The 72089-nt window shown below is 44.6% G+C and overlaps 1 protein-coding gene across 1 annotated transcript; it reads left to right on the top strand.

Moving 5' to 3' along the window:
- Window positions 1-33521: 33521 nt before the first annotated feature.
- Window positions 33522-64725, top strand: CFAP161 (cilia and flagella associated protein 161). The gene is made up of 7 exons (XM_040414141.1): window positions 33522-33715; window positions 40217-40306; window positions 45149-45387; window positions 47676-47757; window positions 50547-50705; window positions 56792-56865; window positions 64449-64725. Exons 1-7 carry the CDS (start codon window positions 33647-33649, stop codon window positions 64627-64629), a joined length of 894 nt encoding a protein of 297 aa, XP_040270075.1. The 5' UTR covers window positions 33522-33646; the 3' UTR covers window positions 64630-64725.
- The last annotated feature ends 7364 nt before the right edge of the window (window positions 64726-72089 follow it).

Raw genomic sequence — 72089 nt, 5'->3', positions numbered from 1 at the left:
CTAACATAATGGAGAGGACTCCTGTGTAGTTTTCTCCCAAATCTAATACTTTGTACTCAGATAGGGCTCTGTAAATTTAATGCACATTCATAAAGCTGACGTTTTATATTTAGGGGCTCAGAAGTTATTTCTGATTACTCAAATGATTTAGCAATAAAGAAATAGATTTTCCCAGTTTCCTCTTCTCTAGTAGAGAAGATAACATTTAGACTTCAGTGTTCACCTACATTAAAGCGTACTGTTATTCAAATATGCTGTATAATAGCTTAAATGAAAACATATAGTAAACTTAAAGGGGTTCTCCTCAGGATAGGTCATCAATATCAGAATGGCGGGGGTCCAACACCCAGAACCCCCGCCAATCAGCTGGTTGAAGAGAAGGCGCGCGCCATGCCAGGGCTGCCTTCTCTTTAATGTTTACCTGCTCGCCATCGATATCACAGTGGTGAGTAGGCGGTCCCATTCACTTTTATGGGATGGCTCTGTAGCATTCAAGTGTATAGGAACGTGCCGTCACATAGACGTGAAAAGGACAACTTCTTGTAATAACACCTATTAACCACTGCGATGCAGATGGCGACCAGGTAAAAAATTAAGGAAAGGCTGAGCTGGCACGTCGCGCCTTCTCTTCAACCAGTTGGTCAGAGGGGGTGCCAAGTGTCTGACCCCCACTGATCTTATATTGATGACTAGAGATGAGCGAATCGAAGTTGACGAAGTGGAATTTGATCCGAATTTCGATTTTCACTGAATCCGAATTCCCTCACGGTTCGTGGTAACGAATCGCATTTTTTCCTAAAATGGCTGCTGCACATGTGAGGACATGAAGCAAGGAACTCTGGGAACGAGGGATCGCCCACAATGCCATGCATGCAGCCAATCAGCAGCCAGCAAGCCCTGTGATGTCACAGCCCTATAAATAGCCTCAGCCATCTTGGATACTGCCATTTACCAGTGTACGTAGTGCAGGGAGAGACGTCTGCAGGCGCTAGGGACAGTGTTAGAAAAAACTTCATTGTGCTAAAAAAAAAAAAAAAAAAAAAAAAAAAAATATTTACAAGTGCAGGGAAAGATTATTTAAGGTGTAGGAAAAGGATAGGGGGGAATCATTCCACAGCATTTCTATTGAACAGGGTTCAGTAGGGGAGGTTACAGCCTGGGTAATAGGAACAATCCTATTAGACCTTGCTGCACTGACTGCGGATCCAAATTGCCATTATACAGCTCTGTAATTCCAGCATCAAACCGTTTTTGTTATTGGGGTGCAAGTGCTGTTTGATACAGGCATTAACAGGGGTTTATTACAAGGAAATATTTCTGTCTTATTTACCCTTGTGCGGTCCAGTTATATGTTATGAAGCATTTTTTGGCTTGTATTAGTGGGAAAAAAAGGGCTTATTAGCCGTTGTGTGGTGAAGTGCGAAAATTACAGCCCCTTTTGTCGTGCATTAGTGGCAAAAGTAAAATATATTTGCCATTTAGCTGTGCAGTTATATGTTCTAAAGCCCTTTTTGCCGTGTATTAGTGGCGATATAAAAATAAATACATTTTCAGATAATCCTCCTTTTGATGATCTTTCAGCTACAATGTAGTGGATCAATGTCCAATCTGGTATTTATATTTGCAGGTATATAGTTGGTAGTCCCGCTAGTAAGTGAATTGACACTGTGTAAAAAGTGATATTAGATCTACAGTTGTGGCCAAAAGTTTTGAGAATGACAAAAATATTAGTTTTCACAAAGTTTGCTGCTAAACTGCTTTTAGATCTTTGTTTCAGTTGTTTCTGTGATGTAGTGAAATATAATTACACGCACTTCATACGTTTCAAAGGCTTTTATCGACAATTACATGACATTTATGCAAAGAGTCAGTATTTGCAGTGTTGGCCCTTCTTTTTCAGGACCTCTGCAATTCGACTGGGCATGCTCTCAATCAACTTCTGGGCCAATTCCTGACTGATAGCAACCCATTCTTTCATAATCACTTCTTGGAGTTTGTCAGAATTAGTGGGTTTTTGTTTGTCCACCCGCCTCTTCAGGATTGACCACAAGTTCTCAATGGGATTAAGATCTGGGGAGTTTCCAGACCATGGACCCAAAATGTCAACGTTTTGGTCCCCGAGCCACTTACTTATCACTTTTGCCTTATGGCACGGTGCTCCATCGTGCTGGAAAATGCATTGTTCTTCACCAAACTGTTGTTGGATTGTTGGAAGAAGTTGCTGTTGGAGGGTGTTTTGGTACCATTCTTTATTCATGGCTGTGTTTTTGGGCAAAATTGTGAGTGAGCCCACTCCTTTGGATGAGAAGCAACCCCACACATGAATGGTCTCAGGATGCTTTACTGTTAGCATGACACAGGACTGATGGTAGCGCTCACCTTTTCTTCTCCGAACAAGCCTTTTTCCAGATGCCCCAAACAATCGGAAAGAGGCTTCATTGGAGAATATGACTTTGCCCCAGTCCTCAGCAGTCCATTCACCAAACTTTCTGCAGAAGATCAATCTGTCCCTGATGTTTTTTTTGGAGAGAAGTGGCTTCTTTGCTGTCCTTCTTGACACCAGGCCATCTTCCAAAAGTCTTCGCCTCACTGTGCGTGCAGATGCGCTCACACCTGCCTGCTGCCATTCCTGAGCAAGCTCTGCACTGGTGGCACTCCGATCCCGCAGCTGAATCCTCTTTAGGAGACGATCCTGGCGCATGCTGGACTTTCTTGGACGCCCTGAAGCCTTCTTAACAAGAATTGAACCTCTTTCCTTGAAGTTCTTGATGATGCTATAAATTGTTGATTGAGGTGCAATCTTAGTAGCCACAATATCCTTGCCTGTGAAGTCATTTTTATGCAACGCAATGAGGCTGCACATGTTTCTTTGCAGGTCACCATGGTTAACAATGGAAGAACAATGAATTCAAGCATCACTCTCCTTTTAACATGTCAAGTCTGCCATTTTAACCCAATCAGCCTGACATAATGATCTCCAGCCTTGTGCTCGTCAACATTCTCACCTGAGTTAACAAGATGATTACTGAAATGATCTCAGCAGGTCCTTTAATGACAGCAATGAAATGCAGTGGAAAGTTTTTTTTGGGATTAAGTTAATTTTCATGGCAAAGAAGGACTATGCAATTCATCTGATCACTCTTCATAACATTCTGGAGTATATACAAATTGCTATTATAAAAACTTAAAGAGGACCTTTCACTACTGTACAAACTAAAAACGAACTATATCAGTGGGCAGAGCGGCGCCCAGGGGTCCCCCTGCACTTACTAGTATGTCTGGGCGCCGCTCCGTTCGCCCGGTATAGGTTCCGGTGTCTGCGCTCCCTCTGACTGATTCTTTGTATGAGGCGTGTCCCTTGCTGCAGCGCTGGCCAATCGCAGCGCACAGCTATAGCCTGGCTATGAGCTGTGCGCTGCGATTGGCCAGCGCTGCAGCAAGGGACACGCCTCATACAAAAAATCAGTCAGAGGGAGCGCAGACACCGGAGCCTATACCGGGCGAAAGGAGCGGCGCCCAGACATACTAGTAAGTGCAGGGGGACCCCTGGGCGTCGCTCTGCCCACTGATATAGTTAGTTTTTAGTTTGTACTAGGGTTGTCCCGATACCGATACTAGTATCGGTATCGGGACCGATTCCGAGTTTTCTCGGCGGTACTCAGCCGCCGATACCCCGCCCCGATACATAAATAGAATACTTTTTTTTTTTCCCGCAATGAATATTTTTGCGGCCCGGCAAAGATGCAGCATCGGGAGAGAGGAGGGGCTGGAGTCCGTAACTATGGGCGGGGCCCGGTGCAGTCACTGTACTCTTACACCGGGCCCCGCCGCTCACCAAAGTATTTATAAACGTGAATCCTTATCCTGTTATTAAGTTGAACTAACGCTGCCCTCTCCCATGTTCCCCTGTATCCCCCTGTATCCCCACAGCACTTACTTAAGCTTCCATAGCAGGCAGAGCAGACGGCAGCAGTAACGTCACTCACTGACGTAGAGCGCCTGCTCCGCCCACTTTATGAATGAAGCAGGCGGAGCAGACGCGCGACGTCAGTGAGTGACGTTACTGGTGCCGTCCGCTCTGCCTGCTATGGAAGCTTAAGTAAGTGCTGTGGGGATACAGGGGAACATGGGAGAGGGCAGCGTTAGTTCAACTTAATAACAGGATAAGGATTCACGTTTATAAATACTTCGGTGAGCGGCGGGGCCCGGTGTATTGGGGGACACTGTTATGAGGGGGATCTGTGGATGACATATAGCAGTGTCATCCACAGATCCTCCCCATAACAGTTCCATCCACAGATCCCCTATAACAGCACCATCCACAGATCCCCCACCAAATAACAATGCCATCCTCAGATCCCCCCACCCCATAACAATGCCATCCACAGATATCCCACCCCATAGCAGTACCATCCACAGATCCCCATAACAGTGCCATCCACAAATCCCCATAACAGTGCCATCCACAGATCCCCCATAACAGTGCCATCCACAGATCCCCATAACAATGCCATCCACAGATATCCCACCCCATAGCAGTACCATCCACAGATCCCCATAACAGTGCCATCCACAAATCCCCATAACAGTGCCATCCACAGATCCCCCATAACAGTGCCATCCACAGATCCCCCATAACAGTGCCATCCACAGATCCCCCATAACAGTGCCATCCACAGATCCCCCATAACAGTGCCATCCACAGATCCCCCATAACAGTGCCATCCACAGATCCCCATAACAGTGCCATCCACAGATCCCCCATAACAGTGCCATCCACAGATCCCCCATAACAGCGCCATCCACAGATCCCCCATAACAGCGCCATCCACAGATCCCCCATAACAGTGCCATCCACAGATCCCCCATAACAGTGCCATCCACAGGTCCCCCATAACAGTGCCATCCACAGATCCCCCACATGACAGTGCGTCATCCACAGATCCACAGATCCCCCAAAACGGTCACATGACATTTAAAAAAAAGTATCGGTATTCGGTATCGGTGACTACTTGAAAAAAAGTATCGGTACTTGTACTCGGTCCTAAAAAAGTGGTATCGGGACAACCCTAGTTTGTACAGTAGTGAAAGGTCCTCTTTAAGCAGCAACTTTTCCAATTTCCAATATTTATGTAATTCTCAAAACTTTTGGCCACGACTGTACAGTGTATGTAGAGAGTGATACCATATGTCTTCTCTATTCATAACATAGTGTCACTTCTGTATAGTTAAATTATATTCATAGCGGTTGAGTTATCATTTGATATTATTGTTAAGAGGTACACTGTATACGTTACCACTCTGATTGAGCGGACCACCTCTGTGTTCAGAATGCAGCTGGGTTTGAATGGCCGCTGAAGCTCACCAGCTCGGCTGATGCGGCGTTCCACGTGATCGGGTACCTGTTGGTTGAATCGGCCGCCGGATGCTATTAGATATGCGGCTGCTCTTGGATCTCCTGGCTGGTAAATGTCAGCGGTGGATTCATCCGATCTGGGCTGTTGTGCTATAGTGATTTTGTTGAATTCAAGTCAATGATATTAGTAACCGCATTCTTTGTACCACATTCACTGATACACTGCTACGAAACACCAGATGCGTTTCAGAGTACCAAACTCCTTCTTCAGTGGTGAGCCACTCCGATGTGGTGGTCCTGCACAGCCACACCAGCAACTTGGCCAGGTGACTCCGCTTCCTCCTCCACATTCTCACGCCGTTGGTCCTGCGACAATGTCCGCCTCTGCCTCCTCATCCTCCACCGTGTCCTCAGCCTCTACTGCAGGGACAATTCACATTGCCCCTCCAGCATACCACATGTGCAGGGCATGGTGGTGTCACGCTGTTCTGCACCTTGTTTGCCTGGGCTAATGGAGTCACACAGGGTAGGAACTGCTCCGTGTCCTTCATCAAGAAATCAAATCCTGTCTTTCTCCTCGACAACTGAAAATCAGAACCATGGTGACCGACGGCGGGAAGAACATTGTGTCGGCGCTGCGTCAAGGAGGGCTGAGCCATGCGCCTTGCATGGCACGCGTTTTCAATCTGGTTGTCAAGCGGTTCCTGAAGTCTTCCACCCATCTGCAAGACATCCTAAAAATGGGTAGGAAACTTTGCATGCACTTCAGCCACTTGTACACTGCAAAGCACACCCTCCTTGAGCTGCAGAGTCAGAACGGCATCCCCCAACATAGGCTGATATGCGACGTTTCCACCCTCCATATGTTGGACCGACTGTACGAACAGAGAGGCCATAAACGATTTCCAAGCAGACAGGTGTACTCCCCTGTGTAACTTCGATGTCAGCCAATGGTAGCTCATGCGTGACACCTGCCGTTTGCTCAGGCCCATTGAGGAGGCCACGTTATTTGTCAGTTGCCAGGACTACGGGATGAACAATGTCATTCTACTGCTTCATGTCCTGAAATAGATGCAGGAAAATCTGGCTGGTCAGGGGACTGGAGAGGTGGTGCCTACATCTCACGGCCACATGGGCCCTGTGGGGGCTGAACTGGAGGAGGAGGAGGACAGGCAATGTGTAGCAAAATGGGTGGTTGCACAAATGGCCCAATGCATGCTCACTTGCTTGAGTAGTGACAGCCGAATTGTCACCATTTGGCAGAGTGATGACTTCTGGCTCTCCACCTTGTTGGACTCTCGCTACCGGTCCAAACTGGGGGACTTTTATACACCCACTGAGAGGGAGGACAAACTGAACTACTATAGAGGCATCCTATGTAGTCAGTTGGCCGCTGCCTATCTGCACCATCATCCATCCTCTTGCAGGTCTGTGCTCAAGATCCACTGCCATGGCTGCTGGGGAGGGGTGGGGTGGCAGGAGCGGTACCAGCTCCATCAGCAGCAGCCTGAGTCTAGAGTAGCTGATGAGCCGCTTTCTTTACCCGCCTAGTGAAGAAACTACTCCCCAGCAGCAGCATCTAGACCTGGAGCAGAACCTGAAGCAGCAGGTGGTGGCATACTTGGACAGCACCCTGCCACCCCACATTGAAGATCCGCTGGACTACTGGGCAGCCAAACTGGATTTGTGGCCTCAACTGCATGAGTTTGCCCTGGAAAAGTTGTTCTGCCCAGCCAGTAGTGTGGCATCAGAGCGGATGTTTAGTGCGGCGGGGGCCATAGTTACCCCAAGAAGAACTCGCCTGTCCACCCAAAATGTGGAGAGACTGACCTTTTGTCAAGATGAATCAGGCGTGGATCAGCCAGGATTTCCACCCACCAATGCCTAATGCATCAGACTAGATCATCCATGGTGCCACACCAACACTTTGACAAAAGAGACCGGTTTCTTCTGGCTACCTGCCTCAGCTACTACTCTGATGCTGCCATCCGCCTGATGCCACACATCTGATGCCAAGTGCTCCTTCTTTCACCCACCATCTTCAGCTGGTACTGGTTTTTTCACCCACCTCCCCACTCTGTCACTGGGTCACTCTGTGGTCTCCTGATGCTGCTGCCACCTCCACACTATGTCACCTTGCCACTCTGTGGTCTCCTCATGCTGCTGCCACCTCCACACTATGTCACCTTGCCGCTCTGTGGTCTCCTCATGCTGCTTCCACCTCACAACTATGTCATTGGGCCACTCTGTGGACTTCTCTTGCTGTTCCCACCCTCCCCACTTCATGACTGGGCCACTATTTTGCCTTTCGGCCTGGCTGACATAATCATTTATTTTACCTTTCTTCTGATCTGTCAGAAGGAAGGAAAAATGAGACGCACAACGGATCCTGTCTGCAGGGGCGTAGCTAGAAATGCATGGGCCCCATAGCAAAAAAAAATTATGGGCCCCCCCCTGTGCCATCCACAGATCCCCCTCCCCTAAATAGTGCCATCCACAGATCCCCCTCCCCTAAATAGTGTCATCAACAGATCCCCCTCCCCTAAATAGTGCCATCCACAGATCCCCCTCCCCTAAATAGTGCCATCCACAGATCCCCCTCCCCTAAATAGTGACATCCACAGATCCCCCTCCCCTAAATAGTGCCATCCACAGATCCCCCTCCCCTAAATAGTGCCATCCACAGATCCCCCTCCCCTAAACAGTGCCGTCCACAGATCCCCCTCCCCTAAACAGGGCCGTCCACAGATCCCTCTCCCCTAAACAGTGCCGTCCATAGATCCCTCTCCCCTAAACAGTGCCGTCCACAGATCCCCCTCCCCTAAATAGTGCCATCCACAGATCCCCCTCCCCTAAATAGTGCCATCCACAGATCCCCCACCCCTAAATAGTGCCATCAACAGATCCCCCTCCCCTAAATAGTGCCATCCACTGATCCCCCTCCCCTAAATAGTGCCATCCACAGATCCCCTCCCCTAAATAGTGCCATCCACAGATCCCCCTCCCCTAAACAGTGCCATCCACAGATCCCTCTCCCCTAAACAGTGCCATCCACAGATCCCCCTCCCCTAAATAGTGCCATCCACAGATCCCCCTCCCCTAAATAGTGCCATCCACAGATCCCCCTCCCCTAAATAGTGCCATCCACAGATCCCCCTCCCCTAAATAGTGCCATCCACAGATCCCCCTCCCCTAAATAGTGCCATCCACAGATCCCCCTCCCCTAAATAGTGCCATCCACAGATCCCTCTCCCCTAAATAGTGCCATCCACAGATCCCCTTCCCCTAAATAGTGCCATCCACAGATCCCCCTCCCCTAAATAGTGCCATCAACAGATCCCCCCTCCCCTAAATAGTGCCATCAACAGATCCCCCCTCCCCTAAATAGTGCCATACACAGATCCCCCCCCCCATGTGCCAGTATCAGGTGCCAACCCCCCCCCCCCCCCAGGTGCCAGTATCAGGTCAGGTGCCAGACATACTCCCCCCATGTGCCAGTATCAAGTGCCCCCCGCTCCCCCCATGGCAGTAACAGTCGGGTATTAAAAAAATAAAATAAACACTTCTACTTACCTCCATGTCAGCAATGCGATGCAGCCTCTTCCTGTATGTCCATATATGGAGTCAGTGCTTGTATTTCAGAAAAGGTTTCTGCTGGGATTCGAACCCACGACCTTCTGTATCAGAGGCAAAGCATCTAACCACAAGACCATAAGAGATACCTTGCTGCTGACTGAAAAAATATGAGACTTCTACTGTTATAGCTGGCTAAGTGTACATCTATACACATGACAGCTGCTCATATATAGAGATATAGCAGAGCTGAGTGTGCTGGGACAGCTGTCATATAGAGATATAGCAGTGCTGGGTGTGTTGGGGCAGCTGTCATGTGTATAGATGTACACTTAGCCAGCTATAACAGTAGAAGTCTCATATATTTTCAATCAGTTGCAATGCCTCCTTTATGGTTGTGAGGGTAAATGCTTTGCCTCTGATACACTGATACATTGGAGGTTGTGGGTGACACATCAGGAGACTTTAGAATACAGTAAGATTAGATCACATTAGCGAGGGGGCCTGAACATTAAGACTGCTGCTGTGAAGGGGGCCCTGAACATGAATCGATATTTAACTAACTTGAAAATAAACTGTCGGGCCCCGAAGCAGCTGCTTCCCCGGTAGTTACGCCACCTCCTGGCTGCCTGTGTGTAGTGTCTGTGTGTGTTAATAAAAAAAAACTGAATGCGGTCGGATGGGGCCCCAGTGGCGTAGGGCCCCATAGCCACTGCTATGGTTGCTATGGCGATCCCTACGCCACTGCCTGTCTGTGTAGCAGCTCTAAGGCCTGTATGGTCCCATCAGAATTGGCTTGTGATTTGGTAGCCAAAAGCAGGAGTGGGTACAAAACACAAAACACATGTCCTCTCTGTTTTGGATCCACTCCTGTTTTTTTTGGAATTAGCAATACTGATGAATTACTGATCAAATGCTGACCGAGTGAAGTCGGATGCTCAACAGACAGGATTCGTTTTTTGGGAGTTATTGTTCTTACGGATCAGAGGAAGGGCAAAATAATCAGTGACGTCAACACAAATTTACTGCTGACACCCTCTCCACTCTGTCAGGGGGCTCTACTTGTATAAGCATTTAATAGAATAGGTTCTGTAGACATCTATGTGGAATCAGCTGACGACGGTGTAAAAGGAGTTCGCTTCTTCTTGGCGCTAACATCGACCTGTAAGACTGAGTTCATACTTGAGTTATTTGGTCAGTTTTGGCCCCGTGACTACCCAAATAAGTGAAGAGTGCAGTGATTATAAGAGCGACGCCTGTCATCTGCATGTCATATGGACTCACAGTATTATTTCACTACCAAAGCAGACTCCCTCTGCGTGTTACTGCAAGTCACAGTGTTTTACACCACTATAAAGGCTCTCTGCAGCCAGGAAATAGCAGTTTTTTAACGCAATTCGCAGCAAATAAATTTGGATCGAACCGAGAATCCAGAAAAAAAACTTTTAAAGTCTGCAGTGTATATTAGCCTGGTGCACCTTCCTTTGCACCCTTATTACAATTTCCAGGGATTGAAGGGCGCCGATGTATACAGGGATACATCAATGTTGTCAGTCATTGTCCACCGTTTTAAAGCTATTTTCACACTAGCGGCACGGGACTCCAGCAGGCTGTTCCGGCGGGTGAACAGCCTGTCGGATCTGTCCTGCCGTTAGTTAACGCGTGCCCCCGGACTACCGCTCCGGCCCCATTGACTATAATGGGGGTGGGGCGTAGTTCCGGCGGCACGGCAGCGCATGCCAAGAGGTCGCTGGAATAAAAGTACTACATGTCGTACTTTTATTCCGGCAACCTCTCGGCATGTGCTACCGTGCTGCCACCGGAACTCTGCCCTGCTCCCATTATAGTCAATGGGGCAGGAGCGGTAGTCCGGGGGCACGCGTTCACTAGTGGCAGGACGCATTTGACAGGCTGTTCACCCACCGGAACAGCCTGCTGGAGGTCCGTGCCGCTAGTGTGAAAGTACCCTAACTCTTGTTTTTATCAAAACAGCAGAATGGGGCAAATTCACTAAGCCTGTAGGTGGCCTAAACTTACAGTGAACAGGCTATCTGCATTAGATTTATCACAGGGGCTCAGGCTGGATGATAATTGTGGTTAACAGCTAGACACTTCTCTCTGACTCTATAACAACTATCAATTGGCTAAGGGCTTGTTCACTTCTGCATTGGAGACTCCATTCAGGGCCGTCAAAAAGACCGGACAAAATATTCTGTGTGCATAATAAAAAAAAGAATTGGAGCAAAACAATGGAAATACAAAGCGGTGATACAAGCTTACAATTTTTATGCCCTTTTCCCACTAAACGTTTTCCACTTCTCAAACAAGTTGGAAAAAGTTGTAGAAACCATAGTTGTGCCAATATGCTCTACTTTTTAGACAGATTCTAGGTGCAGACATTTAAATCTGGGCAAATATGTTTTCTAGTATACTGAACTTGTGGTTATAATTGTTCACGTGTTTATATGGTTGTTGATGTTCCGAGAAATAAGTGAATATTGTGTTCAGTGTGAGATTGTGAACCACATGCAAACAAGAGAGAATTTGATTTGCTGTCCATCTTTGTCTTTGGACATTGTGACATCAGACACATTATATAAGGGGCTGCAGAGCTAACATTCTCTTGAGGGTTGTAGTTGACAGTGGAGTATTTTCAATGTTGGTGTGCAGTTTGTACGCATTTAATATGGACAGTGAGGACTACCCAGATGAGAAATGGAGGAAGAAAGTCGAGGAGGCAGAGCCAGCATTCTGGCCTTCTCAATTTGGGGAGGTCTTTTGGCCCAGTCTAGAGACCATTCCTGAAGAGGAAGAGAATGAGGAAGGAGAGTGGATACAGTATGGCGAGGAAGAGAATAGAGATATGGACAAGCAAAACAACATCATTGGACTAAGAAGATTCCAAAATTGCTTTGACCTTGATAAAATCAGTGAGGAAGAGGAGGAAAGTGAAAAGATCCATAAGAGAAGAAAGTGGTGGATTCCAAAATGTCTCAGAAAGAACAACAACAGCAGTGGAGCAAAGGCCCAGAAATCGGGATTTCTTAGTGCAGTCTTCTGCTGTTGCAACATCAGGACATTGGAATAAAGGACTTAACATCAAAAACAGTTCCACCATGATAACATCAGACGTTCATAAGATCAGACGTTCATAATAACATCAGTATTGAATGATAATCTTGGACTTACCATCTTCATCAGTGACCAGGCACCTGACATAAGACCTGCAGGCTGGAGATACCGTGAACATATCATCTGAGAGTTTTCAAGCATTCATGGATTTAATGTTCGTTATTTATTGTTATTATTTTTATTTGATTAACTCTTAAAAAATAAAATCATTTTCTCTCAGCTCATGTGCTTTCTGTCTGGTATATTATGGTCAAATCTTGTTAGTTGTGGAATGTGGGGAGGGTAGAAGATCTGGGTTACATCCTTTGTGGGAGCAATATTCATGGCTATATTGGCTAGTTAGAGAAAGTATTGACCGTTTGTCAATTTGTCACCAGTTTTATGGTGTCCTAAGGGAAACATAAACTAGTGACAGATCCCTACTTTCTTTAGTTGACCCAGCCGCTTAGCTAAAACCTTATATTGCATGCCGATGAGTCCCATATTCATAAGCTCCTGGCTTTTTCTGCCCACCTGCTGCTGATTCAGTTGGAAAAAACTGTTAGGTCAGTGGCAGGGGGCACAGAAAGCCAGGAGCTCATCAATATCAGGACTCGTTAGCATGTACTAGAGCTGTAAGGGCCCGTTCACAGGCAGTTTTTAACGCATCATTTTGATGTGGACAGCCACGCCGAAATGTTGCCGAAAACCCATCGGCAGTCGCGTCCTTTCTTCCTCCTATTCTCTTCAGAGCCACAGCCGTGCCGACATCGGACATGTCCCTTTCCATATTTAATGTAGACATACAGATGTCATGGGGTGGGGGGGATCAGAACATAGAGCCGCTAACTAGATGTGGCACTAGTGGATTTGCTGCATGGTAAGGGAATATGCTAAATTTTGCCTGCACAGGCAGTAATGTAAAATTAAATGTGGATGATCTGATAATGTGGATCCTGAGAATAGGTCATCAATATAAAAATCCTGGAAAACCCTTTTTAATTTTCTTTGTAGAAAGGTATATATAATGTGCATTACATATATTTACATTTTATTGCAATAATTGATAGCTCTACTAGGATTAAAGAGGACCTTACCTCAGTTTAGCCCTAGTCTAATTATGGTCTTACCTTATAGAGCTGCCCCCACTGATGCCATGGCACTTTTTTTTCCCTAGTCTAATTATGGTCGTGCGCTGTTGGCCCCATTGGCCCCGTTAATTTCGACGCCTAATATTATAATGAGCCGACTGGGGGCGGTTCTCTTCTCCCTGGCTGTGAGCGCATCCAATCAGAGCACACCGCTCTTAGCCCGGGCTCCTCCCTGGCTAAGAGCGTTGCGCTTATAGCCAGGGAGAAGAGAACCGCCCCAGGCGAAACTGCGAATCTCCGCCTAGTATAACAGAGTCGGCTCATTATAATATTAGGCGCCGAAATCAACAGGGCCAACAGCACACGAACGGGGGGTCTTTGGAAAAAAAAAAGTGCCATGGCATCAGTGGGGGCCGCCCTATAAGGTAAGACCATAATTAGACTAGACATATTAGCTGGGATGTGGCCAGATTGGTCCCCATGATAGTTAATGGGGCAGTTTGGCAACGGTGTAGCTCCTGGCAATGCAGGAATGCAGAGAGATCTGGCAGGTTATTCCCTGCCGGGAGTACAAGCGCTAGTGTGAAACTAGCTGTACTGTTTTAGATCAGGTAAGTATGGTTTAACATAGTAATGCAAAATTTGTACTTACCTTTCAAATCACTGGCTAAAGTGGTGCCATCATTGAGATTGAAATGTCACCACTGTGGCCAATGATTGACTGCCATTAAGACAAGTCATTGCTGCAGTGGAGTAAAGAAAGACCAGTCGTGTCAGACTGGAGTATTTTGGACAACCAGAAGGAATTATTCTTCGGACCTAATCCAGTATATTCCTTCCCTTTTTCAGCCATGGCAGCTATGGTGTCACGGCTGAGGATGGGGAAAACCCTCAGCCGTGCGATGATGGAAGATGGTGGTCGCTGCTCGACCAGGAGGACAGATTTAGGGAGCAGGTCACCTCCTAATCGCATCCCTAATCTGTCCCTGACTCCTAGCTGCATGAGCCGACCTTGATGGTAGGAGGGCTCATGCTTCGGAACCTTGTAGTCCCTGCTAGCCCTCAGGACGGCCCTAAACTAGGAGCAGGGTAAGACAACCTGTTCCTTCTGAACACGGAGGAACAGGAGTCTCACTGGCCAAGCTGCAGGGAAAAGGGGAACACAAACAATCCTATGGATATGACAGGTCAACTGAACTAGTTCCACCTACCTGCCACAGCCTTGCTGACTGGATCCCTGTGCTGGCAAGCTGATGTCCACACAACATTAAATGAACCCAGCAAACACACATCCACACACAGGAACCCAGAACCATAGCTGCACCAAATAACAAAAGGAAAATATCAACTGAACATCACATAGACATAAACTTATGACCACAAGGGTGGCCCCCACTGGCAGATGGAATACACAGGAGGCTGCTCCAGCTAACCATGGCTGAAGTACCCCTCAGACAAGTGATATTCACTGAGGCTTTATAGACCCAAGTAGCCACACCCACACAGACACACCCAGTGTTCACACACACACACACAGAAGGGAATTAACCCTTCCAACACCAGGCAAGGGAAGACGGACTCTTAAAGGGGAATACACACAAACACTCACTGCAGCTGTTACCGTTGACAACGACATGCGTGGCACACGTGTCCTGGGAGCCGGCCAAAAGGCAGAGACACTGCCACCACATGTACAAACACCAAACGTTGCCACGGGCAGCCACAGACGAAGGGAAAATGTCAGAGTGCATACAAAACATAAAACACAGTGCACACCAGACATTCAGAAGAGACACCTAACAGACAGGTTGCCAGGTGCAACCGCATGCACATTGCAGCAAGCTGCCTAGCACCAGCTCAGGCTGCTATACTGCGACAATACAAAACAACTTGTTGCCCGTGGCAACCACAAGTGAGGCAACACACTAGCTGCCCTCACCTGTGGTTGAACACCCAAACCAAACCGCAGGCAACAGCATGCGGTTAAGAGTCACGACCATGACCATGGCCGTGACATATGGTCCGTCCTTCTCTTCATCTAATCCTAATAAGAAGTGGAGGCTGAGGAGATACTTTGGTACAAAGCATCAAAGCCAGCCATATTCACTGTGCTCAGGCTCTTTGTATCTCTGTACTGAAGTCTATCCTGGTGTGCTCTACTTCTCTTATGCACTGCTGACTGGCTGCCCCTTGTGCTGCTCCCAGGAATAAAATTTAGGAGTTTGCAAAAGACACAGTTAGTGGTATCACACACACAGAGGTCGCAATAACGCCTGTACAAGCGTCATTGACGCCTGTTCAGGCCATTTTACTCCCTGGAAAAAGTCTAAGGGGTACCAATACGCCTTAGACTTTTCCCCTACATTCAGCACTGTTAACGGCACAGGCAGCGCAGCGATGCTGCCTGTGCCTGCAATAACCAATAGCAAAGCTCCTCACAGCACAGAGCTTTGCTATTGGTTAGTTTAGGCGGTGCAAGAGCAATACAGACCTCTGCAGCAGGGCAAGCTGGTGGGAGATGAAAGGAGGAGGGGCCGACTCCCGAGGATGGCTGTACCAACGAGAGCAGGGCGTGCTGCTCAACGACCACAGCAGATATGTCCCAGACATGAAGAAGACTATTACTATGTCCGGACATACACCCTGCCCCACATGCATCACACCCTGCCCCACATGCATCACACCCTGCCCCTTTTTACAATGGAATTCTATGGTGACAGATGCCACAATATGGCGGCGTCTGTTAACATATATACTTTTTTTGTGTACATTAAATGTGTACAAACTGAAAAGAATGGCGTGGTATTAAACACGCAGGAAGTGCTCAAACCCACATGCAGTTGTGCATATATATATACAGGGGAGCAAATCCTGCACTTGTGGCCCATTGCTAATGACGATCCCCAGCAAGAATGCATACAGTGGAGGATGACCGCAGCAAACTACAAGTACCACAATAGACATCCTACATAAGATAGCAATTATGTGGATGTGATAATCAATATAACAATATAATAGCAAAGACAGGTGCACTCTGCGGTCTTACTAAACCCTCAAACTGATTTTAAAATTGAGAGATTAGCCAACATGTCCTACGGTGTAGGACATGTCTGAGCCCGAGCACCGCGCCAAGGTTTCTCAAGTAGCTTGGGACCTAACACTCACCTACCTGTGCCTATGTGTGCAATACCAGGAGCCAGTGGGCAAATTACAGGAGCATGAAGCCGACTCACAAACAACTCACCAGTTACCTCCAGCATGTAGCCATGCTAGCAATGGGAGGAGTCTGCGAGTCCCACTCAAGACTGACTGATATGGCCCAGGCCTAGCACCTAAATGTAGCCTGTAGATGGAAAGCAGGCACATTTAAATTGGAGTTTATACACCTCCAGGCATCTCTATATATACAAACTGAAAAGAATGTCGTGGTATTAAACAAGCAGGAAGTGCTCAAACCCACATGCGGTTGTGCATATATACAGGGGAGCAAATCCTGCACTTGTGGCCCGTTGATAATGACGATCCCCAGCAAAAATGCATACAGTGGAGGATGACCGCAGCGAACCACAAGTACCACAATAGACATCCTACATAAGATAGCAATTATGTGGATGTAATAATCAATATAACAATATAACAAAATAATAGCAAAGACAGGTGCACTCTGCGGTCTTACTAAACCCTCAAACTGATTTTAAAATTGAGAGATTAGCCAACATATCCTACTGTGGAGGACATGTCTGAGCCCGGGCACCACGCCAAGGTTTCTCAAGTAGCTCCATCTACAGGCTACATTTAGGTGCACCTGTGAGGCCTGGGCCTTATCAGCCAGTCTTGAGTGGGACTCGCAGACTCCTCCCTCCTCCCATTGCTAGCATGGCTACATGCTGGAGGTAACTGGTGAGTTGTTTGTGAGTCGGTCTCATGCTCCTGTAATTTGCCCACTGGCTCCTGGTATTGCCCACATAGGCACATGTAGGTGAGTGTTAGGTCCCGAGCTACTTGAGAAACCTTGGCACGGTGCTCGGGCTCAGAGAAACCTTGCCCCGTGACTACCCAAATAAGTGAAGTGTGCAGTGATTATAAGAGCGACGCCTGTCATCTGCATGTCATATGGACTCACAGTATTATTTCACTACCAAAGCAGACTCCCTATGCGTGTTACTGCAAGGCACAGTGTTTTACACCACTATAAAGGCTCTCTGCAGCCAGGAAATAGCAGTTTTTTAACGCAATTCGCAGCAAATAAATTCGGATCGAACCGAGAATCCAGAAATAAAACTTTTAAAGTCTGCAGTGTATATTAGCCTGGTGCACCATCCTTTGCACCCTTCTTACAATTTCCAGGGAGTGAAGGGCGCCGATGTATACAGGGATACATCAATGTTGTCAGTCATTGTCCACCGTTTTAAAGCTATTTTCACACTAGCGGCACAGGACTCCGGCAGGCTGTTCCGGCGGGTGAACAGCCTGTCGGATCCGTCCTGCCGTTAGTGAACGCGTGCCCCCGGACTACCGCTCCGGCCCCATTGACTATAATGTGGGTGGAGGCGGAGATCCGGCGGCAGGGCAGCGCATGCCAAGAGGCCGCTGTAATAAAAGTACTACATGTCATACTTTTATTCCGGCAACCTCTCGGCATGTGCTACCGTGCTGCCACCGGAACTCCGCCCTGCTCCCATTATAGTCAATGGGGCAGGAGCGGTAGTCCGGGGGCACGCGTTCACTAGTGGCAGGACGCATTTGACAGGCTGTTCACCCGCCGGAACAGCCTGCTGGAGGTCCGTGCCGCTAGTGTGAAAGTACCCCAACTCATGTTTTTATCAAAACAGCAGAATTGGGCAAGTTTACTAAGCCTGTAGGTGGCCTAAACTTACAGTGAACAGGCTATCTGCATTAGATTTATCACAGGGACTCAGGCTGGATGATAATTGTGGTGAACAGCTAGACACTTCTCTCTGACTCTATAACAACTATCAATTGGCTAAGGGCTTGTTCACTTCTGCATTGGAGACTCCATTCAGGGCCGTCAAAAAGACCGGACAAAATATTCTGTGTGCATAATAAAAAAAAGAATTGGAGAAAAACAATGGAAATACAAAGCGGTGATACGAGCTTACAATTTTTATGCCCTTTTCCCACTAAACGTTTTCCACTTCTCAAACAAGTTGGAAAAAGTTGTAGAAACCATAGTTGTGCCAATATGCTCTACTTTTTAGACAGATTCTAGGTGCAGACATTTAAATCTGGGCAAATATGTTTTCTAGTATACTGAACTTGTGGTTATAATTGTTCACGTGTTTATATGGTCGTTGATGTTCCGAGAAACCACATGTAAACAAGAGAGAATTTGATTGGCTGTCCATCTTTGTCTTTGGACATTGTGACATCAGACACATTATATAAAGGGGCTGCAGAGCTAACATTCTCTTGAGGGTTGTAGTTGACAGTGGAGTATTTTCAATGTTGGTGTGCAGTTTGTACGCATTTAATATGGACAGTGAGGACTACCCAGATGAGAAATGGAGGAAGAAAGTCGAGGAGGCAGAGCCAGCATTCTGGCCTTCTCAATTTGGGGAGGTCTTTTGGCCCAGTCTAGAGACCATTTCTGAAGAGGAAGAGAATGAGGAAGGAGAGTGGATACAGTATGGCGAGGAAGAGAATAGAGATATGGACAAGCAAAACAACATCAATGGAGTAAGAAGATTCCAAAATTGCTTTGACCTTGATAAAATCACTGAGGAAGAGGAGGAAAGTGAAAAGATCCATAAGAGAAGAAAGTGGTGGATTCCAAAATGTCTCAGAAAGAACAACAACAGCAGAGGAGCAAAGGCCCAGAAATCGGGATTTCTTAGTGCAGTCTTCTGCTGTTGCAACATCAGGACATTGGAATAAAGGACTTAACATCAAAAACAGTTCCACCATGATAACATCAGACGTTCATAAGATCAGACGTTCATAATAACATCAGTATTGAATGATAATCTTGGACTTACCATCTTCATCAGTGACCAGGCACCTGACATAAGACCTGCAGGGCTGAAGATACCGTCAACATTTCATCTGAGAGTTTTCAAGCATTCACGGATTTAATGTTCGTTATTTATTGTTATTATTTTTATTTGATTAACTCTTAAAAAATAAAATCATTTTCTCTCAGCTCATGTGCTTTCTGTCTGGTATATTATGGTCAAATCTTGTTAGTTGTGGAATGTGGGGAGGGTAGAAGATCTGGGTTACATCCTTTGTGGGAGCAATATTCATGGCTATATTGGCTAGTTAGAGAAAGTATTGACCGTTTGTCAATTTGTCACCAGTTTTATGGTGTCCTAAGGGAAACATAAACTAGTGACAGATCCCTACTTTCTTTAGTTGACCCAGCCGCTTAGCTAAAACCTTATATTGCATGCCGATGAGTCCCATATTCATAAGCTCCTGGCTTTTTCTGCCCACCTGCTGCTGATTCAGTTGGAAAAAACTGTTAGGTCAGTGGCAGGGGGCACAGAAAGCCAGGAGCTCATCAATATCAGGACTCGTTAGCATGTACTAGAGCTGTAAGGGCCCGTTCACAGGCAGTTTTTAACGCATCATTTTGATGTGGACAGCCACGCCGAAATGTTGCCGAAAACCCATCGGCAGTCGCGTCCTTTCTTCCTCCTATTCTCTTCAGAGCCACAGCCGTGCCGACATCGGACATGTCCCTTTCCATATTTAATGTAGACATACAGATGTCATGGGGTGGGGGGGATCAGAACATAGAGCCGCTAACTAGATGTGGCACTAGTGGATTTGCTGCATGGTAAGGGAATATGCTAAATTTTGCCTGCACAGGCAGTAATGTAAAATTAAATGTGGATGATCTGATAATGTGGATCCTGAGAATAGGTCATCAATATAAAAATCCTGGAAAACCCTTTTTAATTTTCTTTGTAGAAAGGTATATATAATGTGCATTACATATATTTACAATTTATTGCAATAATTGATAGCTCTACTAGGATTAAAGAGGACCTTTCCTCAGTTTAGCCCTAGTCTAATTATGGTCTTACCTTATAGAGCGGCCCCCACTGATGCCATGGCACTTTTTTTTCCCTAGTCTAATTATGGTCGTGCGCTGTTGGCCCCGTTAATTTCGACACCTAATATTATAATGAGCCGACTCGGTTATACTAGGCGGAGACTTGCAGTTTCGCTGGGGGCGGTTCTCTTCTCCCTGGCTGTGAGCGCATCCAATCAGAGCACATCGCTCTTAGCCCGGGCTCCTCCCTGGCTAAGAGCGTTGCGCTCATAGCCAGGGAGAAGAGAACCACCCCCAGCGAAACTGCAAGTCTCCGCCTAGTATAACAGAGTCGGCTCATTATAATATTAGGCGCTGAAATCAACAGGGCCAACAAAAGTGCCATGGCATCAGTGGGGGCCGCCCTATAAGGTAAGACCATAATTAGACTAGGGCTAAACTGATGAAAGGTCCTCTTTAAACAAGCAGGAAGTGCTCAAACCCACATGCGGTTGTGCATATATACAGGGGAGCAAATCCTGCACTTGTGGCCCGTTGCTAATGACGATCCCCAGCAAAAATGCATACAGTGGAGGATGACCGCAGCGAACCACAAGTACCACAATAGACATCCTACATAAGATAGCAATTATGTGGATGTGATAATCAATATAACAATATAACAAAATAATAGCAAAGACAGGTGCACTCTGCGGTCTTACTAAACCCTCAAACTGATTTTAAAATTGAGAGATTAGCCAACATATCCTACTGTGGAGGACATGGTTTCTCAAGTAGCTCCATCTACAGGCTACATTTAGGTGCACCTGTGAGGCCTGGGCCATACCAGCCAGTCTTGAGTGGGACTCGCAGACTCTTTCCTCCTCCCATTGCTAGCATGGCTACATGCTGGAGGTAACTGGTGAGTTGTTTGTGAGTCGGTCTCATGCTCCTGTAATTTGCCCACTGGCCCCTGGTATTGCCCACATAGGCACAGGTAGGTGAGTGTTAGGTCCCGAGCTACTTGAGAAACCTTGGCACGGTGCTCGGGCTCAGACATGTCCTACACCGTTGGACATGTTGGCTAATCTCTTAATTTTAAAATCAGTTTGAGGGTTTAGTAAGTCCGCAGAGTGCATCTGTCTTTGCTATTATTTTGTTATATTGTTACATTAAATGTGTGACAAAAACTTATTGTGAACCCAGTCTAGCTGACAGGAAAGAAGCTGAACAGACCCCCCTGACTATGATGGAGTCTGTTCAGTTTGCGTTTGGGATCTGTCTTTTTACCAGACAAAAAAGTGCTGCATATAAGGCTTTTTTCTCTGGTCTTTTTGACAGAATCTGCAACAGAGGTTCCAAACGCAGCCTCCAACGCAGATGTGTAGGCCTATGTATTTGAATTACTGCTAATTTCATACTCCTCCTCGGGTAAAAATACTCCTCAAAAATGGTTAGAGGAGTATTTTTACTCTTCCGGAAAAATGTAGTGCGACCTCTAGACGTGGCAATACCTAATATGTATACTTTTTTGATTTTTTATTTAAGTTTTACACAATAAATGTATCTTTGAAACAAAAAAAATCATGTTTTAGTGTCTCCATATTTTGAGTGCCATAGCTTTTTTATTTTTCGCCGACTGTCTTAGGTAGGGTCTCATTTTTTGCGGGATGAGATGACGGTTTGATTGGTACTATTTTGGGGTGCGTATGACTTTTTGATAACTTGGTATTACACTTTTTGTAATGTAAGGTGACAAAAAAGGGCTTTTTTGACACCGTTTGTATTTTTATTTTTTTTACGCTGTTCACCTGACAGGTTAAGTCATGTGATATTTTAATAGACCTGGTTGTAGCGAACATTGCGATACCTAATATGTCTACTTTTTTTTTTTTTTCACTTTTAACACAATAAAAGCATTTTTGAAACAAAAAAAATCATGTTTTAGTGTCTCCATATTCTGAGAGCCATAGTTTTATTTATTTTTTTCCAGATTGTGTTATGTAGGGGTTTTAATTTTTTGCGGGATGAGGCGACGGTTTGATTGGTACTATTTTGGGGGGCATACGCCTTTTTGATCGCTTGGTGTTGCACTTTTTGTGATGTAAGGTGACAAAAAAATTGATGTTTTAGCACAGTTTTTATTTTATTTTTTCTACGGCGTTCAGGTTAGGGGGTGGATCATGTTATATTTTTATACAGCCAGTCATTACGGACATGGCAATACCCAATATGTCTGGGTTTTTTTTCCACTATTTTATTTTTTACTTTTTTTTTGTCCCACTATGGGACTTCAACTTCTGGGGTCTGATCCCCTCTGCAATGCATTACAATACAACCTGTATTGTAATGTATTGGCTGTCAGCTTTTATACTGACAGCCTGCCTGTGAGACCCAGCCTAAGGGCTGGATCTCACAGGCTTCCGTAGGAGGCAAGCCCCGATGCCTATGGAAGGGACCCGATGGAGATGCGGAAGGCACCCGTACCCTCCGCAAACCCTCTGCATGCAGCGGTCAGCTTTGACAGCGGCATACAAGGGGTTAATACGCCGGCATCGGTGTCTTCACCGATGCTGGCGTATGCAGCAGGGACTGCCGGGTCGGTGCCACTGAGCAGCCTGCCGTACATATAAGTCACTGGTCCTTAAGTCACGTCCAGCTGTGACGTACATGTACGGCAAAGGTCCTTAAGGGGTTAAGCTCTGCCCCTGTAACACAGCTAAGCTTTGCCGTATAGCACTGCTAGTGTGGTGACCCCTTATGTGCCCTCTAATGTGCCTCCGACACAATATGATGTGCCACCATAAATTATGATGACTCCAATGTGCCCTTCACACAGTATAGTGCCCCCTACATGTGCCCCTTCTACAGTGTAATTGCGGTATGCCAGACCTTGCAGGGGAATTATGTGTGAGGTCACGGTGTGAGCAATAGGTGGGCCGAGGTAAATACAGTTCTGGTTACTCACGATTATGTCGTCCCTGGGCAGGCTCGCATAAGTGATGAGGAGAACGGCACAAGGATTCTCTGGGGCACATTCTGGTGTAAGGGACACTGGCCAGATGTTGGTTTGATGTGCCCTTGGTGGTCTGTATTAATGTGCCAGTGGCAAGGTCCATTGTAGTCATGACGCCAGTACCTTTTATATGGAGGTACAACCATTTACTGTTGTATTACTAGAGGAACTTGAGTCTGAGGCAAGCAGGATGGAACTCAAAGTGGCACTTTACTGTTGACTTTTGATAGCAATACATCCAATGGCATTAAAACAGTCTGTTGATACAATCCGGCATTAAGCACAATCTCCCATACATATGGGGAAAGGGAAATGCAAATCCTCAATGAAGTACAGGCTCTTGTAATACATAAGAAAGCTACTGCTCAGACTAGGCTTGTAATAATATCAAAGTCTTACACTGGTCAAAACTCCGGCCTGATCCTAATCCTTGTTTTAAGGTGCTTTACTGAATCCTGAAACTTCTATTCCAATGTTGTTCTGACAGTTGGCCTGACTGTCCTCAGGATTTGAACTGGAGATGTAGATGCTTCAATCTATCTCCTACACCTAGTACAAAGGTGCTTAATAAGTCCTCAGGTAATGACTATCTTGCTAATCCTTTGTCTTGCATAAACGTGATAATTCCTTAAATACTCGGCTGCATACAGTTTAGACATTGGTCACCCTGGAAGAGCGATCTATAGTAGTGGATTGCTCACCTCTAGGTAGAATACTTGTAGGCCTTAACCCTGGGCTTTGGAGCCGACAGGGACAGAGTAGAGAGGCTAGGAAGGGGCCTCCCTCCAGATATTCAGCTACATGGCTGTTGCTTTCTTGTAGGCTCATGCGAGAACTGCATTGAACTGAACTCTCACTTGGATTGACCTGAGCTCATCTGCACTGGTTTGGATTGACCTCAACCAGCCAACAACACTCTGCCTAACTTAGGTCTGAGCTAAGCTATATATACACACTGACACTGCTCCATCTTGTGGAGAAACAAGTGTAGTGCACCCTGACTAGGCCTGTTTAAAGGATATTTGCATATGGAATCACATTGTGACATGGAAAATATGACAGGAGATAAAATACAAAATACAGGCATATTACATGACATTAATACATGATAAAAACACGTTTGCGGGGTCCACGGTCACTTGAGTCGGAGACTGCATAATGCCCCTTGCATGTGCCCATCACACAGTATATTGCCCCCTGCCGTCCCAAGATAACACAATTCATAGTGCCCTGAGTGTACTACCTGTCAGAGGGCAATGTAGATATGTGTTGTACCCTTTAGGACAGGAGTAGGGAACGTTTTTGCTGCCGATGGCCATTTGGATATTTGTAACAACGTTCGCAGGCCATACAAAATTCTCAACTTAAAAACTTAACTGCTATATTTGGTCAAACATATCACAGAAAAAAAAAAATAAAACATCCTGCACCATATGATAATGAATGTTGCGTATGTACATGGCTACATTTATACAGTCACAGAAAATAGTGCACTATAATAATAGCTGCAAGTGTAACATCTGGACTAAGCCCTCACTCTATTGATAAAATCTGAGACACTTGGTCAATACATTTTGATCAAAACACATCTAAGCCCACCTACCAAGCGACAAGGTGGTCTCAGTTCAGGCGGGTCCTACGCTAAACCTCCCTATGCCGTTATGCATTTATGTTCAGGAGCGCAGACCCCGCACATATAGTGTGTTGCATAGGCAGGTCTCGGAAGAAGACCAGGGAAAGTGAGTACAGCCACAGAGGTTCCCCAGCTCTGCTTTAGGAAATAGCAGCTGGATGTGGTAGGAGCGCATCCACCAGCTTGAGCTTCCTTTAAATGGAAGTATCACCTGTTCATGGAGGAGACAACACAGTATAATGGAGCTGGAAGTACCACCCTTCTATAGAGGGCAAAGGACTCGGCTATATATAGTTTACTATATAGGAAATTGAATGTTTATAGCTGGATGTGACATTACTTCCAGCACCATCATCCTGACCTGCTTTTGATGGGAGTACCACATGTCCTTAGAAGACTATTTCAGCTGGAAGTATTAGCCTTCTATGCATGGCAACAGCAGTGGACTGGGAACCTCAAGTGGCCTTTGAAAAAAACTAACAGTGGCCCTTCAGTGGCTGGGTTTGGGGTAGCCCTAACGCTATGCTGGGTCCCCCAGACACCGAGTTGTAATCACGTGTTTCTGCTTCAATACAAGCCTATGGTAAAGACTAAGCAGTTTTTCCAGACATAAACAAGTCTTCAATAAGGTATAATATAGTGAGCACTCAATATCTGTTGCTATACATCAGGTCCGATTTGTATAAATTATTTATTATTTAAGTCACAATACAGCATACATAACATGAAATTAGATTAAAATTGAACAGTATAATATGTAAAATAACTCAGTCTAATGTAAAATATCACAATTTGTTATTAGATGATTCCAGATATATATCAATAAAAAAATTAAAAATTAAAACTTTTTATAAAAATATAGAAAATCCTTATTCATATCCTTATAAGCGCTACACCTGTGTTTGCAGCGCTACAAAGTCTCAATCATATGTTTGTGCTAGGGGGAAAAAAGTTCACAATTTCATGCGGTATCTCCGTGAGTATAAAGTTCAGTATTACTCACTATTTGGGGTCCAGCTTGTGCGTGTCAGCCCGTGGTGGCGTCCCACCACAGGTCAGTACACTCACCCGGCTTCTTTATAGCGCTATAAGATAGCTTCCAATAGCTCCACTCCGCAGTGTCGTTATGGTGAATGAAAAACCTGCTCACAACTGACTTCTATGCGCCCCACGTGTAGCTGGCGTCCTGTATTTTACCGGCACTCCACGAGATCAGGGCGTCAGGGAATCCTCACTTGTAGATCAGTTCGAGGCTCCTATGGTGAGTCAGGGATGATATCAGTTACCGTCTATGCGGTTATGTCCATAACTCTGCGTGCTGATCAGCTGATGATTCCGGTATGGTGAGGTGTCTTTCACTTGATCAAGTAAAAGACACCTCACCATAGGAGCCTCGAACTGATCTACAAGTGAGGATTCCCTGACGCCCTGATCTCGTGGAGTGCCGGTAAAATACAGGACGCCAGCTACACGTGGGGCGCATAGAAGTCAGTTGTGAGCAGTTTCACATTCACCATAACGACACTGCGGAGTGGAGCTATTGGAAGCTATCTTATAGCGCTATAAAGAAGCCGGGTGAGTGTACTGACCTGTGGTGGGACGCCACCACGGGCTGACACGCACAAGCTGGACCCCAAATAGTGAGTAATACTGAACTTTATACTCACAGAGATACCGCATGAAATTGTGAACATTTTCCCCCTAGCACAAACATATGATTGAGACTTTGTAGCGCTGCAAACACAGGTGTAGCGCATATAAGGATATGAATAAGGATTTTCTATATTTTTATAAAAAGTTTTAATTTTTTATTTTTTCATTGATATATATCTGGACTCATCTAATAACAAATTGTGATATTTTACATTAGACTGAGTTATTTTACATATTATACTGTTCAATTTTATCGGACCTGATGTATAGCAACAGATATTGAGTGCTCACTATATTATACCTTATTTTCCAAACCCCTTACTGTGGTCAGGGTGAACCACACCTTAGTTTGAGCACCTACCTTAGCTGTCTGAAGGGTAAGCCACTATAAACCTACACTATATATAAACAAGTCTTCAGACATAAACAACAGAGCTACACGGGACAGTCAAAAGGTCAGTGTGTCTGTCTGTTCCTTCCAAAACCTTGCATAGTCCCTTATAGTTACTGTGGAAGATTTCTAACTTCTCAGTGCTTAAATAAAAAGCCCCAAAGTCTCTTAGTATTAGCTGGCTGTGTATTAACCAAATATCACAAAGCAGGTTGTTATATACACCCACACCCCAAACATTGGCCCACCTGGAAGTTTCCAAATAGGGTCTATAGCCAGTACCACTTGGAACCGAACCAGAGTTCGGGAAATGTTTTTTTACAATCTAAATCAATTTCTGAAGTAATAACTTCGGCTCATCGGAGCCAATACATTCTATAACTGTACGGAGCGCTCGCTCCGTACAGTATTGAAATGAAGTTTTATGCGAATCGACTTTGGATGTTTTATCTGAAGTCGATTCAATCATCCCTAGCTAGTAATATGAACAAATACTATAAAAATTCTTGCCTGATGAAGACTATAAAAAAGCAGTGAACCTGTCACCATGAAGATACAGTGTAATCTACAGGCAGCATGTTATAGAGCAGGAGGAGCTGAGCAGATTTTTATGAGAAAAGATTCAGTAAAACTTCAAAATTATTAATTTAAAGGAGTGTTCTGGTAATTTGAAGTTATTAGATAGGTGGGGAGCGCTGTACTTTGCTATTTCAGGCAGTCCCATATAAATTAATGGAGTGGCAGTGAGCATGGGGGGTGGGGCACAGGTCCCCTGCTCTTTTGATCATGGGGGTCCCAGTGGTACGGCACCCACTGATCTAATAGGATATGGGATAATTGTAGACAGTGGATAACTTCATATGACCAGAATACCTCTTTAAGCCTCTGCTCTTCCTATACATAAGAGTCATGTGGGCTGTGCCACCCGGTGATTGACAGCTAAGTCTCTCTGCTTAGTAATGCTGTTAGTCACTTAACAGTACCATCCACACGACTCCTAATCCTACAATGAGAAGAGAATTAAATGTATAAATTGCAAGTTTTAGTTAAAGAGGTTGTTTGGGTTAAGAGCTTAACCCGGACATATCCCCATTTTCACCCAGGCAGCCCCCCTGGTATGAGCATCGGAGCATTTTGCATGCTCCAATGCTCTCCTTTGCCCTGCGCTGAATCGTGCAGGGCAAAGGCTTTTTATGGAGATCCAGTTTCATACTGGGCTCTCCATAAGGTAAGCTAGGCAGAGGCTTCGGCATAGCAGTGAGCCTGGTGATGTCACCGGCACTAGTGGGTGGGCTTTAGCGCTGCCCTAGCCTGTAAAACAGCTAGGGCAGCGCTAAAGCCCGCCCATCAGTGCCAGTGACGTTACCAGCAACGATGCTAGGCGGAAGCCTCCACCTAGCGGTGGTAAAGATATAAATAGACAAGCTCTTGCCTTGTGCAATCCAGTGCAGGGCAAGGGAAAGCATCGGAGCCCACCTGCCCACTGGCTATAATGGGTCCGGTGAAGACTTGCCCGCTACCCGCTAGCAGTTTTTGTCCGGCCAATTCCTCCCATTCTGTTCCGGAACAGCCTGCCGGAGAGCTGTACCACATTATGCAAGTAGCCTTACACTGCATTTTCTAAGTGACAGATTCTCCTTGAATTTTTAAGGGTTTTTTGGGACTTTAAAGACAATGAACACCTTCAGGGGCATTTTTTTAAATTATTGCATTCTACTCATTTTGGGCTACAAATCATTTTTTCAATTGGTCTTTATTAAAAATGTTCATCCCTTTCCTCTGTACAGATGTCAGTCTCTGTGTATTTTCAAACTAGCAGGCTTTCTGTTCCCAATGAGTCTTCTTACACAAAACCCCTGACAGCTCATGTGTGTAGCCCTTATCTCTGAATTCCTAACAGCTCATAAACACTCTTTTAAGCCATAGTCGTATCAGTTTGATAAGAATTTAGCGATAATGAGTGTTCATGAACTGTCAGGAGTTCTGAGTTAAAGAGAACCTGTCACCGGGATTTTGTGTATAGAGCTGAGGACATGGGTTTCTAGATGGCCGCTAGCACATCCGAAATACCCAGTCCCCATAGCTCTATGTGCTTTTATTGTGTAAAAAAAAAAACTATTTTATATACACTCACCTAAAGAATTATTAGGAACACCATACTAATACGGTGTTGGACCCCCTTTTGCCTTCAGAACTGCCTTAATTCTACGTGGCATTGATTCAACAAGGTGCTGATAGCATTTTTTAGAAATGTTGGCCCATATTGATAGGATAGCATCTTGCAGTTGATGGAGATTTGAGGGATGCACATCCAGGGCATGAAGCTCCCGTTCCACCACATCCCAAAGATGCTCTATTGGGTTGAGATCTGGTGACTGTGGGGGCCATTTTAGTACAGTGAACTCATTGTCCTGTTCAAGAAACCAATTTGAAATGATTTGAGCTTTGTGACATGGTGCATTATCCTGCTGGAAGTAGCCATCAGAGGATGGATACATGTTCTCATTCTGTTTACGCCAAATTCGGACTCTACCATTTGAATGTCTCAACAGAAATCGAGACTCATCAGACCAGGCAACATTTTTCCAGTCTTCAACAGTCCAATTTTGGTGAGCTCGTGCAAATTGTAGCCTCTTTTTCCTATTTGTAGTGGAGATGAGTGGTACCCGGTGGGGTCTTCTGCTGTTGTAGCCCATCCGCCTCAAGGTTGTGCGTGTTGTGGCTTCACAAATGCTTTGCTGCATACCTCGGTTGTAACGAGTGGTTATTTCAGTCAACGTTGCTCTTCTATCAGCTTGAATCAGTCGGCCCATTCTCCTCTGACCTCTAGCATCCACAAGGCATTTTTGCCCACAGGACTGCCGCATACTGGATGTTTTTCCCTTTTCACACCATTCTTTGTAAACCCTAGAAATGGTTGTTGCTTAAAATCCCAGTAACTGAGCAGATTGTGAAATACTCAGACCGGCCCGTCTGGCACCAACAACCATGCCACACTCAAAATTGCTTAAATCCCCTTTCTTTCCCATTCTGACATTCAGTTTGGAGTTCAGGAGATTGTCTTGGCCAGGAGCACACCCCTAAATGCATTGAAGCAACTGCCATGTGATTGGTTGACTAGATAATTGCATTAATGAGAAATAGAACAGGTGTTCCTAATAATTCTTTAGGTAAGTGTATATGTAAATTAACCTTAGATGAGTCCTGTCCCTGACTCATCTCAAGGACAGGAATCATCTCAGGTTAATTTGCATATGTATCAAATAGTTTTTTTTAGACAATATAAGCACACAGAGCTATGGGGACTGGATATCGTGGATGTGCTAGCGGCCATCTAGCAACCCATGGCCTCAGCTCTATACCCAAAACCCTGGTGACAGGTTCCCTTTAAGGACTACACATGAGCAGTCTGCAAATCGACTGAAATGTAACCCTGGAGCACGATTTTTTTTTTTTTTTAAAACCAATTGAAAAATTCTGGGGTCTGTATAAATTTGTGGGTCTGTATTAATTTTATGGTCTCGTCTGGGAGCCTGTATTAATTTTGGATTCTCGTCTGGGGTCTGCATTAAGAAGAGGTTGTCCAGCCATTTGAAATTTATTTAGAATGCCACAAAAAAAGCGTTAATGCATCTCTCATCTCACTGTTCTCACCACTATGGGAGTGTCATTCCCTACAGTAGGCGGCTGAGGTGAGTTGAAATGCACACATCCTATCAACTGGAAATGTGCGGCCCATATGTCCAGCTGAGTTTGAGATCAACTAGCTGGATCCCACCACTACCTTGGGGGAGCGTGGCTGGAGTCTTCTATGAGCTCCTCCATAGTTTTAGGGAGGAGTAGCACCACTTCTTTAAGGTGGGTGCACTCCTTCACTATCTTACATCTTCACCTATAGAAACATCATTAACAGCGTGGGCTGCTTTTTGAAAAAGAAAAATGCCATGGACCCCAAAATGTGACCTGATGAAGAAGTTGTTACCCTGAAGCAGGTATTCTTGAGACATGTCCCTAATAAAGTTTAATCTTCACTCCTCTCCATCTGAATTAAAGGGAAGTGATGTACATATCTTGGCTTTTATCTGGTGGAAGTTTCTTCTGCATTTGTATCTTCCTGTAAGGCTATGAGAGGTTATGACAATTATAATAACCTGCGGCTATACCGCATGCAGTCTCGGTATTATTCTCCTGATGGGATTCCACTGTATTTGGAATCCCCCACAACGCTGCAGGTTATTATTTTACCATTCTTTTTGTTGTGGATTGCTTAAAGGGAATGTGCAGTGTCAGGATACATAATGAATAACAGATTGGTAGGGGTCCGACTCCCAACACAACACCCCCTTGTTTGAAGGGATCGCGAGCGCTAAATCTGCTTCAATGTTTAACTGGACACCATCTCCCTTGTAGCTGCGGTGCAGTGTCATTTTTTTTTCTAGACTGTGCAGTTAAACACTGAAGTGGCTGCCACCCCATCAATCAGGTGATCGTCAGTGTTGCTGGGAGTTGCATCCCTGCCTATCTGATATTGATGACCTGTCTGATATTGATGACACTGCACAATCCTTTTAACCGCCTTAAGGGCTCATGCACACGAATGTTAGGGATGTAATAGCGGTCTGCAATGCATGGGCACCGGCCGTGTGCACTCTGTGCTGTGGATGCGGATCCACTGGCTCAATTGGGTCTGCGATCTGCAGGATACGGCCAAAGATAGGACATGTCCTTTCCTTTGTGGTGCGGAGGCACGGACCCGAAATCCCACAGAAGCGATTCGCAGTGTTTCCGTGGACTACTGATCCTTGCCTCTGCTCCGCAAAAGACAGAACATGACCTGTCTTTTGCCATATCTTGCAAATCACTGATCCATTCAAGTCAATGGGTCCGGATCCGCCGCACGGACTGCACGCAGCCATTGCCCGTATATTGTGGACCTGCTGTTTGTGGTCCGCAAGACGGATACAGAGCCCTTATGTTTGTGTCCATGAGCCGTAAAGGGGTTGTGAAAGAATCAGGGGAGGAGGGTTTGGCAAACTTGCCCTCTTGGCTTGACCTGTAAAGGAAAGATTTCTTACCTGCTTCCCGGCGCTGGATGCCCACCCCTCCTTCAGGCGTGCGATGCTCCACTGGGTTCCCTCGATGTCAACATCTGCCACTCACTGGCCATGGCCATGACAAATGGTCACATGATGCAAGGGGAGGCAGTCACTGCTGCACCCAGTAATTGGCTAGGGTGATGTCAAACCAGATCGAGGGAGCCCAGCAGAGCATCGCAGGTCTGGAGGAGAAGCGGGAGCCAGCATCGGGAAGTAGGTAAGTAAACTTACCTCTACAGGTCCGGCCAAGTGGGTGAGTTTGCCAAACCCCCCTCCCCCTATTCTTTCACAACCCCTTTCACTAACTTACTAATATTTTTTTGTATAAGCCAAGTGCTGCTGAAACCAGAGAACCAACACAATGCAAAAATATTCTCCATGCTGAATATCACGACTTACACCACCAACAATCAAGTCGTAGGGGAATCCTTTACAAAGGTGGTACATTTTTGCACAAAACAGTATTTTATGTTTCTCTCTGCTGTCATCACACATTTACACCAGGCAGTAGCGTAACTAGAAATGACTGGGCCCCACAGCAAATTTTTGATGGCCGTCCCCCCCCAAGAAACTTCGTCGCAACCACCTCTTCCTGTGCAACCCCCACTCTTGTGGTTAGTCAAGATAACTCTCTCAGACCAAGCCCAGTAGCTTCTCCATCCGTTTACTACAGTGTCACTGTAAGGCCTCATGCACACGACCGTTCCACTTTTTGCGGTCCGCAGGTCTGCAAAAAACGGAAGCCGCCCGTGTGCCTTCCGCAATTTGCGGAACGGAACGGGCGGCCTATTGTAGAAATGCCAATTCTTGTCCGCCAAATGGACAAGAATAGGACATGTTCTATTTTTTTTGTGGGGCCACAGAACGGAGCAACGGATGCGGACAGCACACGGAATGCTGTCCGCATCTTTTGCGGCCCCATTGAAGTGAATGGGTCCACACCAAAAACTGTGGCTCGGATGCGGACCCAAACAACGGCCGTGTGCATGAGGCCTATATATTGTCATTGTATAATACTGTTGAGGGGGCCTTGACATTAAAATCTTTAAGTCCTCCTCCTGGGTGGGCCCCTTCTGAGTTTGGGCCCCAAAGCAGCCGCTTCCCCTATAGCTACGCCCCTGACACCAGGAATCTACACCAGCTCCTAACTACAGCAGATTGCAGTTTCTGGTGCACTGGACTTTTTACTAGGACTGGTATGTGAAATGCCAGTCTTTAGGAAATGAGCCTCATAGTCATTCATAAGGCATCCATTGCTGCCCCATTCTTCTGTAGACACCAGCTGATAGTGTTTCTTGGTTAGCTCCACTGACGTGGGTACTTGTCAACAGTTTTGGGAGCATTTTAATAATATTTGATAATGGAAACTGTGTAAAAACCTGCACGACATCCCTGCCACCACAAGTGGTAACTAACATTTAGATATAAATATTAGCTGTGAGGGATTTTTACGCAAAACCTATGCGATATCGATCGCGACAGCTAGATGTTACCGTTTAGCTTTCAGGTAACACACGCAATACTAGCTATTGCCGCTAGATGGCACCAAACGCTGTATTATAGCTCATAGAATGCTTGCCACTACCAACATGGCGTCGGGCTCCGTAACGTCGGCACGTTTTTGCATGAGGCAACGTCATCCTCACGGTTCCCATAGCAACGGTAAACAGGCTGGCGTTCCCATAGCAGCTGGAGTACACTGAAGTCTGGAATCAGAACTGCCGTCAGCATGAGCGTCCGGACCTTCAGCCCCTCTGTGCGGATCGGGAACTGGAATGAGGATGTGTCCCTAGACGAGGTAACAGACCATCGCCTGTCTGTGCTGGGGAGACACTAGTCACCTGGCAGGCTGCTATAACACATGCAGTGATAGCCTGCCTCAGAAATGGCGCCACCATAAGTAATAGATGGCTGTATACACCAGTAGCTATTGAAGGGGATCTTGCAAAAAAATGTCTACTGCACAGTATATGGGAGTCAGTGGCAGACATCTGCTCATGTACAGGCATCTGTCCTATGCTCCATCTATTAGGGTGCGGACACACCTAATGGGTCCTCTTCTGATTCTCCACAGTATGGCCTCATGCACACGACCGTATGTATTTTGCAGTCTGCAAAAAACGGATCCACAAAAAATACAGATGACGTCCGTGTGCATTCCGTATTTTGCGGAACAGAACAGCTGGCCCCTAATAGAACAGTCCTATCCTTGTCCGTAATGCGGACAATAATAGGACATGTTCTATTTTTTTGCAGAACAGACATACGGAAACTGAATGTACACGGAGTAATTTCATTTTTTTGTGGCCCCATTAAAAAGAATGGTTCTGGATACGGGCAAAAAAAATTATCAACGGACACGCAAGCAAAATACGTTCGTGTGCATGAGCCCTATCTGTCAGTATTGTGCAATGAAAAAATCCAGATGTTCTGTTTGGTACAGAAATACTGCATTGCAAAGGGTGAAATCCAGACGCAATGGACGTTTAAAATCTGCGCTGCGTGTCATGTGCGGATATCGCTGCAGCTACTTCACTGCTGCTGGAAATGCTGCACATTTTCCGCAGACAATTCTGGCGCAGAACATCTGCCTCATGTTTGGCCGTAGACTTTGGTCACATCTTCAGCTGCACCCACAAAAAGAAAACAACCAAGTGTAAGGCCAGGGCTCCACGGTGACATATTGTGTGCCATGTGCTGCGATCTTACACAGGATGCGGGCAGACATGTGTGCTTCTCACAGCCCTGTAGAAAATCGGAAGTATATGGCGATAATGTGGGGCTTTATAGGCTGAGATGAGGGATGTATTATAACACTATACAACTTGGGGGTTGTGCAGCGCTGTAATGTGCTGCATCAGCCCTGACACTGATCTTGGGACTATAGTTGCAGGGGTGGTTGCGCCGCTGTAGCCCCCGTTACATTCTCCCGCGCTGTATGCTAAGTAACAGCATCGGAACACCAGGGAGGAGACATCAGCTTCTCTCGCTAGGCGTACCTTCTCCCTGGCTGTGACGTTCTGCGCTGCGATTGGACAGCGCTACAGCTAGGGAGAAGGAACGCCTAGCGAGAGAAGCTGATGTCTCCTCCCTGGTGTTCCGATGCTGTTACTTAGCATACATCGCGGGAGAATGTAACGGGGGCCACAGCGGCGCAACGGAGTGGCGCCCAGAAATAATAATAAGTGCAGGGAGATCACCTATGTATGCCCTACATGTCCTGCCACTTAGTTAATAAAGTATGGACCCATGAAAGGTCCTCAAATGGCGATCGGCTGCCTTGGGCCCCCCCAGGAGCAACTGGGCCTGGGGCAGCTGCCCCTTTTGCCCCGTGTTATAGACGGTCCTGCTAAGGAGCCAGGGCTGCGTGAAAATCGCAGAATTATAGAACATGCTGCGATTTTCACTCAACTCAGAAGTGTTGCGTGAAAAACAATGCTCATGTGCACACACCGATTGCTATGCGTTCACATCACGTATTGCACCCGCGCAAAAAACTCGCTCATGTGAAAGGGGTCTTATTCTCAGCACATGTTATGCTTGTTGTGCATCCATTTTACTCAGTTCCATCTGAGATCCGTTATTTTTGATGGGAGAAAAGGACTTTTCCCCCGTCAAAAATAAGAGATCACAGATATAACTGACTAAGGCCTCATGCACACGAACATATTTTCTTTCCGTGTCCGTTCCTTTTTTTGCGGACCGTATACGGAACCATTCATTTCAATGGGTCCGCAAAAAAAACCAAAGTTACTCCGTGTGCATTCTGTTTCCGTATGTCCGTATTTCCATTCCGCAAAAAAAAGAACATGTCCTATTATTGTCCGCATTACAGGCAAGGACAGGACTGTTCTATTAGGGGCCAGCTGTTCCGTTCCGCAAAATACATACAGTCGTGTGCATGAGGCATAAAATGGATGCAAAATAAGCATAACTGATGCTGAGAATAAAGGATCCATTATTCCTGTTCTTCTGATGGATCAGAGAAACAGAAAACTAAACAGTGATGTGAACCCAGCCTCATCCCCACTCTCAGTTTAGCAGTGCAGCCTGAGCCTGGTATTTCTAAAACTGGGTAGAGCCACCTTCAACTGAACCAGGTGCACATGCAGTATCTTTGCACCTTTAGGCTGAGTTCACACGGGCGAGATTTCCGCGCGGGTGCAATGCGGGAGGTGAATGATTTGCACCCGCACATCTGGACCCATTCATTTCTATGGGGCTGTGCACATGAGCAGTGATTTTCACGCGTCACTTATGCATTGCGTGAAAATCGCAGCATGCTCTATATTGTGCGTTTATCACGCAACGCAGGCCTCATAGAAGTGAATGGGGCTGAGTGAAAATCGCAAGCATCCGCAATCAAGTGTGGATGCGGTGCGATTTTCACGCATGGTTGCTAGGTGACAGTCTATTCACTGTATTATTTTCCCTTATAACATGGTTATAAGGGGAAATAATAGCATTCTTTAATACAGAATGCTTAGTAGGTGGTCAATTGAGGTTTAAAAAATAAAAAATAATTAACTCACTTTCTCCTCTTGATCGCGTAGCTGCCGGTCTCTTCTTACTTCTTTAATCATGAGCTGCCGGCTAAAGGACCTGTGGTGACGTCACTGAGCTCATCACATGGTCCAATCACATGAAGTGATTAAAGAAGTAAGAAGTAAGAAGAGACCGGCAGCTACGCCATCAAGAGGAGAAGGTGAGTTAATTATTTTTTATTTTTTAATCCTCAATTGACCACCTACTAAGCATTCTGTATTAAAGAATGCTATTATTTCCCCTTATAACCATGTTCTAAGGGAAAATAATAACATCTACACAACACTGAACCCAAACCTCAACTTCTGTGAAGAAGTTCGGGTCTGGGTACCACAGTCAGTTTTTTATCATGCGCGTGCAAAATGCATTGCACCCGCGCGATAAAAACTGAACAACGGAACGCAATCACAGTCAAAACTGACTGCAATTGGGTATCTACTCGCACGGGTTTGCCGCAATGCATCCGGACCTTATCCGGACACGCTCGTGTGAACTCAGCCTTAGTCATTTTTTTTCTTCTAACTACTTTTGGCCAGCAGGGGGCACCATGATCTCTGAGGTCTCAAGCATTTGCTAGGTTTGCATGGTGGTAAATTCCGCCACTGTCTCCATATGAACGTGAACATGTATCCCATGAAAATAGATGAGCGCAGGGAACACGTTTTGTCAGGGGCATAGCAAGGGTCTCAAAAGATCCAGGGCCCGAGCCCCAATGAATATCGCCCAGTTCTCTAAGTCTTCCCCCACACACCGCATTTTCCTCATTTTCCTGTACTTGCTATACAGGAGCACATACCTGTCACATCCAGGGCCTCCAGGTGGCGTCTCCTCTGATGTAGATCTTCTCTGTCATCATCTTCTCCATTTGGTCCGTACAACTTCTTTCAGCCGCCTCGTCTCTGCAGAGTGTGACACACAGACATCTTAGCTTTCTTACATTTCTATCATCATCCCCGAACCTTGAGTCCCCACAGTGTTATCCTGCGGCTCGCTGTGCTTCCCAATACCCCCAAATACTATCCTGAAGAAATATGAGTGCCCCCATAGTAATAGTGCTCCTCATAGTCCCACTAATAGTAATTCCCTTCTAGAATGCCCTCATCAGTAATACTGCCCCCTACAGTGATAATGCTCCCCAAGAGTTCCTCCATTAGCAGACGGGAATAGTTAAGGAACACTCCCCTATGTGTGAACTGTTTTTCGGAGAGTGCCCCTAATTGTCGGGGATCGAAACTCACCCGATCAGGTTGTGCATGCCAGGCACAATGCTGGGAAGAGTATGTGGAATAACTTGTGTGGTATCGAAGCAGCTCCCTTCTGCCGCGGGCATCCAAAATCGATTCCAATGATCAGTTAGGCCTAGTTCACACAATAGTTTTTTTTGCGAGTGTACGGGTCGTTTTTTCGTGTTCCGTAAGCATTCCATTCATTTCAATGGTTCCGAAAACAGAATGTGTTCCGTAAGCATTCCGTTTCCGTATTTCCGTTTTTCCGTTCCATTGAAAGATAGAACATGTCCTATTATTGCCCGCAAATCACGTTCCGTGGCTCCATTCAAGTCAATGGGTCCGCATAAAAAAACGGAACACATACGGAAATGCATCCGTATGTCTTCCGTATCCGTTCCGTTTTTGCTGAACCATCTATTGAAAATGTTATGCCTAGCCCAATTTTTTCTATGTAATTACTGTATACTGTATATGGCATACGGAAAAACGGAAAGGAAACGTAAACACAACGGATCCGTGAAAAAAACTGACCGCAAAAAACTATAAAAGCCATACGTTCGTGTGAGGGGGAAAAAAAGTTGAGGGGGAAAAAATGGCAGTACTACCGGGACGCTAAGATTTAACCACACTTTATTTTAGTATAAAACTAGACATAAACAAAGTAATTGGGTCTTAGTTTAGCTACGCATTTCACCGACAGTCCGTTGGCTTCTTCAGTCTGACCATTAGCAGAAGAGCCCTCCAGTATTAATAATGCCCTCACAGAGCCCCCAGTAGAAATAAGGCCCCCCTATTCTTCCCCCAGTAATAATAAAAGTCTCTACAGACCCCTCAGTAGTAATAAGGCCATCCATACTGCTCTTAGTAGAAATAAGGTGGATCTATAAGTCCCTCCTATAGAGCCCCATTAGTAATAGGAATGCCTAATGTCCCCTGGACTTATAATACCCCTACAGTGCCCCCAGTATTTATAATGTCCCCTGGATTTATAAGGCTACTTTCACACTAGTGTTTTTACTGGAACTGGCAGGGTTCAGCAAAAACGCTTCCGTTACTGATAATACAACCGTCTGCATCTGTTTGAACGGATCCGGTTGTATTATCTTTAACATATTTTTAACATTGCCAAAACGGATCCGTTTTGAACTTCATTGAAAGTCAATTGTGGACGGATCCGTTTTCTATTGTAACAGATTGTGGCAGAGAAAACGGATCCGTCCCCATTGACTTACATTGGGGGTCAAGATGGATCCATTTTGCTCCGCATCCCAGGACGGAAAGAAAACCGCAGCATGAGAACGGAACGGAATGCATTTTGGAGCATTCCGTTCACTTCAGTTCAGTTTTGTCCCCATTGACAATGAATGGGGACAAAACTGAAGCGTTTTTTTTTCCAGTATTGAGCCCCTTTGACGGAACTCATACCGGTAAACTTTAACGCTAGTGTAAAAGTACCCTAATACACCTACAGTGCCCCCAGTATTTATAATACCCCCTGCAGTGCCCCCTGTAGTTATATTCCTCCCTCCGCCATAGAGTCCCATGTAAATAACATCACACCATCTCTCCAGCTTCCTCCAATATACAGTCCAAAGTAAATAACATCACCCCCTCCCCAGCCGCCTCCAACATGCAACCCCATGTAAACATCACCCCCTCAACATTCAGTCCCATGTAAATAACATCCTCCCCCCCTCAGCCACTTTCAACATACAGTCCCATATAAATAGCATCACTCCCTCCCTCAGACCCCTGTAACAGTCAGTCCTATGTACATAACATCACTCCCTCCCACAGCCACCATCAACATACAGTCCCATGTAAATAACATCACTGCCTCCCCCAGCCCCCTCTGACATACAGTCCCATGTAAATAACATCACTCCCTCCCACTGCTACCTCCAACATACAGTCCCATGTAAATAACATCATCCCCCTCCCACAGCCGCCTTTAACATACAGTCCCATTTAAATGCCGCCTCCAACACACAGTTCCATGTAAATAACATCCCTCCCTTCAGCCCTAACATACAGTCCCAGTTAAATAACCACAACTCCCAGCATTGCTCTGCCTCTCCCTTCACTTACCTCACCGCCACAGACATCGCCACAGCTTCTTCCCCCCAGGACCTGTTCACTGCCGTCCTCTCCTGCACTGGTCACATGATGGTGACATCACCGCAGGTCCTTCTCAACCACTGCCTGTTTTACTGGTCACATGACTTGTGATGTCATCACAGGTTCTTGAGATCTTCCAGTGCATTAGATTCAATTGTATTGCTGTCCTGAGGATGGCAATACAGTTGGATCTAGCTGGCAAGCAGGACATTCAGGGCCTGGGGCAAAACATCAGGGGCCCAGGCCCCGAATTTTTTAACCTAGCAACGCCCCTGCATTCCGTAGATTCAGTTTCTTAGATTGTGTACAAGCAGTAATTCAGGACATTGCCTTAAAAATGTATGTCATATTTATACTAGCCTGTACCTGACAAGTAATGACCTCTATTTACTGTGTTTTTTTTGTAGGATCTTTTGAAAGATTTCTTAGAAAAAAGAGAAAAAGGAGAACTCCTAATCCAAAAGTCAAGCAACCTTAAGAAGAATGTTTTGAAAAAGGTAAGAGATGAATAAACTGTACGTGTTTCTTTATTTTCTAGAAACTATTAGGCCTCATTTACACTAAGCTTGGTCAAATGGCAGATTAAATCCCATTGCTGCAGATTCTCACCTAAATGTATCCCCATTTAATGGGGTAATCAGCATATGGCCCTGTCAATAGTTTTTCTGCAATGAGGATTCTAGGGTATACAAAGTTTTTCACATTAAATGCTGCGGCCCTGCTTGTGGTTTAGCCACACTGAGCAGAGCTAACCCTCCAGACGTCTGTCCGCATACTGCGTTAGGAAGGGACACGTACCTTCTTGGCACTATTGCGGCTTTAAATGGAAGGGCTGACCGAACCTGCAGTACTGCCTTCCATTTCAAACAATGAAAGGGGGAGAACGTGCCGCCACCGGCGTAAGCTTAGCGCGGACACGTCATACTTCCAACAGCAAAATTCGACCGTATGGCTTTTAAATTAATGGAGGAAAAACTCTCTAAGCATGCCTAAAGATTATAATGGAGAGTTTTGCATTTCTTCCATGTTTTAGACCCATAATCTATATTTAGTTGTAACTATGGGATGCCATTTGTTCACAGCGAACATAACATATCTAATATATATATGCCTTATAGTGTCCAGTTTCAGTTTGTAACCGACATACTGCCACAGTGTGGTTGGATGACCACTTGTTGTGGCATTTACTGTATTTTCCTGATTATTAGAGCCACTTTTTGACAAGATTTTTTTTTGCTAAAAGGTGTCTGCCTGTTATAGTCCGCAGTGCCAGACCACCCTGACTGCTTCCTTAAAGGGGTTTTCTCCCCCCCCCCCCCCCCCACTTTCCTGTCTTCCTTTCTGCTCTGTTAGCCAGTTTCTGAGCGGGCCCCTTTCCTTGACTGATGGCAGAGGCAAGAAGAGCTGGGAACAACAAGTAAACCCGTCCTTGCCTGTACATGCTCGCTTCGGAGGTCCTGAGGCTCTTCCAAGCTTGGGCATTAGAGATAAGAGGTGGCCGGGGCCGGGAGGTAATGCTCATGTGCCAGCCTCTATGTGCGCTTGCTCCTCCCGTTCCTCGATTTACCAGAAAAGCCGGCAGTATCAATCCAAGTGTGCAAGCGCGGCCGCCGCTGCTGCATTAAAGCGGTAGCCATAACCCCTAGAGACAAGCAATGTCTAAAAGGCTGGAAAATAAAAGGTAGTGGGTGACAGAAGCATTATTGAAAATAGAAGTACCTTTAGTAAATGACTTAAAATACAATTATACATATAATAAATATTATTTGATGAGGTGAGACAACCCCTTCAGGCTGGTTTCACACAAGCGAGTGTCATGCTCCAGACTCGCAGCATGAGTATCAGACAGCTCCCTTCCTGAACTTCCAGCACTGCCGGGGTCGCATAGCATTAAATTGATTTATGATGCTATGTAACCCTTAGAGGTCTGGAATGTATTGGATAACACTGACAGAATGCTGTCAGTGTTATCCAATACATTCCCAAACTGTAATGATTACATGACATTACAAATTGTTATTCTGTGTCACAAATGTTTAAAAATGTTTTAGTCAAAATAGTGTTTGTCAGAGAAGTGTTTTTTATGTTATAGTGTTTTGTGTCACAGAATAGTGTTCTTTGGCTCAATAGTTCAAGTGTATTTTGTCTCAAAATGTTATTCTGTGCAATAAATTGTTAATTTTGTTTCTTCTGTGTCACAAAATAATATTTATTCCATACAAAGAAATACCCAGATCACCACTGTGCAGTAAATGTCTGCGGGATGTACGTTCAGTATTGAAGGAATTCTCAGCATCCAATAGCATAAAACAGTCTTCTTTATGGTATATCTAAAACACAAAAAATGCAATGTTGTGACCACTAGGGGCCTTTGTCAAGCATACCAAATACACGTGCAAATACAGTTTATATACATAATCACTCTTAATTGCTCCACCAACCCTTCCGGGTCCGTGCCTCCACTCCGCAAACAATAGGACATGTCCTATCTTTCACAGTATGTTGCAGATCGCAGACCCATTCAAGTTAATGGGTGTGAGGAATATGGATTATCATTTACTAGCACCCCTGATTTTCATTTGATTCACCTTTTGCATGTACACAGTCAGTGTACATGCAAAATATGTTCTCACCTTCCAGCCATCTGCTGTCAGATAGCAAGGGAGAAAACCCCCCAGGGGTCCAGGCGTCAAGGAGGCCCCAGGTGGATAAAGTCCCACCTCTTCCAGCTGACAGGCACCAGGAGGATGTAGCAGGAAAACTCCCGGCAGGAGGTCTCAGCCCTGGACCAGATCTATCACTTTCCCACAGACATGTTGGCACCGACATTTCATAAGGAATTATGAATCGTCCGTCCATCCCAGGCATAATTAGGTTATCTTTTTGCGATCCTGGGGCAAAGCCAAACATCTACGTGGTCCAGGCTTGATGCTAGGATGCCCAGGAGGGGAGATATACATAACTCCCCACAGAAACCACATAGCAGCACCATGTTTAGACTCTAGTTGTAGCCGGAATCCAGGCGGATCAATTGGGCCCAGAACCACTTCCCTGCGACATTCTGGTCTGGAGCTATGAGCCATAATTGGTTTTGTGCCTCATTTGATGCCATTACCAGAACAGGAGGAGGGGACCCCTCCAAGAGGCAGGGAGGGGAGGGGCTGGCTACAGTTTAAAAGGCTTGTGCCAGCAAGCGGGCATGTCTTTTTCTGAAAGGGGGTCACATTGTTTGGAGAGACCTGGAAACGGATGACATCACGGCCCCCCCCCCCCACGCAGCCAAGGGCTATTCCACCATCATAACCCAAAGGAACTTTCATCTACCCGGTAACTGACTTTTGCTCTGCTTAACCCTGTTGTACCTACATCACCTGTATCTGTAACCTCAGACCGCTGTATATATGCCCTGTGTATATTGTGTTATCTAGTGTGCCCTTAAGGCGATTAAATATATAATTTAATCTTGTGCTATCTTGTATCTCGATCACGAATCCCCAAGTCCGTGTTTCGGCCTAGTTATAAGCTACTGCGAGTTGGTTTCTCACCCTATATAATCCCCGGCTTATATCAAACGAGAAGCTTGTGGCAGATACCCGGGCTGAGGAGGCGCTGTTTCCCTGCGGCAGTGAAAAGGCTCTCTCAGCTTGTTGCCTCTCTGTACCCACGTGGACAAGAGGTGTCTGTGTAAACTCTACCAAGCTGACCTTACCTGCTCCTCTGGAGGGCGTAATGTCACGCTTTGGTAACCCGTGACCATACTGCGTCTCGTGAGCTCGACGTAGGTGACGTCAAGCGGGCACGAGGCGTGGTATTCGTCACAATGGGTCTTCACCGTAATGCGAAGTTCACGCGGCTGGTGCACAACATGGTCATGGCGGCACTATGGCCATGTGAATGAGCCCTAAGAATACCATATAGAAAATGGGAATCTATTACCACCATATATTTTTTCCAGTACTAAAAAGCCTTCCTGTATGTGAATAAAGCTCAGACTATGTTCATACTGTGAATAAGGCATGACATCAGATTCACGATCCTACAGCAGTGCCTATGACAACATTGCAGTGTGCGCCAGTGTGTACCTCGCATGCTCGGTAGTCCTGGCAACCAAACTAAGCGCCATCTTCATCTGCATACCGTACATGATCAAGAAGAATAATATTCAGTGTCACAAAATAACATTTTGGGTTATAGAATAGTGGTCAAGGAATGATGTTTTATGTCACAAAAGTGTTTTTATGCCCTTGATAGTGTTTTGTGTCACAGAGCAGTTTTCTTTGTCACAGTATTTCAACGGCCTATTTTCTGTTACAAAGTGTAATTCTGTGTAACATATTGGGGGTCATTTATTAAGACATGGCATTGTGAACAGCGGTCTTAATAACCCCTGCGCTGTCGGTGGATCGAAAGTTATGTAGAGGCGCCTGAGCATCCACCCCCAGTCTAAGTCTACACCAGCTCTCTTGCTTGCGTAGATATAGAACATTTTCTACGCCTAAAACAGGCGTAGAAAGTGATAAATGAGACGGTCCTGCAGGCCCACATCCTTTCCCGCCTATGTCATGCCCCCCCTTTTAGACCTGGCGTGAGCGGGGAAAAGTCGCAGATTGCCAGAAAACAGGCGTATATCTGATAGTAAATGACCCCCATTGTTTCAAATTGTAATTCTATGTCACAAAGTGTTTTCATTGTCAGAAGTGTGTTTTTTTTTAAAAATCTTTGGATCACAGAAAAGTGTTTTGTGTCATAGACTTTTTTACGGTATAGAGTAGTATTTTGTGTCACAAAATTGTATTTTATCACAGTATGTTTTTCTGTCTGTAATAAATTGTTATAGATTTTTTTTTTCTGCGTCACAAAATACTATTCAGTGCCACAAGTGCTTAGAAACTAGCTTTCTGTATGACATAATAGTTGTTTTTTATTACACAAAATAGTGTTTTTTGTAGTAAAAGTGTTTTGTGTCCAGAAATTTAGAAAAACTGAAATGATATTTTGTGTTACATGATTGTAGCTGCTGACCCTACAGCTGTTGGGTCTCCCTGCATCAACATCATCAGATGACTGACCTCAGCGGTAATGTGACACCCCACAACCATTATGATAAAATAACAAAAGATGCTATCCCCCACCACTTTCTTTGCTTTGGTCCTCCCTGCTGGTGTTTACATGGCTGCAGCAGTGAGGTCACGTAGCTTGTCCTCTATGCACTTCATATATATTTGGAGGTATAGATGGGGGGCTTGTACAGGCAGGAGCACCAATCATTGCAATGACAAGGGTTCTCTTCTGAGCGAATGGTTTCTTGAGTTTAAATTGAAGTAAAATCTCTTTCTCAGGCAGATCTTTCCATTTCTAAGGATGGCGTTCTTCATTTTGGAGATGTGGTCATGTTACTTAATCCAGAAAACAGTGAGCAGTCCTTGAGTAACCCATCTCCAGTATACGGTAATTACACCCTCTCGGTAAACCCAGAGGAAAGTGCACTCCATGTGAGGAGCCACCTGACCGCGCCATGTGGAGTGAGTGCCAGCTGCAACGTGAAACCCTGTGGCAGAAACGCCTTCATTATTACAAGGTATTATTATGATGTGCTCACAGATAACGGTCTTACTGATATTTTATGTGTACAAGAATGTATTTTCATGTTAGACACCGTAAAGTAGGGACTATAGCGTTTGATTGAGTCTGCAATCAGAACCAGCACCAACAACGGCACAGATTTCTCATTGAAACAAATGGGACTGTGGAATCCGTGTGGAATTTTGTGCAGAAAGCACACCAAAATCCAAGTGGAAAATCCGCTGTTTGTGCGTAGGCTAAGGGTTACTGCCACATATGGTAGATTTCCCACAGCACAGTCGCTGCAGACTTTACTGCGTGAAATCCGCTGTGGATAATTGCAGCATAAATTGACATGCTGCGAATAAAAAAAAAACGCTCCACAGGTCAATTTATGCGGTGAGTTGTATTTCTCAATTATCTCATCCACTTTCCTGGTACTGTAAAATAGATCTCCAGCATACTAGGGTACGACCACAGGGATACTCGGCAGTATACTTAGCAGTCTGGTAGTCAGAGGCGTAAGATCTGCAGTACATCCACTATATGTGAACATACCTTTATATAGATTGATACGGAGCAGGAGACATAGAGGACGGTACAGCTGTGGGTTTACCCTGTACAGTTCATTGTGACGGGATGATGCTCATTCCTGATCCTTGGATTCCTACTTAGGTGCTGTTTAAAAAAATTGGGGCTTTGGCCAAATTTCGAGTTATGGCATATTTGCACGTGCTGACTTAGCAGGCAATTATCAGGAAAGAACCGTTCCTTCCCGATAATTGCCTCCTCATCAGAGGAGGTGAGAGCTGCATTTACATGCGACAATCACCTCCAATGTGTGGCGATAAGCAGTTACTACTGCAGTCCCCATACAGATTCATTGTTTCTGGGCAGCAGATGACTGTTTGCACAGTCCAGAAGTGATGACTTAAGTGTTGGCATAAACAATGATTTCACCCGATCAGCAGGCATCGGGTGAACAGTGGCACATTTACATAGGCTGATTTCTTTCCCTATAATCTGCTCAATAATATTCCCCTTTATTCATCTCTAAAACTGGCTGTTTCTACCAACTGTTTGTTTTGTACCTCTTCAGTGTACAGAACAAGTTAAAGCGACGTATAGTCTTAACCCCTTCACAACTGGCCACTGGATATATACGTCCTATCAGTGTAGATAGCACGTATATAAACGTTGAGGCAGCTCTTTAACTGGGATTAAAGATCCTGCTCCTGCAATCTAGCAGGAGCAGGTCGGGTCCCGGCTGTCAGACACAGCGGGGACCCTGAGGAGAAGACAGGAGCAGTTTAGCACCGATTCTGCCTTCTCCTGTTCCGGCAGGAGATTGGTACCTGTTCACAGGGGAGAGAGCAGGTAGCGGCAGAGCTGCTTCCTCTATTAGTCCTGGCGGTCACGCGGACCCTGATCAGCTCTGCCTGTGTGTAATGCCCCCACAAGGGGCTCCTGTGGATGCCCCAGTTACAGTGGAAACTGTGGGGAAAAAAAAGTTAAAATGAAAAGTCAATGTCATCCAGAGGTCTTTTAATGACCTCCTGGGGGACATATTATGTGCCAAAAATAAATTAAAATATAATAAAAAAAGAAAAACTGCTGTCGCTAACAGAAACCGTCACCATAGTCACCCCGTTCACTCAAACCTATACATGTTATATATGAAAACGATCGTAACAAAATAGGGAACCCATTGTAATAATTAATTTTTGTGTCAGTTTTAATATCTAATAATAAAAAGCTATATAAAAATCCTTTTTAATAAGAATTAGCGGTTTGCCCCCAAATTAAACCTAACAAAAGGAAATAAAAAAATCTCTAAAAAAAAATGTTAATAAAAGTCCTAAGTGTCAAGTAAAATACATTGTAAAATTATTTTGGTAGTCAAACAAATAAAAAAACGTTAGGGTCACTAAACCACCACGTGCACAAAATCACAAAAAGTTGCCTGGACATTCAGGCCTTTTTTAGTCCCTGTCATGAAAGGGTTAAAGGGGTTCTCCGGTAATGATTTATAATAGCCATCAACAACCTGTCCTAGAATGTGATCAGGACCTGGACAACTCTGCAAGTGGAGACAACCAGTCCTGCTCACATTGTAGGACAGGTTGCTGGTAGCCATTTTAAATCATCCCTGGAGAACCCCTTTAATGCTGACAGTAAAATATCTTTTATCATCAATATGACACTCTGATTCCTGATTTGTAATAGTAGACACCTTATAAAGCACACAGTTTCATGTGCCAAGAGTCATGGCAATAATCATTTCATATTTGTATTGTATCACAGTGTAGATGCTAGTGAACCTGGAGAACCTTTGTGCTATGGACAGAATTTTGCATTGAAGACAGCAGAAGATTTCATGGGACATGTAAGTGATTGCACTGATCATCATATGTCTTCCAGATTAATATTCATATAATAATATAATAACATATATTGTATAACATTTGCACCCAATGCAATCACACGACTGTATCTGTTTTGCGGTCCACAAATCACATATCTGCATCCCGCGCTTTTCATGGGCCCCCTTTGAAAAAATGCCTGTTTTTGTCCTCAAAACGACCAAGAATAGGACATATTCTTTCATTTTCATCTCGGTCGCAATGACATCGGTGTGCTGTCCGAATTGAATGGGTCCGCGTGTTGTCTGCAAAAAATACGGTTGTGAAAATACATCATGTGAATGTACCCATAGAGGAACTTCAGTCAGCTTCAGGCTGCATGGTCATTACACACAGAGAAGCAGTACAACACTAATACCACATCCTAAGGGCTCATGCACACGAATAAATAAAAAAATGGCGTGGTATTTAACAGGCAGGAAGTGCTCAAACCCATATGCAGTTGTGCATGTGTATACAGGGGAGCAAATCCTGCACTTGTGGCCCGTTGCTAATGACGATCCCCATCAAAAATGCATACAGTGGAGGATGCCCGCAGCGAACCACAAGTACCACAATGAACATCCTACACAAGATAACAATTATGTGGATATGATAACAAATATAGCAAAATAATAATATTAGCAAAACCAGGTGCACTCTGCGGTCTTCCTAAACCCTCAAACTGATGTTAAAATTGAGAGATTAGCCAACATGTCCTACTGTGGAGGACATGTCTGAGCCCGAGCACCGTGCCAAGGTTTCTCAAGTAGCTCGGGTCCTAACACTCACCTACCTGTGCCGTATGGGCAATACCAGGGGCCAGTGGGTGAATTACAGGAGCGTGAGGTCTGACTAACAGACAACTCGCCAGTTACCTCCAGCATGTAGCCATGCTTGCAATGGGAGGAGGGAGGAGTCTGCGAGTCCCACTCAAGACTGGCTGATATGGCCCAGGCCTCACAGGTGCACCTAAATGTCATATCAGCCAGTCTTGAGTGGGACTCGCAGACTCTTCCCTCCTCGCATTGCTAGCATGGTTACATGCTGGAGGTAACTGGTGAGTTGTCTGTAAGTCAGACCTCACGCTCCAGTAATTCGCCCACTGCCCCCTGGTATTGCCCATACGGCTCAGGTAAGTGAGTGTTAAGACATGTTGGCTAATAGGGTTTAGTAAGACCGCAGAGTGCACCTGTCTTTGCTAATATTCTCATGCACACGAATGTATTTTCTTTGTGTGTCCGTTCTATTTTTTTGCGTATGCAGAACCATTCATTTCAGTGGGTCTGCAAAAAAACTAAAGTTACTTTGTGTGCAATCCGTTTCTGTATTTCCGTTCCGCAAAAAAATATGTTCTATTAGGGGCCAGCTGTTCCATTCCGTAAAATATGGAATGGACACGGACATCATCAGTATTTTTTGCGGACCGCCAATACATATGGTCGTGTGCATGCGCCCTAAAGGTGCATTCACAGGACTGTAGGCATTTTGCAGATCTGCACTTTTGTGCGGGCCCCATTAAAAATGCTTATTATTGTCTATTTTGAAGACATGTTCTATAATTTGCGGCTCAGCCTCACAGATGCATTTTTTGCAGCCCCGTATAGAAATGAATGGGACCTCGTGCGTTCAATCAGCTGATCCGCAGGGGTGCCGGGAGTCAGACCCCCGCCGATCTGATATTGATGATGTATCCTGAGGATAGGTCATCAATAGAAAAAAAGCGGAGAATCCCTTTAAGCAGAAGCCCATATGTGTAGCAGACTGCAGTTCTCATCTCATACTTACTGAGGTTATTCCAATCAGAGCCATGAAAGGCGGAGATGGAAATAGCTCTTTAACTACTATTTATGGAGGATTTTACTTTGTATCATATACTTTTGTATGCTGAATTAAACCTTTAAAGTTTTACTTTTGCCTTGATGTGGCACGTGGCCTCGTGATGAGCCATTTTGTGGGACACATCACTACTCCAGCCAGTTATTAGCTGCTGCAGAGCACAAGACCCCTGGCCGTCCTGGAAGTTTGGAACCAGGACCCCCAGAGCGTTGTGAATACAGTAGTGGATCTCCTCTGAGGTGCTATGTTTTTTTGTTTTTCTGTTAAAAATGCATCCAAAATGCCAAGCTTTGTTTTTTTTGCCATTTTGATTAAAGTTGTTGCATTTTTGTAGCAGGTTTTAACAAATAGCGTTTTAGCATATGTGTTATTTCCAAGCCCTGAGCATTTTTCTAGAAAAGTTTGTTACCCCTCTGATGTCACCTCTGAAGATCAGTATCAAAAGGCAATTGTAAAACAATATACCCACAAGTATAACCACCATAGAAAAGCAGCATACACTTGCCTTGTGGCAATTTTTCAAGCAGAGCTTTCAAATTGTATATTGTAAGCATGGTTGTTTTAGTATTAAAGTTGTTGTCCAAGTTAACCCCTTAATGACCACTGATATGCGTTTTTTACGGCTGCCATTAATGGGCTTTTTACAGCAGCACTTTAGAACATGTAGCAATGAAATCACCACGCTCGAGCTGTCAGCTCACAGGGGCTTGGAGATATTTTTGGGGACCAGTATGATTGGTCCCTACAGCTGTGATCTCTTTGAAAGACCAATCGCAGCAAACAGCAATCGCCTGCTTCTCCGCCTTTCACCCTGCCAGTGAGAGGTGCAGGGAACAGTAATTGTTACAGACTCCGTGTAAAAAAATGATTGCAGTTTTATAAAAGCTATATGTGTATTTTTATGCACATATCTTGTAACATTTCTTTTTTTCAGTTATATCTGACAAGTGACCGTCAATCGTTTCTAAAGAGCAGCAAGAAGTCTCATTTGCAAGAGGTCAGTTTAACAGACCAGGCTTCATATGAGACCTGCTGGCAGGTCGTTCACTTGGACCCACAGTTTAGGCTGGAACATGAAGGGCTGCCTGTTCCGGTATGTATGTCATTCATTTGAATTCATTGTCACACTGTGTCTGGACATGCCAGAACAATTGCACCATGATATTCAAAGTCACCTGAATAGGTGTGAAACCTAACGTACTTTTAATTGCAGAAAACTTCATTCACTTTTAATAATAATAATTCATATGTTTATTGTTATTTGTGGTAGCAGCCATATTCTCATCTCTTATAGTTCACAGATGTGTTACGTGTGAATAATCTCTAAGATAATTACTTTTCATTCCATCATTTTCTTTTTTAATAACTGTATGAGTGCATATGAAGCAACAATGATGTCAACTTTTTTTATTCACTGAACAGAAAAGTTAGGCCGAACTAAACCCCCACAAGTAAAACTAGTCCAGCAAATGCAGAATCAACAGTTCTATAAAATACTGATATTCAAAAAATGAAAATAGTGCAACAGCATCCATGCAACAAAAATGTGGCATTTGTTAACACATCCCACAAAAAAAAGGCAGCATTTCGACCCACACCTATTACTTCTGACCTACCACCTAATTCAGAGATGACCAGTCACTATGTTGGATAAATATAACTTCGCCTTCAATAATGATGTAATTCTAAAAATGATAACTTGATAAAATGATAAATAATGTGGATCCAGACTAGGGCTGCAGCTATCGACTATTTTTGTAATCGAGTGTTCTATCGATTAATCGACTACTCTAATAAAAATAAAAAAATTAAAAGAACGTTTTTCTTTATAAAAACTCATCAGGCTCCCCCTAGTGCCATCAGCTGCCCCCTCAGTGTCACCATCTGCCCCCTCAGTGCCACCATCTGCCCCCTCAGTGCCACCATCTGCCCCCTCAGTGCCACCAGCGTCCCCCCAGTGCCATCAGCTGCCTCCCAGTGCCATCAGGCTCCCCCTTAGTGCCATCAGGCTCCCCCTCAGTGCCATCAGTTGCCCCCTCAGTGTCATCAGCTGTCCCCTCAGTGTCATCAGCTGTCCCCTCAGTGTCATCAGCTGTCCCCTCAGTGTCATCAGCTGTCCCCCAGTGCTATCAACTGTCCCCCAGTGCCATCAGCTGTCCCCCAGTGCCATCAGGTTTCCCCCCTAGTGCCATCAGGCTGCCCCCCTAGTGCCATCAGGCTGCCCCCCTAGTGCCATCAGGCTGCCCCCCTAGTGCCATCAGGCTGCCCCCCTAGTGCCATCAGGCTGCCCCCCTTGCCATCAGCTTGCCCCCTCAGTGCCATCAGCTTGCCCCCTCAGTGCCATCAGCTTGCCCCCTCAGTGCCATCAGCTTGCCCCCTCAGTGCCATCAGCTTGCCCCCTCAGTGCCATCAGCTTGCCCCCTCAGTGCCATCAGCTTGCCCCCCAGTGCCATCAGCTTGCCCCCCAGTTTCACTAGGTGCCACCAGCTTGCCCCCAGGGCTACCAGCTGCCCCCCAGTACCACCAGGTGCCCCATAGTGCCACCAGATTAGCCCCCAGTGCCACCAGCTTGCCACCCAGTGCCAACAGCTGCCCCTCCTAGCCATGTCCCCAGCATCAGTGAAATAAAATACTTGCCTCTCCAGTAGGGGCGCTGCTCCACAGCTCGTCCTGACGTCAAACAGCGCCATGTCCTGACAATTTGTCAGTAGGAAAGTGCAGCGCGGTACAGGCCGGTGGGTGACCAAGGAGCAGTGAGTAATAGCAAGTGCTTCACTCCCACTCCGTGGTCACATGACACAAACTAATCCTCGATGCAAAAAATTTGCATAGAGGATTTTTTGTGTCGAATTACTCAATTCAATCGAGTAATCGTTTCGGCCCTAATCCAGACAGCAGCAGGACAGGACCACATGTAGTATGTGTCGTTGTTGTCCTCAGTTATACCGGAACGGGTGAGGACCCATTCATTTTCAATGGGGCCGGAACGGATGCGGACAGCATACTATGTGCTGTCCGCATCCGCATTTCCGGATCCGCAATTCCGTTCCCGAAAAAAATAGAACATGTGGGTGATCGTCCACTAATAACAGTGACAGACTGGTGCATAGCTTTTTCCAACCACACACACATGGCTCCAGTGCAAGGAAACAGGCATGTATAGATGTGGCCATTGTGTGGCATGCATCAGTGAAAGTGTGAAAATGGTTCACCAGTTCAGTGGCAGGCAACAAATACTCCATCTGATCTTATATCAACTGCAAGATGGTGGAGGTTATTTACCTCCTTACATGCCAATGTGGCGTTCAATACGTTGGAAAAATGACCCATCAACTATGGAGACATATTGGTGAACACATAGGGGACATCAGACGCAAGATTGATACCCGAGTGTCCAAACATGTACATAGGCACATGCTGGAAATACTGGAGTTATCACTTTTCAAGGTATTGAACACGTGCACCCTTCTGTATGTGGTGGGAATTGGGATTTGACAATAAAAGAGGTGCAATGGATCTTCAGACTCAAGACAGAAAAACCCATTGGTCTCAATGACCATATCTTATTTACCTACTTCATAGACTGAATATCTGGATAGTTCTTTTTGGTCCCCCTTAGTACTATCTGTATCACTATCTCATGTCTCTCTTTCCTGGCTTATTCCCCCTTCTTTTACAAGTTTTTGCTGACATGGATACATCACTAGCCCATTAGACTCAATGTCCCCTTGAGCATGATGTAATGTGGACATGTTGCATATGGACACTGTTCCATAGAGGACACTGTTCCTGGGATAGCAAGGGGTGCTTTTCCTTTCATGCTATAATATGTGTGGTTTTTCTGGCATGGATACATTACTAACCCATTAGATTCAATGTCCCCTTGAGCATGATGTAATGTGGACATGTGTGGTATAACAATATGACTATATTAAGGGGAGAAAAACAGAACTGGATTGCACATCCACAATGCTATGCTTAGATCTAATTAAACTCGCTTCTCAGCGCCATATTAAAGTGTACAGCCCCCCACACTGCATGCTGTACAAGAGGCATTAGTGTACATTTTGATCAAAAGGCATAAGCCCACTCACCACGCCAAGGTTGCCTCTTAGAGTGGGACCTACTCTTACAGAAAGGCGCAGCACAGTGCGGTGACAAAGCGGTACTGCCCTAGTAGGCAGCAGGACCCAGGAGTCAAACAGCAACCCTGCTGTCTGACAATGCCACCCATGGCACTGGGTCCCACCAACCCACCAGCACAGCGCCACAAAAACAAAGGGCACCAAGCAGTACTGCACCATGTGAACAGTTGTCTAACACAACATGTCCATTGCTATCAGGAATTGCAGGTCAATATCCACCTTTGTCACTGTGCTGTGCCTATTTGTCAGAGTAGGTCACACTCTAAGAGGCAACCTTGACGTGGTGAGTGGGCTTATGCCTCTTGTACAGCATGCAGTATAGGGGGTTGAACAATTTAATATAGCGCTGAGTAGCGAGTTGAATTAGATCAAAGCATAGCATTGTGGATGTGCAATCCAGTTCTGTTTCTCCCCTTGATATATGCATGTTTAATCTTTCTTCTTTATTACTGGTATCAGCACTCCTCTCATTCGGCACAGGTGGTTTTAATTCTTCAGAAGTCTGCATATAAGTGGTAATTGACCCACAGTTCCTGATAGCAATGGACATGTTGTGTTAGACAACGGTTCACATGGTGCAGTACTGCGTGGTGGCCTTTTTTTTGTGGCGCTGTGCTGGTGGGTCGGTGGGACCCAGTGCCATGGGTGGCATTGTCAGACAGCAGAGGTGCTGTTTAACTCCTGGGTTCCGCCGCCTACTAGGTCAGTGCCGCTTTGTCACCACACTGTGCTGCGCCTTTTTGTCAGAGTAGGTCCCACTCTAAGAGGCAACCTTGGCGTGGTGAGTGGGCTTATGCCTTTTGATCAAAATGTACACTAATGCCTCTTGTACAGCATGCAGTATAGGGGGTTGAACAATTTAATATTACGCTGAGAAGCGAGTTGAATTAGATCAAAGCATAGCATTGTGGATGTGCGATCCAGTTCTCTTTCTCCCCTTAATATATGCATGTTTAATCTTTCTTCTTTATTACTGGTATCAGCACTCCTCTCATTCGGCACAGGTGGTTTTAATTCTGCAGAAGTCTGCATATAAGTGGTACTGTGACCCACAGTTCCTGATAGCAGTGGACGTGTTGTGTTTGACAACTGTTCACATGGTACAGTACTGCGTGGTGGCCTTTGTTTTGGTGGCGCTGTGCTGGTGGGTCGGTGGGACGCAGTGCCATGGGTGGTATTGTCAGACAGCAGAGGTGCAGTGCCGCTTTGTCACCGCACTGTGCTGCGCCTTTTTGTCAGAGTAGGTCCCACTCTAAGAGGTAACCTTGGCGTGGTGAGTGGGCTTATGCCTTTTGATCAAAATGTACACTAATGCCTCTTGTTCAGCATGCAGTATAGGGGGTTGTACACTTTATTATTACTCTGAGAAGCGAGTTGAATTAGATCAAAGCATAGCATTGTGGATGTGCGATCCAGTTCTCTTTCTCCCCTTGATATAACAATATGACAATGGTTCCCCCCTCCATATATTAGGTTTAGCTCTGTAGGAGGTCATACTACGACTATTTATTTACCCATATTCTTTGCTTCAGTACACCTATTGTAACAGTGGTCTGTTGCACTTTCCATCCGTTGGCTTTTCCTCTATTTCTTTTTTTAGCTGACAAGCCCCTGTAGCCGCCTCAGGTTCCCACATTACCAAAGCCGCAGAGCGCCTCCCCCAGCTGTAAATACACTAGACTAGAGCAGTGTCCATCTCTAGGGGGTGTGTGGTTTTGCACACATGCGCTTTTCCTATTGGTGCACCGCCCTCTTACATAATTTGGGCGAATGGGGTCACCTTTATCTACCCGGCATGTGGTCGGCCATGCATGGCCATCCTAACGCTGGCCACTGATCACACAACATCAGTGGTGGTATGCCATTGTTCTTATGATATGCCCGCTTCCTAATGTAATTCCTGATTAAACGTCTGGCATAATCTTGTAAAAATGCATCCAATTGGCACTAGTGAATTAGTTTCCCAAAATAGACAGTACCTTGGTCTCCATTAGTGGTAGGAGATAGAGGGAATTCTTAATATTGTGAGAGCAGCGGCTGTATTGTACCAGAGCAGCCTGTGCTGCCCAGCAGCATATACTCCTTGTAGCCCTCACCTGTACACCTACCAGGGGGCTGGGTGGAGAGGACTGGCTGTCTGGCACTTGTTAAATAGTTGTACTGTCAGCCTCATATAGCTACTCTGTGTGGCTGAATACTGCTCGCCTGACCGCTGCCTAGAATGTCAGGACAGCACTTTGCCTGCTCTCTCCCTGTGTACTTTTTTGTGGGCATTGAGCAGAGCAGGACTTTGAGTTAGGCCTCTTTCACACGGCCATTGTTTGGGTTTGCATCCGAGCTGCCGTTTTGGCGGCTCGGATACGGACCCATTCTCTTCAATGGGGCCGCAAAAGATGCGGAAAGCACTCCGTGTGCTGTCCGCATCTGTTGCTCCATTCCGTGGCCCCGCAAGAAAAATATAATATGTCCTATTCTTGTCCGTTTTGCGGACAAGAATAGGCATTTCTACAATGGGCCGCCCGTTCCATTCCGCAAATTGCGGAAGGCACACGGGCGGCCTCCGTTTTTTGCGGATCCGCGGTTTGCGGACCACAAAAAACTGAACGGTCGTGTGCATCAGGCCTTAGCTGTATGTAGTGGGCGACATCACTATCTGCTTTTGTTGTAGCCTCACACAGCAACCTACCCTATGGTCTTGTCCGTCTCTAGCTCACCCATTCCTTCTTTTGTACTACCAGTGTTGTTTGGTGGATAAGTCTCTCCCTTCTTTCGCCTATACCTGGCGCACCCACAAAACACTTGTAGTTATAGGAGCAGTGGTCCCTGGACTGATGATAGTGGAGGGTATCCTGTCTGGCATCTCAGCATGTTTTCAAGTACCGTTTTTCAGAATGACTGCTCCTATAGTATATGGTCGCCTGATCGCACTTACCAGTGACATGCCCTCACTTTAACCTTATTATTGTACATGACATTTTTTAAGTACTATGAATATAGTAAATAGTCACTAATACAAATATTTTTCTGATTTCAGGCAAACACTAAAGTCCTTATTGTTCACAGTAAAACAAATCAATGCATAGCTGTCCTTAGGAAGTATATACTATGGTAAGCCCCAAAATACATGTGAATTATCCTATTGGCTTTATCTTATCCTTTCTTTGTTTACTTTGCTTTTCTGTAATAGAAAACACTTTTACTATATAAAATAACTGTTATTTGCAGCACTGGGGTCCTAGGTTTGAATACGTGTTTGAGTGGGTTTCCTCTGGGTACTCCGGTTTCCTCCCACACTCCAAAGCCATACTGAGAGGGAACTTAGATAGTGAGCCTCATTGATGCTAATGTCTATAAAGCGCTGTGGAATATGTCAGCGCTATATAAGTGAGTACTACTCTCCATCTCAGTCACAGAATTTATCACATGATCTCTGTCAGTGTTGCTGATTGGCTGAGAAGGGTCATATGTCATTGACTCTGATTCAAAAGAAGCAGTAAGATCTGACACATTGGCACATGAACCTTCTCAGTGCCTCGTTTGGCACTTTTGGAAGCTGATCAGTTGCTACTATTACCCACTAGTATTTCCTACTTTAGAAGGGCATAATACTAAAACCCTTAAAAAGGACACCCATAATGGGACCCAGGTCAGATACCTAGAACACACGTCCTGCCAACTCCAACCCCAGCTATGCCTCTGATAGGTGTACTTTTAATGTGCAACGAGCATAAGAAGTTTCCTATTCTCACAATAACTGCTGCCACAACCAGGGCCGTTTCTACAGCTGGGCAAGGGGTGCGACCGCATGGGGCGCATCACTCAGGACAGAAGAGGGGGGCGCCGTCAACAGGGCCCAGCGCCGGAGGAGGGCCTTTTCTGTCCGGAGGCAGCAGGAGTGGAGATGAGCGTGTAGTGTCCCACTACGTAAGGGTGGGCACTACTCAAGGGTCAATTGGGTCACGTTGTTTTCCACCTCCTGTGGAACATGGTTATGGTATTTTATATTGCATTGTAATGTATAATTTAATGTTATCTCCTGTGTACCAGGCCTGTTAAGGGTGTAGTTCCTCCTCCTAGGCAGTAGAGGGAGCTAGGGAACCCCCTAGTATATATAGACAGGTCTAGACCAGAGAGGTTTGTGTAGTCAGAAGCCAGTGTGCACTTTAACCAGAAGATAGCTGGGAAGCAGCTTCTGACATGCAGCTAGATAGCCCAGGCTCCTAGCTTGCTTCCAGGAGAAGAGGTTTCCTCCTGAAGATAACTAGCACCTTATCAAGTACAGTGCAGAGCCACTTTTATCCAGCTAAGTAGAAAGCTGAAGGGCAGAAGGATATTTACAGCAAAAGGATATATACCGGAGGAAGTTTTCCCTACCCAAGAATAAAGCCAGCAATAGGGCATACGGGCCTTGTTGAAAGCCAGACAGGATCTTAGGAAAGTATAGCCTGATCTGTAAGTGTTATACCCTCTGAGTATCTTGCAAAGACTGTGCCTGCCATGTGTATGAAGCCTGCCTGTATTCAACATTGTGCCTATGGAACTAACTGAGGACTGTATATAGTTGAACTGTTCAGTAAAAAGAAGTTCTGGTTCACTGCAACTTTGTGTACCTCAATTATTCCTACAACAAATCGGTGTGCCACCGTTACCGGCACTGGCGTCACACAAACTATAAGGGATCTTGCCACAGGTACACTAAACACACAACACCCAGGGCACCACACCTACCACCTGGCCTGGTCCCTATACACAGAGAGTGCCCCAGAGGATTCATGTGCCAGCCTCTCCATCACTGCTGTACGCCTGCCCAGGGTAAATAAAAACTGTGAGTACCAAGAGCAAGCCTCGGTTTGTTAACTACCCCTGTGACCTCACATTCGCTCACCCTGCAGGACTGGCGCACTGCAAGCGCTTCCATTGTGGAAGCGCTCATCTCCATGGTGCGGAGGAGCAGGGGAGAGGCGTCTCCCTTGCCCGTTCCTCTGGCACTAGTGCATGTAGCCTATCAAAGGCCGGTGCAGGAGGCACGATGACACGATGAGCCGTACAGCACAGGACACAGGCCAGACGAGGCCTGCATCGCATCACTGACAGCAGCATAAGGTAAGTATATGTGTTTATTGTTTTTATTATTTATAGTATACTGTGGCAAGAAGGGGGGTGGGGGCCATATATACTGGCACAATATGGACGGGTACTATGGAGAAGAGGGGAAGCACTATGGGGGCCACTGTGGAGAAGAGGGGAAGCACTATGGGGGCCCTATATACTGCCACAATATAGGGGGGCACTATGGAGAAGAGGGGAAGCACTATGGGGGCCCTATATACTGCCAAAATATGGGGGGCACTATGGAGAAGAGGGGGAAGCACTATGGGGGCCACTATGGAGAAGAGGGGAAGCACTATGGGGCTCTATATACTGACACAATATGGGGGGGAACTATGGAGAAGTGGGGGAGAAGAGCACTATGGGGGCATTATATAGGGGCCTTTCAATACTGGCACCTATTTTGGTGCCACTATGGGGAAGGGGGGAGAGGAGCATTATGGGGGCATCTATGTGGGGCAGTCTATAGGGGCATTTTATACTGGCACATTATGGAGGACACTATGGGGATGGGGGAGGAGCACTATGGGGCATCTTCTGGGGGCACTATATAGGAGTATTTTTATACTGGCACAAATTATAGGGGCACTATGGGCACCTAAGTTTAACTGGGGGCACTAAGTGTTTTTTCTAGTGGCACACAGTACGGGTCATTGGAACACATGAGGGCACTCTGGGGACATTGGCTCTACTGGGGGCACTAAGAGATGTTTTTTTTTTTTTTTTTTTTACTACCAGGGGCATTATGGTGGGCTTTATTACAACTGGGGGACTATGGGAGCATTATTACCGTACTTCTGGGACACAATTACTGTTGGGGGCACTGTAGGAGCACTATTACTACTAAGTGCACTCTGGCACAGAATTATTACTATTGTTGGGATTATGGGGAGCACTATTACTGTGGGGGCACCCTGGCACAGTATCAGCTTAGCACAGTTGTTTTTGGGGGACATTATGGTTACACTATTAGTGTCAGGGACACAATTTGCTGGGTGCAGTTATTTTTTAGAGCATTGTGTTCCAATTATTATTGAAGGGGGCGCTATCTGTGTGTAACTAGTATTTTCAGGGGGTTTATCAGTTTATGCAGTACAGTATATGATGGGATGTTGAGAAGGTAGGAGGATGATGGAAAAGTAGGAAACTAAGATGTCTGTCAAACTCTGCAGATAGAAGAGATGGCTGAAAGAAATCATCATGGCAGTCTGGTCTGAATGGAGAAGGCGCTTTTTTGATGTTCGCCCTGTTGGTAAATTTCCCTAGAAACTGCCCTGGCCACAACTTAGGCTTCACTTTCCCCAAGAGAGCTGGAAACTGCGTGTTTGTGCACATACAGTGTATGACATTTGCTTGCTTTATAAAATTAGTTTTGGGGAAATCCTTCCAAATGTTTCATGCCGTAGATGTCAGAAGAAAGTATTTGTAAAGTCTGATCTTGGACCTCTGCCTTTTTTCAAAAATGGCATACTATACTATAAAATACATATATTTTGAAGGACATTAACAGTTCTATCAAATTTTTTCTTTTTAGGCTAGTTTCACACTAGCGGCAGGGGAGTCCGGCAGCGTATTTGTGCCCTATGTGTTGTGCGACTTATTGTCGTCCTGTAGCCCTAGCCTAAAGTTGACCTACAGCAGTGAAGAAAAATGGCTGGTTTGTTATGGAAACCTGGAGTAAAACGGTGTGTATGTGGAGACTAAGGGCCTGCGAGCTTCTATAGGTTGATAAGGGACATGTGACTGTGTGTATGGCAGTTGGGATATGAAGAGAAAGATTTGCAGGCTTTTACTGGCTAATGCAGGTCATTTTTTGGATTATCTCATGAATGGTACATCCTAGAGAGCCGAGACTCCGTCTTGAGGTGGTGCAATTAAATCATAATATAATTGCTACAAAAAACAAAATGGCTGCACACCATTATATATACAAACAATAGAGCTAAGAAATGGGGGTCATTCTAGATAAAAGTGGTACAATACCGACTATAAATGAGTATACATGAATAATGGAAGCTCTTAGCGCACATACGTGTCAGGCCCATCTACCAGGCGTCAAGGTGGCTTCTGCAGATGGGTCCCTATCACTAAAGATACTGCCTCACTTTGGACTTACTTAAGCCTACAATATTCAGGGCAGTGTAGGAACCAGCTACAAACGTACTCTGCTCAGAAGTCCCAGGTAGATGGGCGTGTTCAGTCTAAAAGGGGTGCCACCCCCAATATATAATATAATACAATTGCTGTCACATGCAGCAATGTTTCACACCACGTCTGGTAATGGCTGATATGCCACTCTGATTAACATTTTATTATTTAATATCAGAACTATGTATTAGGTGTGAGATCTTTGACACATCAGGAAGCATCCTGATACATGCTAAGTGCTATGGATGATCTATTTGACATTCCCCCGACATTGCTGCGGGCTGAGACCTTAATATCCTGGTATCCAAAGGCTAAGTGTCCCATCATGTTTAATATGACTAACTGGCTCTGCTTTGGCCAGCGAATATATGTTAATGATACATCAGGTTTGAGTCATAAAGTAATTACTATCCTGATATCGTAGCTATGATCAATTGTTAAATTACAATTGATTAGCCCCAATTGTGTGGAAATAATGTTTAAATGTCTACCTTGATAGTACAGGGTGGGCCATTTATATGGATACACCTTAATAAAATGGGAATGGTTGGTGATATTAACTTCCTGTTTGTGGCATATTAGTATATGTGAGGGGGGAAACTTTTCAAGATGGGTGGTGACCATGGCGGCCATTTTGAAGTCGGCCATTTTGAATCCAACTTTTGTTTTTTCAATAGGAAGAGGGTCATGTGACACATCAAACTTATTGGGAATTTCACAAGAAAAACAACCCTCTTCTCCCACTCTTCACACACTGATAGCAACACCGCAGGAGAAATGCTAGCACAGGCTTCCAGTATCCGTAGTTTCAGGTGCTGCACATCTCGTATCATCTGAAGGCAATCGTCTATGCTGTGAAGATACGAGATGTGCAAACTACGGATACTGGAAGCCTGTGCTAGCATTTCTCCTGCGGTGTTGCTATCAGTGTGTGAAGAGTGGGAGAAGAGGGTTGCATTGACAATCCAACACAATGGGCAGCACATTGAACACATTTTATAAGTGGTCAGAAACTTGTAAATAACTCATGAAAGAATAAAGTTTACGTTAAAACCAAGCACACCATTGTTTTTCTTGTGAAATTCCCAATAAGTTTGATGTTTCACATGACCCTCTTCCTATTGAAAAACAAAAGTTGGATTCAAAATGGCCACCATGGTCACCACCCATCTTGAAAAGTTTCCACCCTCACATATACTAATATGCCACAAACAGGAAGTTAATATCACCAACCATTCCCATTTTATTAAGGTGTATCCATATAAATGGCCCACCCTGTATATTAGGGCAGAATGGCATTTTAATCATTACATATGATACAATCTATGGACTGCTTACAAGTGAAGGACCCCCATTACGTGGAAACACGTTGGAGCGATATCTCAATTTGATTTATGTAGAGCCACCGCAAAGTTCCCCGGATACAGTAGGTGCTACAGTAAGCACTTCCCTGGCATCGCCACTTTGCAATGGAGGTCGGTATCCAGCGACGGGGGAAGCTGGTGTACACCCCCCCGCCGTGATTGGTGACCGCGCCTGCCGGGGCTTGAGCTATATAATGCCGGAGAGTGTTTGGCCGCGTATGTCCATCATAGCGCCGGGATGCTGTTGCTTATTTGCTATTTACTCCTATTACTTACCTGCTAGTTTCTACCTGCTCCTGATGAAATGCGGGTTCACCACCGCATGGAAACGCGTAGAGTAGGTTATTGTTAAGTGGGAATAGCATGTTTAATAGGTGTAAGGGTTAGAACCTAAACGCTATCCTTGTGAGCGACCATATGAAATGAGGCCGCTACACAGAGCCTATTGCTGTATTTCTTCTTAGGGAAGAGTCCCTGAGGTGTAATTGATGAAGTGCTGAGAACGGTGGCACTATAATTGATATATTTCCAACGGTGCCTATCTTGGTTGTAGAGCCTTAGGGAGAGGGGTGTATATTTAGTGCTTTGATCTCCTCTACATCATTTACGATAGGTGGAGGCAGACATCCATATGGTCTCCACCCTCTAAATCCCCCCCCCCATGAGGTCATACGTGTTTAAAGGGGTTCTGTAGTTTTTTTAAACTGATGATCTGACCCCTGCCAATCAGCTGTTTGAGAAGGCAGCGGCGCTGGCAGTAGCGCCGCGGGCCTTCTCACTGTTTACTGCAGGCCCAGTGACGTTATGACTAGTATCAATGGTCTGGGCGGGGCTAAGCTCGGTTCACTTGAATGGAGCTTAGCCCCGCCCAGGCCATTGATACTAGTCATGACGTCACTGGGCCTGCGGTAAACAGCGAGAAGGCCGTGGCGCTACTGCCAGCGCCGCTGCCTTCTCAAACAGCTGATCGGTAGGGGTCACAGGGGTCAGACCCCTGCCGATCAGATGCTGGTGATCTATCCAGAGGATAGATCATCAGTTTAAAAAAGCTGCAGAACCCCTATAACATAGGTGAGCTCTATGCTCCTTTATTTTAATAAACATAGCGTATGTAATAAAGATTTATTATTTTCATATTTAACATTCCATTCAGGTATAGATTGTGATTTGTGATATTAGGGACGTATATGATAAAGAATATTTTGGGGAGATTCAGTGTTTAAATAGGAACAGGTCACACAGTTCCCATGTTATTCAATTATTTTGAGCCACCGTGGCCAGACCACATAGCTCACTGATGACATTGTATCGTTATCTGATGGATTTGTTGCATGGACATACATGGGTCAGGTGGTGAGTGTCCATCCGATATGCCAGTGTGGAGTACTATCTATATGTGGTATAGTCTATTTGGTTACCTTGCATTGTGACCTGGGGTATGATATTTCTTTTATGGCTATTGGGATTCTTGATTGCTTATACTGTACCTGGTTTCATGGGGTTCTACTAAAAAGTTATGTTTTAAGGACAATCTTTTTTCAATGATTTCAATGATCAGTTTCTGACTACTGATCATGACTAGAGACATGTTATTAGTATATAGTAGTATAATAGTATAGTATACATTATTTGTACTAGCCGTTATTTCTTTTTTGGACTTTTTGCACTACAAGTTGCTTCTATTACTTCTAATAATACCTTCTTGACATATGTGTTGTCAGATCAGTTGTCCAGTGTGAAAGCTGAATTGATACCTAGTCTTCATTTAAGATTCCCATATGTAGACATGGTCTTTGCCACAAGTTGGTGACATCCAACCAGACCCATTCTGTGGGGGACTTTATATAAGTACTAGAGCATAGCAGTGATAGGTCTTAGAATAGGGAAAGGTCATGTAAAACAAATGCATGATATGCAAGGCAATATTCTACTTTTTATCTCTAGTATTACTTCCAGTTCTTACATCTACAGTACAGTACTAGACATAGAATGTAATGCTTGTAACAGACCAGAATCGCAGTGATAGCACTTTCAGCTTATACCTCATATCTGCTTTCATCTTTTTTGCAGGACATTATTTGGTAAGGAATGTGAAATCACAGCACACACATACTTAAATGGACACCGAGTTGAAGAGAATGAAAATCATTGGATTATTGTGACCGGAAACCCAAGTGATGACATAAACACAATGTTTGACAGACCTAAACCACCAAGTGAAGACATGAATGAGAGCAAACATGTTTCTTAAGATCTGGGAGAACTACCATATGCTGAAATGGTGTTATGCATCTTATTGACTAGGATACATTTTATGTACAATAAAAAGGAAAATAGTTAAAGTTAATGAAGTTTTGTTATTTGACACAGCATAAACTTGCAGTAGCATTATAGAACACAAATAAGAAATTAAGTCTGACCACAAACCCAACAAAGAATTTATAGCCAGTAGTCAAGTCCAGTTGTAATCCACCGCCAAGGTGATATGGGCCATGGTAGGCTTTTACTAACCTCTAGCTTCTCTTTGTAAGAACCTACCAGCTTCTGAGTTCAGAAGGGGACTTGTATATGTTTTCATTGTTTTTATTCAAGGTTGACATATTAGGAGTTACATTCAGTTGGCAGCGCAGATAACAGTAACATAAATCAAAACTTCGGCACAGGTGGCTTACCTAGCTATAGAAAATGTATAGCATTGATGCCGAGTACACTACTGTTGGCCCCTGTACCTATAGGGTTGGTTTACAATAAATACTAATAACATGTAGGCCCTGAAGGCACCGTCCACCCCTCTCCTTGTTTCTCCTTTGTCTCTCCCCTCTGCCAATCCCTTCACTGCTCCCCATTGCCCAGCGAATTCAGTTCAGAATACTAACAACAACATATAAGGCCGTTCACAACCAGCCCCCTCCTTATATCTCTGACCTGATTTCGAGATACGTCCCCACACGTAATTTCCGATTCTTACAAGACTTCCTTCTTTGTTCTCCTCTTGTCTGTTCTTTGCACAATCATCTACAAGATGAACTTGCTTCCCCAACACATCAGACTCTCCCCCAACATCCAAACCTTCAAAAGTAACCTGAAAACCCACCTCTTCAGGAAAGCCTACCTCATGCCATGAGCGTGCTGCAACCTCACAGTCAGATAAGCAGCTTTAACCCGCACCAGCTGTCAGGGACAGACTGGGAATTTAAAGAGGCCCTGGAGAAAAACTTAAAAAGTGGCCCCAAGTTGTAGGCGAGTCCAAATTGACAAAAGGCTGGGAAACACAAGTAGGCAGAACCAACAAAAGCTACAAAAAGGCAAGGACAACAGAAGTGGTGGGGCCAGCAATACCATAGTGCAGCACAAACTACTGCTCCAGCGAAATCAAATACCACAGTGCAGTATAAAATACTGCGCTATTATCATACTGAGGATGGTGATATAGCTGAATTCAGGAGGCTACCTGTGGCTGCTGGGCAGGTGCCTAAAGACCTGATGCTTCTAAGCATTTATTATGTACCTGGCCAGTGGTCGTGGGGAGGGCTCGGCCACCAGGAAATTTCCCTGTAGTGTATATGGCCAGTCCACCCATGCCTACTGTGTTCTTCTCCCTTCCCTTATAGATTATAACCTGTTGTGGGCGGGGTCCTCTCCCCCTTTTTATCAGTGTGTTCATGCTCAATGTACCTGTGTTGTTTTATATAATGTATGTACTCTTGGATGTACAGCGCCATGTGATTAATGGTGCTTTCAAATAAATAATAATAAAAAAAAGATTGAAAATTAGAATTGTCAAAGGGAAACTACATGTTAGTTTAATGTTAGCCTTTTTAAATATAAAAATAGCATTAAAACCAATAAGTTAGTTTAATGTTAGCCTTTTTAAATATAAAATAGCATTAAAACAAATAAAATATTCTCACACAGTAATAGTAGCAATAGATTTAGTTCTAAAAATATTATATAGTCATTATTAGTGTTGAGTGAATCGAAGTGTCCGAAGTGGACATCAATCCGAATTTCAGGGAAAATTTGATTTGTCAAAACTATATCTTTTATATAAAATATAAATATCTTATATAAGAGACAAAATGTCAATAAAATATGGAAATCAGTCAGGAAATCCACTAGGCGGACATAAAAACGCCTTTTCTTTTATCTTGAGACTCTAAGTATAATTTATGCAATTAATGAAAAAAATATAGACATACAGACTTTAAACTGTGATCCCACTCACCACAAATAGATGGTGCTGTAACCAAACACCATCACTTTACCAATACAGAACGACTTAAAGTTACATATGATAAAATGCAAATGCTATATTTTTATCAATCAGACCAATAATTAATATATCAAGAGAAACTCAGGATCTTCTGTTTACCAACAGGCAATAACATGACAAAACACAGATTATTACAGGAACAATAAATGTTGTCAGCCTATGACAATCAAAAATATATATGATATTAATATGATAATTTATTCAATTCGGCAATCAGACTACGGAATATAACTTTCCAAAGGTTTAGTCCTCTTTTCAAATAATGCCAGATTTTCCATTAGCAATATGCATCTTTGCTAATAGAATACTAAACATTATGGAGGCGCTTAACACTATATATTCCCACAATATGGGGATTTTTATCTATATACCGATAGAAGTATCTTATTAATATCACCAGCAATAAATATAACATACGTTACCAAGTCAAGGATGGGCAGAGTCTCGGATGGGACCAGTTCTCAGGTGTTCTCTAGTAGTCAAAATATAATTCAAGTTTCTTCTGGTATATCTTTCTTATTATCAGCTTCCTTTATGGATCTTTTCTTTCTTGTGAGGACCCTGTTCCTTGAGATGATTTGAATCAGATCTGATGGTTTGCTGATCCTGTGAAGATCTGATCCTCTGTGAAGATCTGATAATCTGCTCCCCCTATGTTCCTACCCCAGCAGTACTTATCCTCCCTGATATCTTACGTTACCTCCTCCTGGATTATGATCTCCCAATCAACTGAGGAGGGTGTAACGTATGTCAATACTACTATGATGTCATCTTAACCTTTGATATGCTAAATGGGATGCTGTCCATCTGTTGCACTGCAGATGAATATCACAACTTTAAACATTAATTCCTAATATCTAATAATACATTCACATGACCTTCTTAACCTCTCCAATATACATCAGTAATAAGGGTTTCTTCCTGACACTTTTAATTACCCATAATCTAGACGTGTTGGAGTCACTATCTTCTACTGTCTTTTTAAACTCATGATAATGGACAACGGGACAATGGGCCTTCTTACTTGGCATCCGGGTTTATATATTTAACTTGTCCACATGGATGACTAATAACATTCAGCTCTCCTTATGAAATCCAATTAGTTGGAAGACAACTTAAATACTTTCTAGACCTTCTAAGGCTATATTCAGTCAGTGAGATACACACGGCATAAAATATATATTCTAAATGACACATACATGGTATAATAAATATATATATCGACACACTGTTACACATAAATGACACATTATATAAATCATTGGTTAAGATATTTTGTAAATCTAAATATACCACACAGAAATATATAGAATATAATTATGAATACATGAATTGGACGTCACACACCAAATGTTTCCCATAAGGCATGACTTCCTTAATGACCTTGTAATGAAGTAATATAATAATACATTGCTATTTAAATGGTTATCTCTCACAGACACATGTCTGTAGGACCCATTAAAGTATTAACAGATGCACCACATCTGCTCACAATAATTTTTAAGAGACAATACACTCTATGTCCGCTACAAACATTTTACCCAAACTGAACTCGGCATAAACTCATCTCGGCCTATTTCAATGCTACAGAAAGATTTTAGACTCTGGTTCAGTCTGTCTTTACACTTAAAGGCAATGAGCATTGATATTTAGACTATAATATCTTCATATAAGACTGTACACTTATTAAAATGCATGACAGATTTACCACGAAGCCGAATTTCCTTGTACTTTGTGTCAACGAATCCATTTTCCCTGAAATGGGGTACAAAAAAATCATACTTACCTCATCTGCTTGAGCATGAAGAGCCCACTGCCGCCATCTTGATTGAAGATCCCGTGCAAAATCTCGTGCACGGTGACAAATGACGTCACCGCGCCGGCCAACATGATGGGCCACGTGAGATTTTGCACTGAATCTTCAGTCAAGATTGCAGGTGGGGGCTCTTCGCGATCAACTAGTTGAGTTAAGTGTAATTTATTTATATTTTTTATTATTATAGACCTTAATATTAATGTCAGATGCCACGATCAACAATTGACACCGCATCTGAGGGGTACAATGATAGGGAGTGGCGCAATTACTGTTCCCTGTCATTGCACCCACTACTTACAAAGAGAGAGTAATTCGTCACAAAGCAAATTTTTTGGTAAAATTTGGTGAAGCCGCCGAATCAAATTTTCAAGAACTTCGCTCATCTCTAGTCATTATGTGATGTATAACTCCTTTGTATAACAGTTAACTGTCCATCCACAGTTAAACAACTTCTTGTATTAGATGTTCTGCATGGGCTTAACTAACATAGTAATAGTAATTTATAGTAGCATTGCGTGGATAAACAGTTTCCAGAGTCAATTTCCAACTAGTTGCCAATAGATACTGTATAAAGATAGTTATGTAGAATTGATCAAGCACATTCCTGATTACTCACTGTGACCTGCAATTCGTACAGATAGCGGCGTCTGGCTTAATATTTCTGTGCATGGGAGCTGTGGGTTGAATAGAAAGTTGGGCTCACAGCTGCAGCTTGCAGTCGTTAGGATAGATTCTCCTTGTAAGCTTGTCTGGGAGCAGTGGTTCTTCAGTGTGCAGGAGAATGGCAATAGGTGAGAAGACTTTGGTAAATTGTATCATGATAAGTTACAGGATAGAAAGCAGTAATTAGACTTATAATATGTATCGATATACCAGCATATTAAAAATTCATAATATCTCAGAAAAAGTCAAACACGTTTTAGGTCCCTGTCTACTTCCTTCATACAGCAGTAACTTAAATCAAATAGATTTTTCATCATATGAATGAAGAGCATAGAAACATAGGAACATAGAATGTGTCGGCAGATAAGAACCATTTGGCCCATCTAGTCTGCCCAATATACTGAATACTATGGATAGCCCCCGGCCCTATCTTATATGAAGGATGGCCTTATGCCTATCCCATGCATGCTTAAACTCCTTCACTGTATTTGCAGCTACCACTTCTGCAGGAAGGCTATTCCATGCATCCACTACTCTCTCATTAGAAATCGCCCCTCTCCTGCGCCTTGAAGTACATATGTATCTATATGTACAAGTCAGGGGGGAGGGGGAGGAGTCAGGTACTGGGCAGGTGAACTGACCTGGAGGTCCACATTCTCACATGAGTGACATATGGCAAGGAAGTTAGGAGGTAAAGACCTCCAGTCGCTTGCCCAAAATAGAGTGTTTGAACCCATGGAGTTCACATCCTGTTTTAATTCACAAGGCAGTAACCACCATTGGGTCATCCCATGGACCTCTTCATAAAGAAGGTATATATGGGAATGAGAAAATGTGGGGGGTAGGAGGAGAAACAAGGGTAGAAAAGGAAGAAAAGACTAATTAAACTTGAAGTTAGTGAATTGCAATGTATTAGCAACAAAAAAAGTACATCCATTTTTCCTTTGGTAAGTTATGTCTTAGTATTCAACCTACGTGACACGTAGATCCCCAATGTGAATACAGGTGGATCTCCGTCATTAGATGTGGGTAATAATCAATAAAACATAATCAATAAAAACATTCTTTCCCATGTTTTTCTTTCCCAAAAGATGCCTCCACTAGGTCCATCTTTATAATAAATGAAAGTTTCTCCATAAATTGTTTGAAGGGCAGGTGTAAAGGATCTATCCAGGTATGGAGAATATTCAACAGCTTTCTGCTGCTGAGGAGCACCTGGTTTCATCCAGTCTATATACAGTAACCGAATAAAGTCCTTGATGGAAGTTGACGGAGGCTACAATCCAAACATGGTTGACATTGTCATCTGTGGAATATCATTGGTCCATTTAGATGTAGCCGTCATAAATGTATAATCTAAAGGAGTATGGAGAGATTTATAATAACTAGCTTTGCGACTTCTCACAGTTGGAATATGTTTGAGATTAACCTGTAACTCCACTCTCTGGCATTCAAAGTGGGCAACAGTTTATTAAGATAATTACTCGCTTGTAAATAAGGGAAAAAGGAAAAAGTTACATTTGGGTATTTCGACTTAACTTCTTCCAAGGATAATGTCTTACTAGTAGACCTATTCACTAAGGGGCACATTTATTAAGACCGGCGGTTTAAATGCTGATCTTAATAAAGCCCCATAACTGGCGGTGGATCACAGGCCTCTCCATAACATTGGCGCATCCAACACCAGTTCTATAAGGAAGACAGCTTTTGAGCTGTTTTACATTTAGACCTTTTGGTAAATGAGACAGGCCTCCTTGTCCACACTACGCCCACAATTTTAGACCTAGCATAAGCAGGGAGAAGTTAAAGATGGCGGCGCAACTAATCCTTGCGCCCTAAGTGTCCAGAAGAGACCAGAAGAATCACATGCAACTAATTATAAGGGTGTAAATTCTTCATATGCCCTAGTTTTTGCCAAGTGGACATCAGTTTTTCCCAGTGTTTTTCCCAGTGTTTCTGCATCGCTCTGGAATCACACAAACAGCTGAAGATGAAGAAAATTATCTTTATTAGACAAGAATGTTTGTTCCTGCAGCCTATTAGACAACATGGAAGTAAGGTACGTCCAATCCATGGCTATCAACACCACAATATTATAAGCTCAGATATTTGGAAATTTTAATCCCCCATTAAGCTTTAGTTGTAAAATATTATAAGCTATCCTGGGCCTACCCGCTCCAAATGTATTAGTTTCTCATCCTTAGGACCCAAATAAATTGGTTACAAATGAAGAACATACAGGGTGGCCCACGAAAAAGTATCCCTGTTTAGTGTGTTACCAATGATTTTGTGCAGTATCTCTTACCTTTCATGTCTTGCTACTCTAGTTTTTTTTCTTTCTTTTCTTTTTTTTCCTTCCTCTTTTATGACCAGTACCAATCCAAAAGTGCACTTAGTGGGGTTGGATTTTTCTCTGAGCATGACTTAACACGGTTTGACTGTTGTCCTGCTGGGAAGAAGTGAAGTCCTAGATAGATGTCACTTGTGTGGCCCTTTATTGTTCTCTACTATTTCTGCTATACATACAGTACTTTGTTTTTATTGTTAATAAATACAGGTTGGGATAGTTCTATGGGGAATATGTCTAGATCTCAGGAAGATATGTACTTCTTTTTCTCTAATAAGCTTGCGGGTTACCTTGTACCAAATTCAGCTCTTCATCATGACAAAGATTGTCTCATGGAATGTTAAAGGTCTTCGGTCTCCACACCAACGCCTAATGGTGCTAAGTCATCTAAAGTGATTAAAAGCCAACATAGCATTACTCCAGGAAATGCACTTACCTAGGGTTGATTTTTTCCGCATGCAACGCCTATGGGTTGGTAGAGTTCTGGGCTCGCCCCCTGGGGGCTCCAAGGGGGGAGTAATACTTCTCCTCCATAAAAATCTGGCACATAAAGTGATATTCTCTGAGGAAGATCAGGAGGGCAGGTTACTGCATGTTCAGCTTAGCTCCCGG

This window comes from Bufo bufo, chromosome 1 (assembly GCF_905171765.1).
Source record: "Bufo bufo chromosome 1, aBufBuf1.1, whole genome shotgun sequence".
Taxonomy (NCBI): domain Eukaryota; kingdom Metazoa; phylum Chordata; class Amphibia; order Anura; family Bufonidae; genus Bufo; species Bufo bufo.
The sequence above is the reverse complement of the archived record's forward strand: the minus strand, read 5'-3'. Positions and strand labels throughout refer to the sequence as shown.

Coding starts and splice junctions, on each gene's coding strand:
- CFAP161 (XM_040414141.1), top strand. CDS start 33,647: ATGAGCGTCCGGACCTTCAGCCCCTCTGTGCGGATCGGGAACTGGAAT. Junction 33,716..40,216: donor AGGATGTGTCCCTAGACGAG/GTAACAGACCAT, acceptor TTTTTTTTGTAG/GATCTTTTGAAAGATTTCTT. Junction 56,866..64,448: donor CTTAGGAAGTATATACTATG/GTAAGCCCCAAA, acceptor TCTTTTTTGCAG/GACATTATTTGGTAAGGAAT.